The sequence below is a fragment of the Nicotiana tabacum genome, chromosome 24 (genome assembly GCF_000715075.1).
Source record: "Nicotiana tabacum cultivar K326 chromosome 24, ASM71507v2, whole genome shotgun sequence".
NCBI classification, from domain to species: domain Eukaryota; kingdom Viridiplantae; phylum Streptophyta; class Magnoliopsida; order Solanales; family Solanaceae; genus Nicotiana; species Nicotiana tabacum.
This window is the reverse complement of record NC_134103.1, coordinates 62,349,436-62,421,524: the sequence shown is the minus strand read 5'-3', so window position 1 is coordinate 62,421,524 and position 72,089 is coordinate 62,349,436. Positions and strand designations below refer to the sequence as shown.

General features: G+C 39.9%; 2 protein-coding genes across 4 annotated transcripts; both read right to left on the bottom strand.

Annotated features, from left to right (window-relative positions):
* Nucleotides 1–8: 8 nt before the first annotated feature.
* Nucleotides 9–7,592, bottom strand: LOC107787073 (indole-3-glycerol phosphate synthase, chloroplastic-like). 3 transcript variants are annotated; one of them, XM_016608593.2, is made up of 10 exons: nt 7,281–7,592; nt 4,701–4,949; nt 4,423–4,599; nt 2,306–2,380; nt 1,991–2,035; nt 1,751–1,915; nt 1,261–1,339; nt 799–881; nt 635–703; nt 9–407 (listed from the first exon to the last, which is right to left on the bottom strand). In XM_016608593.2, exons 1-10 carry the CDS (start codon nt 7,467–7,469, stop codon nt 309–311), a joined length of 1,230 nt encoding a protein of 409 aa, XP_016464079.1. In that variant the 5' UTR covers nt 7,470–7,592; the 3' UTR covers nt 9–308.
* A 22,028-nt stretch (nt 7,593–29,620) lies between these two features.
* On the bottom strand, nt 29,621–64,754 carry LOC142178175 (uncharacterized). Its single transcript, XM_075247505.1, has 7 exons — nt 64,435–64,754; nt 63,855–64,101; nt 62,830–62,913; nt 61,723–62,716; nt 30,555–30,649; nt 29,787–29,921; nt 29,621–29,710 (listed from the first exon to the last, which is right to left on the bottom strand). The coding sequence occupies exons 1-7, from the start codon at nt 64,752–64,754 to the stop codon at nt 29,621–29,623; spliced, it is 1,965 nt and encodes a 654-aa protein (XP_075103606.1).
* Nucleotides 64,755–72,089: the final 7,335 nt, after the last annotated feature.

Genomic DNA, 72,089 nt, shown 5'->3' with positions numbered 1-72,089 from the left:
AATAAAGGTTTTGGATGGTAAGACATATTCACAAAGGATATAATTCATATTATCAGTCAAAGGATGATCTCTTGCCCCAATTTAGCTGCTTTTACAAGAGCGTCTGCAAAATACTCTCAGTTGTCCTGAGAAAACAATTCATACACATTTAATGGAACCTACAACTAGCACTTGAGAAAGGTATTCCCATTGAAACTGCAGTCTACATTATGCATCTTTCCATTAAAGACCTCTGTGATACAGATTGTAAGGGAATGATTGTGGCGAAGAATCTCCACAAAACTCTCTTCAAGAAACGAGTTACGAAGTTAAATGGATGGACCTTTGCAAGAAATATCTTCACCAAAGAGTTCAGTTATTCCTTTAGCAGGATCCTTCTGTTTTACAAGTGACTCTCCAACTAGCACCTACAAAATCCAATGACATTTATGATATATGCATCACATAAAATTGAAAATATGGCATATGAAAACAACTGATAAATTGAATCTAACATAGCAGATAATGGGCACAAGATTTGTCAAATGAAGACAAAAGGAACTAAGTGAAATAACTTCAGAATAGCAACGACAATGTATCCTAGTAACTATATGCAGTCCGCAGTAAGGATTTCAAGATTATTAAGACAACTTACTGCTTTAACACCAGCTTCTTGTACATAAGCAACATCAGCAGGTGTAAAGAGTCCAGACTCCCCAACCACCTAGAGAATTAAAGTATCAAGAAACATCACAACTTATTGAGAGAACAAATTACAAAAGAATAATAATTATAAAATATATGCATAGAAGTTCTTACAATTATGCCCTCCTGACGGATCCTTTTCCCACGTTCTCCTTCAAGAAGGTTTTTGGTATTGCTAATGTCCACCTTGAATGTTCCTGATAACATAAGAAGTTAATTTATGGGCCAATAAGTCTTCAACAATTTAAGTGTGAAGTTGACATGCATGTGCCTATACTTGGTTTACTATGCTCGTACAGTTTTCACTTGCCCTACAGGCAGCCAAACAATTTGCTTCTGATAGTAATTGACGACATGTATACAAAACAAGTAATGATCAATGAGTAGTGTTGTAATAAAGAAAATACCAAGATCTCGTAAAGTTGATACGCATGTGCCAATACTTGGTTTACTATGTTTGTACAGTTTTCACTTGCCCTACAGGCAGCCAAACAATTTGTCTCCTGATAGTAATTGACGACATGTATGCAACCAAGTAATGATCAATGAATAGTGTAGAATTAATAGAGCAAATACCAAGATCTCGATTATTGATGCCAATAAGCTCAATCCCATCGATTCCGAGGACGCGATCCATTTCCCTCTCATCATGCACCTAGAAGATGAACAACCAGGAAAAATAATTGAATATGCTAAGAATTTAGGAAATAAATAGAGGCTGAGAAAGAGATGCTGTTTCTCTTGAAAAGGAAACAGAATCAAGGCAAAGAAAGATGAGAATTCTCATCCATCAGCTAAGAATGTCAAATTACATTGAAAATACAGGGGAAATCAAAGCAAACATATGCAGCTACAGAAGAGCTTTCGACAAGAAAGAAACTTGTTGCACACATAATACATTATGAATCATTTTACCTAACTTAGAAAATGCAATTTCACTTTTTTCCGCTTCTTGGTTAACGAAATGAAGAACAAAAGCTTGGCAACACATCAATGTATCGAAGATAAATTTTCCCCCTTTTGGTCCAAAGGATCAAAAACTAAGAGTGAAGAAATCAAATTTTACCTCAACTAGCGCCGTCAATCCAAGTAATTTGCAGATCTTAGTCATATACATGATGTCAAGATCTGGTAGAACAGCAGCAATTAAAAGAATTGCATCGGCACCTTTAATACGAGCATAGTAGATTTGCCAAGCATCTACAACAAATTCTTTACACAGCAAAGGACACTGCAAACGGTGGAGTTTAATGGAAAAGTTGATAAATTATAGCTTGTATAACAAACTCTAAGCTAACCTGCATACCTCTACTCCAGCATTTCTTATGGCCTCGAGATTTTCAAAGCTTCCCTAATTGATCAAATGAAGGAATGTGTCAATTTTAAGAGAAAATCACGTCTAAGCACATCATGATTCACCAATATGGTCTACAAGCAAATCTATGATGGAAAATGACATTCCTCTGAAATACTATTCCAAAAGTGACGACTAATAAGAATGTAAAAATCATCATTTTCATATATCCTAATCAGCTAGTCTGGTAGATTTCACTATTTCCCATAGTCATTCATAGTACAAAGAGTACAAACCTTCTAAGAGTTTTGAAAAATGAAATTTTACCTGAAAATACTTCTCGTCTGTCAAAACACTAAGGCATGCTGCCCCACCTTTTTCGTAAGCTTTGGCAATCTCTACCTGTCAAATAAACATAAAAAGTTTGAAGTAAAGGTCCATCTGAAACATTGAACTCACTTTGACGATGGTTTGACCAAAAGGCTAGGGTTCTTTGTCAACGACCATGAGATTCGCGCAGCGGAAGATCCTGAATTTGCTCATATTGGTAATAAAAGCCTGAATAGATGTTGTTTATTTTCTACGCTCGTTATAGAAAGTTAGGTCTAAAGCAGTTCAAAGTCAAAATATGGCCGGAAGAAGAAAATAATCATATGAACCTATGGAACAGATCCTATTCAAGTAAGGTGTCTGATGAACTTAATCTCGCATATGACTTAAACTCTGCCTTTTTGGCATCTGGCTCTTTTATTTCCAATAAATATAGTTCCTGGATGAAGACCACATTTACAAGAAGGGGCAATTTTGGGGGCTGCAAGCATCCAGTGTGACAACTGAAAACTTGTGCGCAAGCAAGATTTCATTTGCTTGATGATGCAGGACTAAATAAATGTAGTATCTTTTCCAACTTACAGGGTTGACAAACATTAGATCCGCCATCTCATTTGAAGAATTTCCAAGAAAAACAAAGATGGCCATTTTTAGCATTTGACTTCTCTAAAAAAAAAAATCATTTTTTTATAAAGTTATATTTGACTTTTTTATTTATAAGGTGTATATTGGGTTATTTTGTTGTTGTTGGTATATTTGACTGCTATATGCGGCTCTTCCAAAATAAAATGAAAACTAAAAACCAGCTGAAGCTAAGAAACAGGGATTCAACAGGCTGCTACCAATACTAGTTGAAGATCTCTTTTACCTTGACATTTAAATGCATGGAAACCAATAATCAGTTTCCTTTTTTTTCTTTTTTCTTTTTCTGGAATGAGGTAAAAAAGAAACCTAGCTGACTGAATCCAAGCTTGCAACTAAAAAGTTTCGGGAACTGTTAGATCAGTCAAATATTTTAGTGCTTGAAATGGGTGAATCAATATGGCAGTAGAGTCGGAAATAGTTAAACCTCTCTACAAATGCATTCTACTGTTTCAAAGGTGCGCTTGAAGCAAGGTGCAAAACATGTTGAGCGCTTTTCCTCGCTTAGCGGGCGCTTTAGTGTCGTCATCAAGGCTCTAAGTGTAATCCTGAAGAGGTCACACTATACAATTGATATTTCACTTTGTCGTATTCTCTTTTCAGTTTCTTTGTCCATATATTAGTTATTCATGCTTGAAGGGGAGCCTTGGAACAACGGTAAAGTTGTCTCTGTGTGACCTATAGGTCACGAGTTCAAGTCCTGGAAGCAGCCACTAATACTTGCATTAGGGTAGGCTGTCTACATCATACCCCTTGGGGGCGGCCCTTCCCCGGACCCTGCGTGAACGCAGGATGCCTTGTGCACCGGGCTGCCCTTTTTATAATTCTAAGTCTTGGACTACACATACATATTTGTATTTTTTCTCCATTTGCACCTTTCTTCATTGAAGCTCACGCTTTATTTGTGATTTTTGCTTAAAGCCCCAATGGAGGTTAAGTTTTTTTGCGCTTTTCAATTTTGATAACACTGATGCATCCAACTAGATTTTAATCTCAAACTAATCTAGTGAAGGATAAAAAGTGACCATTCTTCATCTATTTCATTGTTACCTAATGGTCAGTTATATGCTAATTTACATAAGAAATAGATCGCAAAGTTGTTTTCAATAATTTTAAATATATTTCACCATACAGTTCAGATGACTTACAATTAAGTGAGATTAGTCAGTAAATTCCTTTTTTTAATAAGGAGATCAGTCAGTAAATTTCGTTTCATCAATTTATCATTTTAGAGGATACAGATAGAATTCAACAGTTATTCCGTCACTAGATATCCTATCCTATAGCACAGAATTATGTCAAAAAGATGCCAAGTGTGCCGTTAATCTCTGATTAGCTTTCAAACCTAATTTCAAACAACAAAAGAAGTGGAAATTATAAAGGAACTTTCAATAACTAGATCAAGAATACATGTCTAACAAAGTAAGATTTCTTTTTATTTGATTTCACATGAAAATAAACATCACACTTACAGGATTAAAATCTTCTCGAAGTACTCCTCTACTTGGAGAAGCCTTCTTAACTTCAGCAATAAGACCAGGCAATCCAGTTCTCGAATATGATCTTCTGAGAGCTCCTAGAAAATCTCTAGCAGGTGGAGCACTGCTAATAGCTTTCTTCAATGCGGAAAGAGGTGTCCTCTCTTTCATCTGGCAATCCAACCTCCAGTTTTAATTCATAGATAATGAAACAAAGAATGACTATCATATGAACTCTCAGGCAGAATTTTGGATTTGAGCCTCATAGCTACCTGCGAAACTTCCTTGTCTTTGTACCATATAATTTCTTCTAGAATATTGCATGGAGTATTGCCTTCATTCTCCACTTGAAATTCAAAAGGGCCAACATAGTGCAAAGGAGGTCCTGTTGGTGGCCTCCTCCTAATTCTTATACCCTGACTTGCAGCTATTTCATCTTGCAATCTCTCCACTTCCCACTCCTTTATTTTGAGAGCATCTTCTTCAGAAATGGTGTCTTCAGAAATCACTGCAGATCCATCCTTCAATCAGAGCAATTACAATGCATCTTAGAACTGAGCGTAAGGAAGAGCAGCATTTCTCATGTATCCTTATGATGCTACCAAACAATCTAAAGGCCAAATGGCAGTTGGAAATATTCAAATTGAAATGAAATGTTAACAGGTATCAGACGAAAACTTTTATCATTTCAGGTTAGGAGTCAATAAATAAGTCAGTGCAATCACAACAATTTGATATGAATTGTAGAATATAGATATCACCACCCGCATAAAAAAGGAGACATGATTTTTATAAATTCTAAGAAATCAAACAACCCGATGCGCAAGTGATATGAACATGATTACAAAAATAATTATATCTAACCAGTCAGACTTTCTAAATCAGTCATAATGAATAGAAAATCATATATTATCACAAAACTTCGTTGATATGCTTTTAAACAGACAATGTACATAAGTTTATAGGATTTCAGTAAGCATCATTATTTGTGAGACCATCAAATGTTTAAGTATATCATTCTAAGGGGGAGATATGGACCACAAAATATGAAAACCTTGATATAATAACCCTGCATATCTTTCCATATGTGAAAGCCTTGGTGAACAGAGTTATCCGGTACCAATGTTGGTGAGACGTAATAAGTATCCGGTGGATTTAGTTGAAGTGCGCGCAAGCTGGCCCTAACACCACCGCTATAAAAAAATACCCTGCATATCTTCTAGGGCCCACCTTCAGAACACAATACCATCCTAAGGGCTCAATGTGTGCGTACATAATTTTCTGATCTATACAAAGACGTTCTGATTACAAAATAGACAATGCTCCCTTTGTCTCATTTGTGTGACACTATTACTATTTGGAAGTCAAACAGTTTATCTTTTTATGATGTTTTTAAAATCTGACCCTTGCTTGGTTCAGCAATGCAAACCATGAGGCCGACGTGGAGATGAGGCTTGATACTCAAGTAATCCCCAGGAGATGGAGTTTCAAGTATCTGAGATTTATAATTCAAGGTAATGGGGAGATTGACGAAGATATCACACATCATATTGGAGCGGGATGGATGAAATGGAGGCTCACATCCGGGGTCCTGTGTGATAAAAAGGTACCATCGAGTCTTAAAGATAAGTTCTACAGAGTGGTAGTTAGACTGACTATGTTGTATGGGGTGAAGTGTTGGCCAGTCAAAAACTCTCATGTCCAGAAGATGAAAGTAGCGGAAATGAGAATGCTAAGATGGATGTGTTGGCTTACTAGGAAGATAAGATTAGGAATGAAGATATTCAGAATAAGGTTGGAGTGGTCTCAATAGTGGACAAGATGCGGTGAGTGAGCTGAGACAGGACGGGCATGTGAAGAGGAGGTGCACTGATGCACCAGTCAGGAGGTGTGAGAGGCTGGCCATGGTGGGTCTGAGAAGAGGTAGAGGTAGGCCGAAAAAGTATTGGGGAGAGGTGTTTAGGAAGGACATGACGCAGCTGCAGCTTACCGAGTACATGACTCTTGATATGAGGATGTGGAGGTCAAGAATTAGGGTAGAGGGTTAGTAGGTAGACGCACGGTTTCTTTTTCATTTCAGTAGTATTAGTATTACACTCGCTTTCTCTTATTCTTAGATTTCTAGTATTACATGTTGTTTGCTTCAGTTATCCTATTTTTCTTGTTGTTGTTACTTCCTGCTTTTTTTCTTGCTATTGTTGCTGCTTCTTTTCCGTGACTATTTCTTTTCAGCCGAGATTTTATCGAAAACAAGCTCTTTACCTTCGCAAGGTAAGGGTAAGGTCTATGTACATACTACCCTCCCTATACCCCACTCATGGGATTTCACCGGGTATTATGTTGTTGTTGTTGTTGACACTTGCTTCAAGCTCCGGGAGAATGGCCCTACCCGATGTGATCTACACTGTATCTCGACTGTCTATGTTGTGGAGCAAACACTGACTCAGAGGAGAAAGAAACTCCTTCCTGAAGTGAATTCAAGCTGGTGCATCATCAATAGAAAGAGACGCTGTACTGAATATTATACCAGTGAAAAATCAGAATATTTAGTATTTCCGCTACCTGTTCTTGTTTATGCCAATTGCTCTGCTCCTTATCACAATATTTTTAATTTAGAAAAATTGTGAATTATAGTGTTTTTCATATAGTTTCTACATTTGTAAAATTTTATTCTAAGTGACTAAAAAGTCGATATCCAATGCATACCGACAGATTACATGGTTTACCTCTCATACTCTGATGCGATGCGAACCGGTAAGTGTTAGAAGTTGACAAATGAGAAGATTATTCGATCTTCTAGAGGCAATCATAACGCAATACCTAAACAATGAATGCACGATTCAAGAAGCTACCTGTTGAACTCGAACGGGCGGACATTGCAGCGAAGAGCGAGCTCGATCAGTCATGGAAATTCCGGTTGGAATTAACCTGGAGATTGCGAATTTCTTGGCAAGGGGTTGGAATGATAGCCTAGGTCTTGCCGTCGACGCTGCAGTTGCCGTCGCGGTAAAGGTGGTTCTCAATGGCACTACAGCTTCCATTACAATGTGTTGACTGCGGTGGAAGTGTAGGGCCGCCGTACGGAGAGTGGGGGCGATAGTTCCGGGAATAGAATGGGATGGCGATTTGGACCAGATTATTTGTCACTTTAGGTTGCACGTGTTTGTCAAATGGTCCCTTTATTTTACTCCCTTGCTTTCCTTATTAATCCGTTTTTAATTTCTTTTTATATTTTATATTTAATAATAATTAATTTTAATTTTTTTATTTTATTCATAATTAAAAAAAATTATAGTCGCACAATTATGTGAATGTGTTAAGACCAGAGAGAGTGACCGATAGATCATTTTATAAGTTGATTTGACCGAGGGACTTTCAAGTTTTAACTCTTGAACACGTGATCTTCTTTATTACTCCTAATGAGTATTGATGTGAGAATGACCTTCCCTTAATGATAAGAGGTGAAGTGAATAGTTTAGACCTTAGTCTTAAAGTTTTTCTTATTACAAATTAATCAACATATATTGATAAAATTATTTCTAAAAATAGGAAAATTTTCCCAAATTTCTATTATTGTCCCTCTTCTTCTTTCTCTTCCTACGCCCAAATCTGCCAATGTTGCCCCTTTTGGCTCGCAATTTCTTTTAATTTTTCACATAGAGCTCAATTTTACCTTGTTCTTTCTTCCTCCTTTCCTCTTGTGTATGGTATAAACCGAGCTCATCTATTGCATGACAGATCGGGGATGAAACATAATGGATTGAAAATCGACCCTGGGTTTCATCGAGTGTAGGTATGAGGTTAGAACATGCACCTTCAAGATTATCGAGCCTATGACCCCTGAACTAACTCTGACTTTGAATTAGCTCGAGAGAACATCATCAAACCAAAATAACAGAAGGCCGAAATATCCGTAATCGGTCGGACTCACGGCGTAAATCTCGGCACGTATCAATGAAATCGATTAATTAGCGAATCATGAGATATTTTACCTTATATAGAGTTGTACTTAAAGTAGGACTCCTCTACTATATAAAAGGGGTCTGTTTATTTGTAAAGCACATTGTAACTGGCATTCTAAAGCAATATACTTTTCTTTCAAGTTATTAATAGCTCATCACTCTGTTCCGGCACCGATTGCAATATTTTTTTGGTTCAAGGGCGATCAACCTTCAAGGCCAAAACTGCTTAACTTGTGTGGTTTACATTTACCTTTTACCATTAATTTCAATTTTAATCTGATTTCTCATTTTGTATCAAGTTAAATCACGTATTCTTAAAATCGCGTACAAATTTAATTGTTATCCGATTTTGAGGGTAAACAATTTGGCGCCCACCGTGGGGCTAAGGATAATAGTGATTGTTTGATGCAAATCTCCATAACACACATTGCTTTATACTTTCTCTTTGAAGTGTCTTTGATTCCAGGCTAAAATACAAAAATGTCAAACTCCCAATCAGCACCTCTGTATGTTGACAACGAGTCCGGTCACCAAGGTAAAAATAACAATATAGTGCCTGGTAACGAGATACCACCTGCTGATCCCGTTGGAATTCCAATCGCAGATCCGATTGACGCTAATTCGCATGTGGCTATCGATGCAAACTTGCCTTTCGACCCCGAAAATAGCATTCGTGGTGGAGCCCGATCGGCAACTCGAAGCACGCAAAATGTTGAAGGAGACGGGATCAGTCTATGAGTGATCTTCGAAATGTTGGAGGCTCAACAGGCAGCGATAGCTCAGTTAAAGAACCAAAGCCACGCACCGAGCAGGGTTGAGCCCGATCCTCCCTGGGAAGTCACCCGCAGGGATGAACCGGTCATAGAAAGGTCGAACGAGCACGAATCAGGGGCTAACCCCGAGATCATAAAGATGCTCGAGGAGCTGACAAAACGGATAGAATCAGGGGAGAAGAAGATCGAGGCTAACGACAAAAAGGTAGAAACCTATAATTCCAGGGTAGACCAAATCCCAGGAGCACCTCCGATATTGAAAGGCCTGGATTCCAAAAAGTTCGTGCAAAAACCTTTTCCTCCGAGCGCGGCTCCGAAGCTAATCCCCAAGAAGTTCTATATGCCTGAAATACCCAAGTACAACAGAACGACCGATCCTAACGAGCACGTAACCTCCTATACATGTGCTATCAAAGGGAACGACCTGGAGGACGATGAGATCGAGTCTGTTTTGTTGAAAAGATTTGGGGTAACCCTGTCAAAGGGAGTTATGATATGGTATCACAACTTACCTCCTAATTCTATTGACTCATTTGCTATGCTTGCAGATTCTTTCGTAAAAGCACACGCATGTGCCATCAAGGTCGAGACTAGGAAATCAGACCTTTTCAAAGTCAAACAGAAGGATAACGAGATGCTTAGGGAGTTCATGTCCCGGTTACAAATGGAACGAATGAATCTGCCATCGGTCGCTGATGATTGGACTGTTCAAGCTTTTACTCAGGGACTTAATATTCGAATCTCGGTGGCTTCACAGTAGCTGCAGTAGAACTTAATAGAATATCCGGTTGTTACATGGGCCGACGTGCATAATTGGTATCAGTTAAAAATCAGAGTCGAAGATAACCAACTCGGGGTCCCTTCGGGGTCTGTTTATCCAGTCAGAACCTTCGACAGAGTCAATAGAGAGATCGACCGTGAACCGAGGCCAAATAGGGATCGGTATCAACCATATAATAGAGATCGGAGAAGCAGCGGGTTTGGGCGGAACCCCATGAGAAATGAAAGGAGAAATGATCGAGGTCAAAACAGCCGGGGACTTATGACTAAAAATGGCTTTGACAGGTCTAAAAACGCACCAAGGCTATCGGAATACAACTTTAATATCGATGTTACCACACTGTATCAGCTATCGGGCGCATCAAAGATACCAAATGGCCTCGACCCCTACAGTCTGATCCAACCCAAAGGAATCCTAACCAGATGTGAAAATATCATGGCACCCACGGTCACAGAACGGAGGATTGTCGATAGCTGAGAGAGGAAGTAGCTCGTCTATTCAACAATGGGCACCTTCGAGAATTCTTAAGCGACCGAGCCAAAAATCATTTCAGGAACAGGGATTCTAACAAACAGGCAGAACAAGAAGAACCTCAACACGTCATCAACATGATCATCAGCGGGGTTGATATCCTGTAGGGGCCGATGTTGAAACGCACCAAAGTATCCATCACTAGGGAGAAACGAACACGAGACTACATATCAGAAGGAACTTTATCTTTCAACGACGAAGATGCGGAAGGGATCGTGCAGCCCCACAATAATGCACTAGTAATATCTGTACTCGTAAATAAAATTCGGGTTAAACATGTGTTAATTGATCTAGGTAGCTCGGCCAACATCATTCGATCAAGGGTCGTGGAACAGCTCGGTCTGCAAGACCAAATCGTGCATGCAGTTCGAGTTCTAAACGGATTCAACATGGCTTGTAAGACCACTAAAGGCGAAATAACGTTACCAGTAAATACTGTCAGGACCATCCAGGAGACTAAATTTTATGTGATCGAAGGGGACATGAGGTACAATGCTCTATTCAGAAGTCCATGGATCCACAATATAAGGGCGGTGCCTTCGACGATGCACCAAGTATTGAAATTTCCAACACCTGACGAAGTTAAAACAGTCTAGGGGGAACAACCGGCTGCAAAAGAAATATTCGTGGTTGAAGAGGTGACACCGGCATCTACAGTTTCAACATCGAATGGCCCAAACCAGGTGGTCAAAAACGGGGCAAAATAGCAATCACCGATACCATCTTTGGCAGATTTGGACAAACAAGAGGAAGTCGAGGATGATGATTATGGGGTTCCCAGATCTTTTATAGACCTCGATGATTTCGACGCCACTAAATCGGCGGTCGAGGAACTGGAACAAGTCATATTACGAGAAAACTTTTCCGATCGAAAGATATACCTAGGCACGGGGTTATGCTCCAAGCTTAGGAAAAAGCTCATTCAATTTTTTATAACTAACGAAGATTGTTTCGCTTGGTCCCACCTCGATATGACAGGTATCCTACCGGAGATAACCACTCACAAGCTGAGCTTGGACCCGAAGTTTCATCCGATTAAACAAAAGAGGAAACCCCAGTCCGAGATCAAGCATGCTTTCATCAAGGATGATGTATCTAAACTTCTTAAAATACGGTCTATTCGGGAGGTCAAATACCCAGATTAGTTAGCAAACATAGTGGTAGTCCCTAAAAAAGGAATAAACTAAGAATGTATGTAGACTATAAATATTTGAATAAAGCATGCCCCAAAGACTCTTTTCCTTTGCCCAACATCGACCGTATGATCGATGTCACGACCGGCCACGAGACCCTCAGTTTTCTCGACGCCTATTCCGGGTACAACAAAATACGGATGGACCCGAGTGATAGGGAAAAAACTTCCTTCATCACTAAATGTGGCACATACTGTTATAACGAAATGCTATTTGGATTAAAAAAATATTGGTGTCACATACCAACGCTTAGTAAATCGGATATTCGAGGAACAAATAGGAAAATCAATGGAGGATTACATTGACGACATGTAAGTTAAGTCCCTGCGAGCAGAGGACCATTTAAGACATTTGCAGGAAACCTTCAGCATACTGAAGCAGTACAACATGAAGCTGAACCCAGAAAAATATGCGTTTGGAGTGGGGTCGGGTAAATTCCTCGGATTCATGGTATCCAATCGGGAAAGCGAGATCAATCCTAATAAAATCAAAGCCATCGAAGATATCATGGTCGTGGACAACGTAAAGGCCGTGCAAAGGTTAACCGGGCGAATAACCGCCCTGGAGCGATTTATTTCGAGGTCATCCGACAAAAGCCACTGATTCTTTTTTGCACTGTTGAAGAAGAACAACAACTTTTTATGGACCCCGAAATGCCAGCGAGCTTTGGAGGAACTTAAAAGGTATTTATCGAGCCCGCCCCTGCTTCACACACCAAAGGCGGACGAACAACTGTACTTATACTTGGCGGTCTCAGAGATAGCGGTAAGTGGAGTCCTAGTTCGGGAAGAGCAAGGTATGCAATTTCCAATTTACTATATTAGTAGAACCTTAGGTGAGGCCAAAACTAGGTACCCTCAACTGGAAAAACTGGCGCTCACTTTGTTAAGCGCCTCTAGGAAGCTAAAACCGTACTTCCAATGTCACCCCATATGTGTCGTAACTACTTACCCATTGAGGAACACTATGCATAAGCCCGAACTCTCGGGCCGATTGGCCAAATGGGTCGTAGAGATAAGTGGCTACGATATTGAGTATCGACCTCGGACTGCCATTAAGTCTCAAATTTTGGCAGACTTTGTGGCCGATTTTACGCCGACCCTAATACCCGAGGTTGAGAGAGAGTTATTGGTTAACTCGGGAACTTCCTCAGGAATCTGGACCCTCTTCACGGACGGCGCCTCAAATGCAAAAGGGTCCGAACTTGGCATCGTACTAAAGCCACCAATAGGTAATATAATTAGACAATCTATTAAGACTGTGAAATTGACTAACAACGAGACCGAATATGAGGCCATGATTGCAGGCCTTGAGCTAGCCAAAAGCTTGGGGGAAGAGGTGATCGAAGCCAAGTGTGACTCCCTCCTCATGGTAAATCAAGTTCGTGGAACATTCAAGGTCAGAGAAGAACGAATGCAAAGATACTTGGACAAGTAATAGGTGATATTACATCGGTTAAAATAATGGACTCTACAACATGTACCTCGGGATAAAATAGTAAGGCCGATGCCCTAGCTAACTTGGGGTCGTCGGCCGAGGATGGCGAGTTCCACTCGGGAGAAGTCGTACAGCTTATGAGATCGGTGGTGGAAGAAGGCCACGCCGAGATCAACTCAAAGAGCCTAACTTGGGACTAGAGGAATAAATACGTGGAATATCTCAGGTCCGGTAAATTACCCTCTGATCAAAAAGAGTCGAGGGCCCTACGTACCAAAGCTGCCCGATTTAGCCTGTCTGAAGACGGAACCTTATTCAGAAGAACATTTGATGGCCCAATTGCAATATGTCTAGGGTCGGGGGATACTGAGTATGTTTTGAGGGAAATCCACGAAGGTACCTGTGGAAATCATTCGGGTGCCGAATCACTGGTTCGAAAAATAATCAAAGTTGGTTATTACTGGATCAATATGGAAAAAGACGCAAAGGAGTTTGTTCGAAAATGTGATGAATGCCAAAGACATGCTCCGATGATCCATCAACTCGGGGAGCTGCTCCACTCGGTTTTATCGCCATGGCCGTTCATGAAGTGGGGAATGGACATCGTTGTCCCCCTTCCGTGGGCACCAGGTAAGGCTCAATTTATATTATTTATGACTGATTATTTTTCTAAGTGAGTGGAAGCCAGGCATATGAGAAGGTCAGGAAAAAGAAGGTCATTGATTTCATTTGGGATCACATCATATGCCGATTTGGAATGCCAGCCAAGATTGTATACGATAATGGGAAACAATTCAGCGGAAGCAAAGTAACCAAATTCCTTGAAGATCACAAGATCAAAAGGATCCTATCAACACCCTATCACCCTAGTGGGAATGGACAAGCTGAATCTACCAACAAAATCATACTCCAAAACCTTAAAAAGAGATTTACCGACGCCAAAGGAAGATGGAAAGAAATATTACCCGAAGTCCTGTGGGCGTACCATACAACCTCAAAGTCTAGTACCGGGGCTACCCCGTTTGTTTTGGTTTATGGCGCCAAAGCTTTGATACCGGTCGAGGTTGGGGAACCGAGTATCAGATTCCAATATGCGATAAAGGAATCGAATGACGAAGCTATGAGTACGAACCTGGAGCTATTAGATGAAAGACGCGGGCCTCCCTTGTCTGGTTGGCCACCCAAAAATAACGGATCGAAAGATATTATAATTGAAGGGCCAACCTTCGACACTTCAATAATGGGGACTTGGTACTAAGAAAGATCATGCTAAGCACACAAAACCTGAACGAAGGGAAATTGGGGCCGAATTGGGAAGGACCGCACCAAATTATCAAGATCACTGGAAAAGGATCCTACAAGCTTGGAACAATGAATGGCGAGAAACTACCCAACAACTGGAATGTAGCTCACCTGAAATGAAATTACTTCTAAGGTACAACCCCATCCATTTCCTTTTACTTATATTTCAGACTAACTCTTGCAGGAGATCGACAAGGAAAAGCACGAGATTTTAGGTCTAAAAGCACGCGTTGCACTCTTTTTCCCTTGAATCGGTTTTGTCCCAAATGAGTTTTCCAGCAAGGTTTTTAACGAGGCAGCAAGTAAATCGTGCTAACTTATAATCGAAGTCGGCAGCGAATCGGTGACGGTGATCAAAACAGTATTCGAGGTCTCTCTGATATCGACTTTAGCATGGAAAGAGACCTCAGGATTGAAGGGTCTTGATCGATAGGATTCAATATAAGGGCCAAACGGTCAAATGAACCGTGCCCGCATAGACTACTCGAACCCTGACACAAAGCATGTACACATACGTTACTATTATGCACAAGAATAAAGAGAAGTCTCTTCCTTGCAAACATCTTGTCATTTAAAAAATTTTCCTTTACATTTTTTAAGGAATTCCCTGCTTCCGATCCCCTAAAGGAAACAAGCCCAAGGGCACCTTAACCTGAGTTCGAATAATCACTCTCTCATTCGGAGACTGCTGTCCGGAAACAAACTCGGACGGTCCAAGCTATTAGACCTCAGGGGTATAAGACCTATTAGGCAAACCCCGAAATTTTATAGGCTAAGGCCACCCCCATTCGGGGACTGCCATCTTAGGCAAACCCGGATAACTCAGGATAATGATATTAACACGGGACAACACCTGAACTATAAAGGCTACAGACATATAAAGTCGGCTCGGAGATGTCTGAAGCCCGTCATAAAAACAACAAGGCTTTAAGATTTTCTTAACCAGTTCCAAAGGCTATCCTCGACAGATTATGACTAAAAGTCTAAGTACTTTGGGGAAAGAAAACTTTCGGTCACACTGAAGCCCCACGATGCCTTAAAACGAAATAGTTGAAGGCAAGGTTTCTTCGAGTCTCTAAACAAAAACCAACTGTTTTATGCCAAGGCATGTAGATCTTTGCAAGTAAAAATAAACAAGGCAAAAAGAAAAATTGAAAGTTGTTGAAGGGAAAAGCCTTATATTCATAATCAAAAATTTCTTTTACAAGGGCCGAACTGCCCGATGAAACTTCTTACAAGGGCCAAAAATGGCCTCAACAAAAACAAACCAAAGACATCTAAAAAATCCTAAGTGGCCTAGTCTCCACCGGGGGCCGCGTCATCACCTTCGGGGTCTCCGCCATCTTCGAGATCACCCGAATCTTCAGACTCCTCGAAATCCTCCTTCTCAGGGTAAGCCAACTTCCTAGCGTGGGCTTCGGATACCGTGGCTTTCTCGATCTCAGCTAGCAGGTCAAAACCCTGAGCTCGAACTCCCTCGAGGGCCTCTCTTCGGGATTGCCACTTTATATGCTCCACCAAGTTTCTCACTTGGTCCTGAGTTGCCTCGGCGTCAGCCTTGTGCTGGTCCACCCGCTCATTAGCCTCGGCCTTAACCACAACAACCTCCAACTTGGCCACCTCAAGTTCCTTGGCTAGATTTTCTTGGCTGGAGACTGCCGAGCTCAGTTGAAACTGGAGCTCCTCAATTTTTTTGGCCTATACCAAGGCCTTTTCTTTTGCAGCCCGGAGCTGGACCTCGGTCGAAGCCAGTTGTTCTCGGGCAGTCTCCTTTTCCAAGGCCAGGCGGTCCATATTTTTCTTTGATTCTTCGGCCTTAGCTTTCACCGTGTCCACTTTCACCTGGAGCTGCTCGATTTGGTCAAGTCTCTTTTGAACCTGCGGGTTCGGGTCATTATCCACTGTGTCTGAATCGTCGTCACTAAGTTCAAATACTTATCTTACCTGCTCGACCAGGTCGGCATGCTCCTTCCGAGTCATTTCTAACTCGGCCTGGAGGTTCTCACTGAGGAGCTTGTAAACATCCCTCTTCTTAGTGAGCCCCTGAGTCTCGGCCTCATGTTGGTTTAACTACTCCCCATATCGGAGAAAAGTTTCATGATGAAGCATCGAGTCCTGCAAACACAAAGAAGAATGTTATGATTGTTCGTAGCTTAATCTAAGTACTTAATAGAAAGGCTTTCGAAGTTACCCGATTCGATGCCTGTTGAGCTTCGTTAAAATGACAGGGGGGCTCCATTGCGTCCATTTTGGCATGATCCTCTTCGGTCACCAGGCATCAAAACTGGCAACCCCAACGGGGGCGGAGAAAACCCAGGCATCCTTCGGTACGAATATGATGATTGACCACTTCCAGTCAGGATCTGCACTCGGGGTTGGGAACTGCTCAACCAATCTCGGACTTAAAGAAGATCTGATGGTTCCCGAAGACGGCATCTTCTTTGGTACCGAAAAGTTACCTAACCCGGTAACATCTTCCGAAGCGGTAGAATCCATACCGTCGAAGAAGTTATTAAAGGAATTGGCCGCCCCTTGAGGCCCTTCACTTGGTCGTCCTTTCAGTGTCTGAGCCTCGTTTATCATAGAATCAGTAAACGAAGGTGATTCAGAGAGATCTATCACCCCAAGTACGTTCTTTGGTACATTATCTTCTACCTGAGAAGCACCGGCCATAGTCTCTCTATCGACCTCCTTAGCTCGGGGCAAAACGGGCTCGACCCTCCCAAGTTTGGAAGCCTTGGCCACTGCCTCCCCATCAGCCTCCCTGGTTTGAGGAAGCTCGGTACCGCTCCTCACGCGGGTCATCAATTCAGAGTCTTCTTCTTTTTCTCCAGACTTATCCCTCAACTGATGGAGCGAGTCCGATGGGAGTTCTCGGGCACTAGTATTTTCTTTAGATTTCTGCACCAGTTGCCTCCTTGGCTTCTTCTTTTCGGGGCCCGAAGAGCTCGGAGCTTTTCTTATTTTCTTCTCTTTATCCTGCTTCGAAGCAGGGGGCTCGGTGAATGTGTCATCATCACCAGACGGAGGCCTCATCTCAACATCTTTTGATAAACCTGCAAAGAGAAAGTAAAACAAGTTAGAAATCGACGATGTAAAAATAAGGTCGATTATAACTTAAAGAAAAAAATCTCACCATGAGAACGGGCCTCCCACCGGCCCTTTGAAAGTTCGTGCCACGCGCGCTCGGAGTAGGGATTTTGTGACACGATGCCCTCGACCCACTCCTTGAGTCGAGGTACTGCATTCGGTATCTGAGCAGCAGCAGCATCACAAGGAGTCGATAAGAAGAAGGGCAAAAGAAAAATAATGAACAGAACATTAAAGGTAAAGTTGTACTTATGCTTCATGTTCCATTTCTCGAGAAATGGCATTTACTCGGCTGGGATTAAGTCCGAGGTCTTCACTCGAATGAATCAGCCCAACCAACCTCGCCCCCGATCCTCCTCGATCCTCGAGAATGCGGCCTTGTGGCCCGACATGCAAGTTTTATTAGCCCCCCTCGATAGAGTCGGGGACTATACAGGCACATAAAGTGGTAGATGATAAAGGGACACCCCTCATGTTTGCCCACAAAGAAGCGAAGAAGAATTATAATCCTCCAAAACGAAGGATGAATCTGCCCGAGAGTCACCTTGTACCTTTTGCAAAAGGCTATAATAATTGGATCTAGAGGGCCCAGCATGAAAGAGTAAGTGTAAACACTTAAAACATCCTCCAAGTGGGTGGTGATCAATTTCTCGGGGTAGGGATCACTACGAGCTTATCGACCCAGTTGCAGTCATCTTTGACCTTCTCGAGGATACTGTCGGAGATTAAACATATGTATCTTGAGACTGGCTCGCACCGACCCGGTACCAAGGAGGTTTTCTCAGCCTTGAAATCGGCTCCGGCTGGACACCCCGCAGGGACGAGCACATTTATAGGGGGTTCTGGTGTCAGCTCCTCAAGGGAAACAGGCAAAACGTTCTCAGATGGTCTCGAGGAAGAACTGTTTTCTTTTTGAGGAACATATTTTGAAGTCTTTTCCACTACTTCTAAATAGAGGGAAAAATAAGGTCTTGATGAAAGAGGAGGTGCAATTGGCAGATAAATTATGAAAGCTTTCATAAAACCAGAAGGGAAGAGGTTTTAAACCTAAGCTAGAAAACCCGAAAATGAGAGTGATGAAGTTTTCTTAAAGCACAAGAGCAAAAGTTTGAATGTAAAAGTTCTAATGAATAAAAGTAGGAAGTATTTATAGTTTGCAAACATCGGTTCAAAACTTGCAGTGGCCGACCAACAAGTGACAAATATTTAATGCCATTAAGATGTGAGACGTTTCGCTCATTTTGTCATTTCTGGCATAAGATATCGGGACAAGGATCGAGGGCTCATATTGTTTCTCGTCGTTTACTCTCCAAAAAATGAGGAGACTATCTGTAAATGGTAGAAACCGAGCTCATCTATTTCATGACAGATCAGGGATGAAACATAATGGATTGAAGATCGACCATGGGTTTCATTGAGGTTAGGTACGAGGTTAGAATATGTGCCTTCATGATTATCGAGCATGTGACCCCGGAACTAACTCTGACTCTGAATTAGCTCGAGAGAACATCATCAAACCAAAATAACAGAAGGCCAAAATATCTGTAACCGATCGGACATCACAGCGGAAATCTCGGTACGTATTAGTGAAATCGATTAATTGGCGAATCATGAGATTTTTTTACATTATATAGAGTTGTACCTAAAGTAGGACTCCTCTACTATATAAAAGGGGTCTGTTTATTTGTAAAGCACATTGTAACTGGCATTCTAAAGCAATATACTATTCTTTCTAGTTATTATTAGCTCATCACTCTGCTCTGGCACCAATTACAACATTTTTTGGCTCAAGTGCGATCAACCTTCAAGGTCAAAACTGCTTAACTTGTGTGGTTTGCATTTACCTTTTACCCTTAATTTCAATTTTACTCTGATTTCTCATTTTGTATCAAGTTAAATCACATATTCTTAAAACCGCGTATAAATTCAATTGTTATATAATTTTGAGGGTAAACACCTATCAACACCAAGTTTTTAGCTCATTAGTAGTCAATTTCGTTTGGAAAAGAAGTTCGAATTTGTCCATTTGGAAGTTAACTTGATGGTGCATTAGATTGAAAAATACTTCTAAAGGATATATTCTATCATCAACTCCGCTGGTAAGTGATCAAATCTCGTATTGTTTGTTAATGTGTAGTTTGTGTTCTGCAGATTTTAGCCAAGATTTATAATCTGTTCAGTTACTCACTTGATCATTTGTTTATAATAAACCACCGTTAAATCCCACTGATAGGTCGTTTTGAGTTCTAATGATTTAAGAGCTTTATTTGATGATTTAAGACTTGCGTGGGTAGTTGATTTTGTTTGTTTTTTTCTTTTCTTTTCGTTTATTATTATTTTTATGCTAATAAGTTGGGCCACTATTTAAGGGTAGTTCTGAAGTGGATTGGGCTTAAAAGCATCTTGAGGCTTTTTTATTCAACCCAGTCTAAAGGAAAAAAACCTAAAAGCCCAAGAATTTAGGAGCCTGTGCAGTCGAAACCCCAATCCAGCCCAGCCTTTCCTCAAAAGAGATAAGACGTGAAATTGATTAAGTTATCGGGGGGTTTTAAGGAAAAAGAAGTTGGAGAATCTTTTAGGAACTTAGTTAGAAGATTGGCTGCATTCTCAGCTAATCGTTAGAAGCATAGGTTCCCCTTAAGTGGTAGAAAAGGAAATTGAATGAGTGGGAAGCTTCTAGGAGAGAGGATCATAAGTTGGAATATGATAGGCTTCAGGTTGTTCAGGGGGTAATGAGGGGAAATCAGTATGGATTTATTAGCTTGGGGTTATTTGATTAGCGGAGGAGTTTAGGATTCTTTTAAAGAAAATCTAGAGGAGGGTAAAAGGGAAAGAAAAATGAGGTTAAACCCTAGGGATCCCTTTATAAACTCGGCTTTCTTTCTGTATACAGGTAAAACTGAGCTTGGTGTTCGATCGAGCTTAAGAAATGGAGGGCCAAGATCGGTACATCTGTAATAGGGTAAAAATCGAAGTCTGAAGTTCGATCTGACATCCAACATAGTCAGCCAAGGGGCGAAATATAATATTCAAGATCGGGCCCAAAGCATCATCAAAAGTAGCCATCAAGATTATCAGATTTGCCCTCGAGTCTACCGAAGGCATAACCGGTCCTGTTTCTAATGGTCTCGAAGAAAGCTCTGCCAGCTCAGTCGACAAGGGTTCGTGATTCCTGCCATTAGCCGATCATTATGGCAGAAATTACGGAATTAGTCAAAAAGGGAACCAACGGTCTTTAAAATTAAGGACTTATATTTTTTATAGTATAATTAAATAATACCCTAAGGGGTAGGTCTCCCTCAATATATAAAGGGGACTTGACAATCCACGAAGGATATTGTAACATACACTTATAAGCAATACATTTTTCAAGCTCCTACCCTTTGATATTTTTTGTGTCAATAAAAGTGTATTCAACTCAAGGGTGGCTGGCATTCTTAAATTGAAATCATCAAATTCATGTGGTTTGGAGTTTATTTTATCACTATTTATTTTAATTGCAATCTAATTTATCGCTTCGTATCAAGTTAATCCACATGTCCTTATAACCACTAACGAATTCAATTGTTATCCGATTTTGAGGGTAAACAGTTTGGCACCCACAGTGGGGCTAAGAAAAATAGTGGTTATTTGATACAAATCATCATAACACACACTACTTTACACTTGCTCTTTGAAGTATCTTTGATTTAAGGCTAAAAATGTCGAACTCTTAATTAGCACCCCTACATATCGACAACGAGTCCGGTCATCAAGGTGAGAATAACAACATAGCGCCCGGTAATGTAGGACCACCCGCTGGTCCCGTAGGAATTTCGATCGCAGATCCGATTGATGTTAATTCACATGTGGCAATCGACGCCAACTTGCCTACCGACCCTGAAAATAGCATCCGTGGTGGGGCCCGATTGGCGGCTCGAAACATACAAAATAATGAAGAAGACGGGATCAGCCTACAGATGATCTTCGAAATGTTACAAGCTCAACAGGTGGTGATAACTCAGTTGCAGAGCCAAAGCCAGGCACCGAGTAAAGTTGAACCTGATCCGCCCCATGAAGTCACCCGCAGAAATGAACCGGTCATAGTAAGGTCAAATGAATAAGAATTGGGTACTAACCTCGAGATTATAAAGATGCTCGAGGAGCTGACAAAGCAGATAGAATCAGGGGAGCAGAAAATCGAAGCAAATGACAAAAAGGTGGAAACCTACAATTCTAGGGTAGATCAAATCCTAGGGCCACCTCCGATATTAAAAGGACTGGATTCCAGGAAGTTCGTGCAAAAACCCTTTCCTCCAAGCGAGGCTCCGAAGACGATCCCCAAGAAATTCTGTATGCCCGAAATACCTAAGTATAACGGGACGACCGATCCAAACGAGCATGTAACTTCTTACACGTGTGTCATCTAAGGGAATGACTTGGAAGACGACGAGATCGAGTCTGTTCTACTAAAATCATTCGGGGAGACCTTGTCAAAGGGAGCTATGACATGGTATCACAACTTACCTCCTAATATTCGGAGCTCAGGGACTCAATATTCGGAGCTCGGTGGCTTCACACCAACTGAACCAGAATCTGATAGAATACCCTGCCATTACCTGGGCAAATGTACATAGCCGGTATCAATCAAAAATTAGAGTTAAAGATGACCAACTCGGAGCCCCCTTGAAGTCTGTTTATCCCGTCAAAACCCTCGACAGAGTCAAGAGAGACATCGATCGTGAACCAAGATCAAACAAGGATCGATATCTACCATATAATAAATATCGGATGAGCAGTGGGTCCGGGCGGAACCCCGTAAGAAACGAAAGAAGAAATGATCAAGTTCGGAGCAACCGGGGGCTTATGACCAAAAACAGCTTCGACATGTCCATCAAGCCTAAAGAAGCGCCGAGGCTATCGGAATACAACTTCAATATCGATGTTGCCGCCATCGTATCAGCTATCGGGCGCACCAATGATACCAAATGGCCTCAACCTATACAATCTGATCCAGCTCAAAGGGACCCTAACCAGATGTGCAAATATCATGGCACTCACTGTCACAGAATAGAAGATTGTCAACAGTTGAGAGAAGAAGTAGCCCGTTTATTCAACAATGGGCACCTTCGAGAATTCTTGAGCGACCGAGCCAAGAACCACTTTAGAAATAGGGATTCTAACAAACAGACGGGACAAGAAGATACCAAACCTCAACACGTCATAAATATGATCATCAGTGGAGTCGATATCCCATAAGGGCCAATGTTGAAATGCACCAAAGTATCCATCATTAGGGAGAAACGAACTTGAAACTACGTACCAAAAGGAATTTTATCTTTCAACGACGAAGATGCGGAATGGATCATATACCTCACAATGATGCACTGGTAATATCTGTACTCGTAAATAAAACTCAAATTAAACGTGTGTTGATTGATCTAGGTATCTCGGCCAACAACATTCGATCGAGGGTCGTGGAATAGCTCGGTCTACGAGACAAAGTCGTGCCTATAATCCGAATTCTAAACGGGTTCAACATGGCATGTGAAACCACTAAGGGGGAGATAATGTTACCGGTCAATATCACCGGAACCATATGAGAGGCCAAGTTTTATATGATCGAATGGGACATGAGGTACAACGCCCTTCTCGGAAGGCCATGGATCCACAACATAAGGGCAGTGCCCTCAACTCTTCACCAAGTGTTATAATTCCCAACTCCGGAAGGGATTAAGACAGTCTACAGGGAACAACCGGCCGCAAAAGAGATGTTTGCGGTCGAAGAAGTGATTCCAATATAAATACTCACAACATCGAAAGAATCAAATTCGGGTGCAAACCAAGAGGCCAAATAGTAGTCACCGACACCGGCCACGACCCAATCAGATAAGCAGGGGACTTATGAAGACGATGATTACTGGATCCCCCGATCTTTTATAATCCCCGATGACTCCGACGCAACCAAATCAACGGTCGAAGAGCTGGAACAGGTTATATTGGTCGAGCATCTGCCCGATCGGAAGGTTACCTGGGCACGGGGTTAACTCCCGAGCTCAAGAAAAATCTTATTCAATTCCTTGTAACTAATATAGATTGTTTCACTTGGTCCCATCTTGATATGACAGGGATCCCACCGGAGGTTACCACTCATAAACTAAGCCTAGACCCGAAAATTAATCCGGTCAGGCAGAAGAGGAGGCCCCAGTCCAAGGTCAAACATGCTTTCATCAAGGACGAGGTATCTAAACTCCTTAAAATGGGGTCCATTCGGGAGGTTAAATACTCGTATTGGTTGGCAAACATAGTGGTAGTCCCTAAAAAGGGGAATAAACTAAGAATGTGTGTATATTACAAAGATTTGAATAAAGCATGCCCCAAAGACTCTTTTCCTATGCCCAACATCGACCGTATGATCGATACCACAGCTGGCCACGAGATCCTCCGTTTTCTCGATGCCTATTCCGAGTACAACCAAATACGGATGGACCGAGGTGATCAAGAAAAAACCTCCTTCATTACGAAATATGGCACATACTGTTATAATGTAATGCCGTTCGGATTAAAAAATGTTGGTGCCACATACCAACGCTTAGTAAATAGGATGTTCGAAATGCAAATAGGAAAAACGATGGAAGTTTACATTGACAATATGTTGGTTAAGTCCTTGCGAGCAGAGGACCATTTAAAACATTTGCAGGAAACCGTCAGCATATTGAAAAAGTACAATATGAAGCTGAACCCGAAAAATGTGCGTTCGGAGTAGGATCGGGTAAATTCCTCGAGTTCATGGTATCCAACCGAGGAATCGAGATCAACCCCGACAAGATCAAAAACATAGAAGATATCACGGTCGTACACAACTTAAAAGGGCACGCAAAGACTAACCGGGCACATAGCCGCTCTGGGGCGATTTATTTCAAGGTCGTCCGACAAGAGCCACCGATTCTTCGCACTTTTGAAAAAGAAGAATAACCTCTCATGGACTCCTGAATATCAACAAGCTCTCGAGGATCTCAAAAGATACTTATCGAGCCCACCGCTGCTTCATACACCAAAGACACACGAATAACTGTACTTGTACTTGGCAGTCTCGGAGATAGCGGTAAGTGGAGTCCTAGTTCGGGAGGAACGAGGTACATAATTTCCGATTTATTATATTAGTAGGACCTTAGGTGAGGCCGAAAATAGGTACCCTCACCTAGAAAAATTGGCGCTCGCCTTGCTAAGCGCCTCCAGGAAACTAAAACCATACTTCCAATGTCACCACATATGTGTCGTAACAACTTACCTGTTAAGGAACGTGATGCATAAGCCCGAACTCTTGGGCCGATTGACCAAATGGGCCGTGGAAATAAGTGGTTACGATATTGAGTACCGGCCCCGGGCCGCCATTAAGTCCCATATTTTGGCAGACTTCGTGGCCGACTTTATGCCGACCTTAATACCCGAGGTCGAAAAAGAGTTATTGATTAACTCGGGGACTTCCTCGGGAATCTGGACCCTCTTTACGGACGACGCCTTAAATGCAAAAGGGTCCGGTCTTGACATCGTACTAAAGCCACCAACATGTAAAATAATTAGACAATCTATTAAGACTGTGAAATTGACTAACAATGAAGCCGAATATGAGGCCATGATTACAGGCCTTGAATTAGCCAAAAGCTTAAGGGCAGAGGTGATCGAAGCCAATTGCGACTCACTCCTTGTGGTAAACCAAGTTAATGGGATATTCGAGGTCAGAGAAGAACGAATGCAGAGATACTTGGACAAGTTACATGTGAAATTACATCGGTTCAAAGAATGAACTTTGTAGCATGTACCTCGGGATCAGAACAGCGAAGTTGATGCCCTCGCTAACTTGGGATCGTCGGTCGAAGATAACAAGATCAACTCGGGGGAAATTATACAGCTTATGAGATCAGTGGTGGAATAAGGCCACGCCGAAATCAACTCAACGAGCCTAACTTGGGACAGGAGGAATAAATACGTGGAATATCTCAAGACCAGAAAATTTCCATCACACCCAAAGAAATCGAGGGCCCTACGAATGAAGGCAGCCCGAACGTTCAATGGACCGATTGCGATATGTTTGGGACCAGGAGACACTGAATACATTTTGAGGGAAATCCACGAAGGTACCTATGGAAATCATTCGGGCGCCGAATCAATGGTTCAAAAAATAATCAGAGCCGGTTACTACAAGATCGATATGGAAAAAGACGTGAAGGAGCTCGTTCGAAAAGGCGACGGATTCCAAAGGCATGCTCCGATGATTCATCGAGCAGGAGAGCCACTACATTCGGTCTTGTCACTATGTCCGTTCATGAAATAGGGGATGGACATCGTTGGCCCCCTTCCACGGGCACCCGGTAAGGCTCAATTTATTTTATTTATGACTGACTATTTTTCTAAATAGGTGGAAGCACATGCATATGAAAAGGTCAGAGAAAAAGAAGTCATCGATTTTATCTGGGACCACATTATATGTCGATTTGGAATACCGGCCGAGATTGTGTGCGACAACGGAAAACAGTTTATTGGCAACAAAGTAAGCAAGTTTCTTGAAGACCATAAGATCAAAAGGATCTTATCCACTCCTTACCACCTTAGTGGGAACGGACAAGCAGAATCCACCAATAAAACCATAATCCAAAACCTCAGAAAGAGGTTGATCGACGCCAAAGAAAAATGGAAGGAAATGCAACATGAGGTTCTATGGGCGTACCGTACAAACTCGAAGTCCAGTACTGGATCCACATCATTTTCTTTGGTTTATTGCACAAAAGCTTTAATACCGGTCGAGGTCGAAGAACCGAGCATCGGATTCTAACATGCAACAAAGGAATCGAACGACGAGGCTATGAGTACGAACCTGGAACTATTAGATGAAAGGAGCGAAGCCGCCCTTGTCCGGTTGGCCGCCAAAAAATAACGGATCGAAAGATACTATAATCGAAGGGCCAACCTTGGATATTTCAATACCGGGGACTTAGTACTAAGAAACGTTACACTAAATACCCGAAACCCGAACGAAGGGAAATTGGGGCCAAATTAGGAAGGACCGTACCAAATTATCGAAATCACCGGAAAAGGTTCCTACAAGCTTGAAACAATGAGCGGAGAACAATTGCCGAACAACTGTAATGTAACTCACTTAAAGTGATATTACTGTGAAGGTACAACACCGTTCTTTCTTTTATTTTGCATTTCAAACAAACGCTTGCAGGTGACCAACAAGGGATGATGCGAGATCCTAGGTCTGAAAGCACGTGTTGCACTCATTTTCCCTTGAACCGGCTTTGTCTCAAATGGGTTTTTCGGCAAGGTTTTTAACGAGGCAACAAGTAAATCATGCTAACTTAAAATCGAAGGCCAGCTACGAACCGGTGCCAAGGGAAGAAACTTTGTGATTGAAGGGTCTCGATCAATAAGATTTATTGTAAGGGCCAAACGGTCAAATGAACTGTGCCCGCTCAAATTGCTCGAGCCCTGGCAAAACATATGTATACATTTGTGAGCAAGAATATAAAAAAAGATTCTTCCTTGCACATAAACATCTTGTCCTTTGAAATATTTCTTACATCTTTCAAAAAGTCAAAGATATCAAGCCCAAGGGCCACCCTAATCCGAGTTCGAACATTCACTTCACTTGGGGCTTGTAAGCATTGCCCGAATCAAAAGGCTAAGGCCGTTCCGAGTTAAAAATACTCGATTGCATGTAGCTTATTTGGTATTGCCCGAATCAAAAGGCTAAGGCCGTTCCGAGTTAAAAACACCCGAGGGCATGAAGCTTATTTGGCATTGCCCTAATTAAAAGGCTAAGGCCATTTCGAGTTGAAAACACTCGAGGGCATGAAGCTTATTTGGCATTGTCCGAATTAAAAGGCTAAGGCCATTCCGAGTTAAAAACACTTGAGGGCATGAAGCTTATTTGGCATTGCCCGAATTAAAAGGCTAAGGCCATTCCGAGTTAAAAATACTCGAGGGTATGAAGCTTATTTGGCATTACCCGAATTAAAAGGCTAAGGCCATTCCGAGTTGAAAATACTCGAGGGCATGAAGCTTATTTGGCATTGCCCGAATTAAGAGGCTAAGGCCATTCCGAGTTAAAAACACTCGAGGGCATAAAGCTTATTTGGCATTGCCCGAATTAAAAGGCTAAGGCCATTCCGAGTTAAAAACACTTGAGGGCATGAAGCCTATTTGGCATTGCCCTAATTAAAAGGCTAAGGCTATTCCGAGTTAAAAACACTCGAGGGCATGAAGCTTATTTGGCATTGCCCGAATTAAAAGGCTAAGGCCATTCCGAGTTAAAAATACCCGAGGGCATGAAGCTTATTTGGCATTGCCCGAATTAAAAGGCTAAGGCCATTCCGAGTTAAAAACACTCGAGGTCATGAAGCTTATTTGGCATTGCTCGAATTAAAAGGCTAAGGACATTCCGAGTTAAAAATACTCGAGGGCATGAAGCTTATTTGGCATTGCCCTAATTAAAAGGCTAAGGCCATTTCGAGTTGAAAACACTCGAGGGCATGAAGCTTATTTGGCATTGTCCGAATTAAAAGGCTAAGGCCATTCCGAGTTAAAAACACTCGAGGGCATGAAGCTTATTTGGCATTGCCTGAATTAAAAGGCTAAGGCCATTCCGAGTTAAAAACACTCGAGGGCATGAAGCTTATTTGGCATTGCCCGAATTAAAAGGCTAAGGCCATTCCGAGTTAAAAACACCCGAGGGCATGAAGCTTATTTGGCATTGCCCGAATTAAAAGGCTAAGGCCATTCCGAGTTAATAACACTCGAGGGCATGTAGCTTATTTGGCATTACCCGAATCTAAAGGCTAAGGCCATTTCGAGTTAAAAACACTCGAGGACATGTAGCTTATTTGGCATTGCCCGAATCTAAAGGCTAAGGCCGTTCCGAGCTAAAAACACTAGAGGGCATGAAGCTTATTTGGCATTGTTCGAATTAAAAGGTTAAGGCCGTTCCAAGTTAATAACACTCGAGGGCATGAAGCTTATTTGGCATTGACCGAACTAAAAAGGGCTACGGCTATATTAACACGGCTCGGATACCCAACAAAAGCAAGGCCTTCAAAAAATTCTTATAACCGGTTCTAAAGGCTACACTCGGCAAGCTATAAACCTAAATTATTCTGGGAAAAATTTTCGGTAACACCGAATCCCTATAATGCCTTAACACAAAGTAACGTTAAAGGCAAGATTTGTTTGAATCTTCGAACATAACTTAAGTATTTCATGCTAAGGCATTTTGACCTTTGCAAAAACAAGTAAAAAGTAAAACGATATTGCAAAAACCATGAAAGGGAAAAAACTTTATATATATATATATATCAAAATTTCTTTACAAGGGCTGAATAGCCCCGATACATATTTTTTACAACAGCCGAACGACCTCAACAAAAAGTTGGTGTAAAAAAACAAAAAGATCCTAAAAGGCCTAATCTTCATCGGGGGCCTCACCATCGGACTCACCCAACTCTTCAGACTCCTCAGAATCTTTCTCTGGATAAGCCAGCTTCCTAGCCTTGGCTTCGTATATCTTGGCATTTTCGATTTCAGCCAATACGTCAAAATTTTGAGCATGGATTCCCTCGAGGGCCTCCCTTCGGGATTGCCACCTCACATGTTTCACCATGTTCTTTTGCTTGGTCATGAATCGCTTCGGCATCAGCTTTATATTGGGCCACCTTATCATCGGCCTCAGCTCTGACCACATCAACCTCTAACTTGGCCGCCTCAAGCTCCTTGGCCAGGTTCTCTTGACCAGAAATAGCCGAGTTCAACTGAGTTTGGAGTCCCTCGATCGTATTGACCTGCACCAAGTATTTCTCCTTTATAGCCCGAAGCTGAACCTCAGCCGAAGTCAACTGCACCCGGGCAGTCTCTTTTTTCGAGGTCAGATGGTCCATATTTTTCTTCCATTCTTTGGCCTCAGCCTTCACCGTGTCCACCTCTACCTGGAGCTGCTCGATATGGTCAAGACTCTTTTGAACCTATGGGTTCGGGTCGTTAGCCAATATGTTTGAATCATCACCACTAAGTTCGAATATTCGTCTTACCTACTCGACCAAATCAGCATGCTCCTTCCGAGACGCTTCTAACTCGACATGGAGCCTCTCACTAAGAACCAGCAAGCTCCCGAGTCATGACCTCATGATGCTTGAACTCCTCCCGATATTGGAGAAAGGCCTCGTGATGAAGCACTGAGGCCTGCAAACATAAAGAAAAATGTTTCGATTGTTCATGATTAAATCTAAGTACATAATGAAGGGACATTCGAAATTACCCGATTCAGTGCATGTTGAGCTTCGTTGAACAGGCAGGGAACTTCCACCTCGTTCATTCTAGCTTGATCCTCTTTGGTTACCAAGCACCGAAGGTAACTGGCAATCCCCACCGGCTCAGATAGAACTCGGGTATCCTTCGAAATGGACATATAAATTGCTCATCTCCGAGTAGGATCAACACTCGGAGCTGGGAACTGATTCACTAATTTTGGGCTTGAAGAAGACCCGCCAGCTCCCGGGGACAATATCCTCTTTGGTACTGGTAAGTCGCCCAACCCGGTGACATCCTCCGAAGTAGTAGAATGCAAGCCATCGAAGAAATTGTAGAAAGAATCGGTTGCTTCTTGGGCCCCTTCGCCGAGGTTACCTCTCAACGTATGAGCCTCATTTATCATAGAATTGGTAAACGAAGGCGATCCAGAGAGATCGATCACCCCAAGTGCCTCCTTAGGCACATTACCTTCTGACCGAGAAGTACCGATCACAGTTTCTTTTTCGACCTCCCTAGCTCGGGGCGAAACGGTCTCGACCCTCCTTGGTTCAGAGACTTCAGCCACTGCTTCTTTTACGACCTCCATGGCTTGAGGCAGTTCGGAACCGCTTCTCACGCGGGTCACCAATTCAGAATATTCTTCTTCTTCAGACTCATCCCTCAACCGATTGAGTGAGTCCGATGAGAGTTCTCAGGTGCTGGCATTCTTAGGTTTGCGCGCCAGCCGCTTCCTCGGTCTCTTCTTTTTTGGGCTCGAGGAACTCGGAGCTATTACTCTTTTATTCTCTTTATCCTGCTTCGGAGCAGGGGGATCGACGTATATGTCGCCATCGGCTGATGGAAGCCTCATTTCGACATCTTTTGGTAGACCTGCAAAAAGAGAGTAAAACGATTCAGATATCGATGATGTTAAAGTAAGATCAAATATAACTTATAGAAAAAAATTCTCACCATGGTTACGGGCCTCTCATCGGCCCTTCGAGAGCTCACGCCATAAGAGCTCGGAATAAGGTCTCTGTGTCGCAATACCCTCGACCCCCTCCTTGAGTCGAGGAACAACATCCGGGTAACAACTGTATCATCACATAACATCGATGAGAAGGGAGGGAAACGAAAAGCTATAAAAGAAAATTTGAAGGTGAAGTTACACATACGTTTCATGTTCCATTTCTCGGGGAATGGCATGTCCGCAGTCGGGATTAAGTCCGAGGTCCTCACTCGAACAAATCGGCCCAACCAGCCCCAGTCCCGATCCTCGTCAACGCTCGAGAATAAGGCCTTAGTGGCTCGACGTGCGAGCTTGATTAATCTCCCTCGGTAAAGTCGAGGGCTATACATGTGCATGAGGTGGTCGAGGGTAAATGGACATCCCTCGAGCTTTCTCACAAAGAAACGAAGCAGAATGACGATCCTCCAAAATGAAGGATGGATCTGCCCGAGCGTCACTTCATACCTTTTGCAAAAGGCTATGATAACTGGGTCTAAAGGACCCAGCATGAAAGGGTAAGTGTAAACACTTAAAAAACTCTCCACGTGGGTAGTGATCAATTCCTCGGGGGTGGGGACCACTAAGAGTTTATATTCCCAGTTGTAGTCCTATTTGACCTTATCGAGGATGCTGGCAGTAATAGTACATATGTACCTCGAGACCAGCTCGCGCCGACCCGGTACCAACTGGTTTTCTCGATCTTGAAGTCGGCCCCCGGTTGGGCACCCCAAAGGGACAAACGACTTTAGAGGGGGTTCCGGTATTGGTTCCTCAGTAGCAGCAAGCAAAACATTTTCAGATGGTTTCGAGGAATAAGGGGTTTCCTGTCACGACCCAAAATCCCACCACAGGCACCGTGATGGCAACTAGTCTCTAAGACTAGGTAAGCCGATTTCTATCATATTTTGAAGCCATTTTTTTAATTAAATAAGTAACCAAAACTAACAGCGAAATAAATATAAATATACAATCTCCCAAGACTGGTAGTACTTAGTCACGAACCCTAACTGAATATATGGAATGATCACGAGGACCGAATATATAATACTGTTTGATTAAAAATTAACAGTACAATGAAATAAAAAGACTCCAAGGGACTGCGACAACCAAGCAGCTCTACCTTGAATCCTTACGATCCCGCTTTAACTCTGCTCAAGTCCGATATCTCCAATACCTGGTTCTGCACAAAAATGTGCAGAAGTATTGTATGAGTACACCACGGTCGGTACCCAGTAAGTATCAAGACTAACCTCAATGGAGTAGAGACGAGGTACAGTCAAGACACTCACTAGTCTAATAACCTGTGCAATATAGCATGCAAAAATAATAGAAAACAAATAGCAGTAATAGCAACATCAATCAACTAGTGATTTAAATAACAAAGTAATATGAACACCATAAATATTGCTCAAACGAGTAATAAACACAGGTACAACCAATTAATCAAATCCTTCAGAATATATATCTTTTATCTAAGTTATTCAATAAAAATCTCTGGAATATAATTCTTTTAAATAAATATATTTTCGAATATAATTCTTTCAAGTAAATATCTTTCGAATATAATTCTTCCAAGTAAATATCTTTCAAATATAATTCTTTCAAGTAAATACCTTTCGAATATAATTCTTTCAAGTAAATATCTTTCAAATATACTTCTTTCAAGTAAATATCTTTATAATATAATTATTTCAAATAAATATCTTTCTAATATAATTCTTTCGAATAAATATCTTTCAAATATACTTCTCTCAAGTAAATATCTTTATAATATAATTCTTTCAAATAAATATCTTTAGAATGAAATTCTTTCAAGCAAATATCTTTCAAATATAATTCTTTCAAGTAAATACCTTTCGAATATAATTCTTTCAAGTAAATATCTTTCAAATATACTTCTTTCAAGTAAATATCTTTATAATATAATTATTTCAAATAAATATCTTTCTAATATAATTCTTTCGAATAAATATCTTTCAAATATACTTCTCTCAAGTAAATATCTTTATAATATAATTCTTTCAAATAAATATCTTTCTAATATAATTCTTTTGAATAAAAGTCACCATGTGACGCCTCATTTAACTTTCCTGGCGTGAGGAATACATTCAACATATCACATCAAATGGCACGGCAATACCTTCGTGTACTTAGCTCATTCTCACCCAATATATATATATATTTGATTCAAATCAATTGGCACGGCAACACCCTTCGTGCATTTATATCTTCCTCACTGTGAATACATATAATAGTACCAACTAGGTGGGAGAAATGCCAATAACAATAAAAGAAATAAAGTGGAGGCACACATGAAGCAACAATGACTACAAGTCACACAGAAAACATAGGTGCACAATAAACATCTCAAGATAAAGGCATGAATGTATACACAACAAAATGATATCACAATATAATGTATATCTCTCGCCCTCGCCTGCACGGAAACAACTTTCGTGCCATGAATATATGATAACATAAAAATAATTGCACGGCATCACCCTTCGTGCTTTTACTCTCATCCTCACCTGATAATATAAATGAAATAGCACGGCATCACCCTTCGTGCTTTACACTCTCAATGGCACGACATCACCCTTCGTGCTTTACACTCTTAAATGGCACAGCATCACCCTTCGTGCTTTATACTCTTCCTTACCAAGCACATGTATATCATTAACAAGCAAGGTAGGAAGCATAAATAACATTAAGGAGAGTGTTTAAACCACAACACAATACAACAATTCATATCGCAATTTCCACTGACCACAATCAAATTCCAAATATGTAGCAGAATCAATAAATTTGTCAACAAATAGCCCAAGGCTTCACACAACGTATAATAAACCTCAAAACAATCAACAGAGGTGAAAAATACTCAGTATAGGGCAACGCCTTCATTATTCCAAATTCTTGATAATTATATTAACTCCTCAATTTAAACTTATTAATAAATATTTGCAGATAAGTATCCCATCATGGATTTAATTCCAAGAAAATATCAAATCAATAAACATACAGAATTCACGTAAAATCCAAGTGACAATAACCCTAAATTTATTATATAAAATACAAATTTGACAAATAAGGAATGAGGCGTGATAATTCAAGGATTTACTAATGCCAATAATTATCTAATTTAATACATAAGAATGCCTAAAACTTTAAACCACGAAAATTTACACATATAAGTCCGAGTACTACTCGTCACCTCGCGTACTCAGCTTCACATTTCACAAATGGCACATAAGACTCGATGCCTAAGGGGTAATTCCCCTCACTCGAGGTTAAGCAAGACACTTACCTTTTTGAAGTTATGCTGATATTCCAAAATCGCATCCTTTCTTGAATTGACCTCTAGACTGCCCAAATCTATCCAAATTAATTATATAACTCCATTAAAATTCATCGAAAATATTTCAGATAATAATACGTCGACTTAAAAATTTATTCCAAAAAGTCATCAAAAGTCAACGTGGGACCCACCCCTCGGAACTCGATATAATTTTCATGAAATCCGAACACCCATTCCGATACGAGTTCAACCATACCAATTTTATCAAATTCCGATAACAACTCGACCTCCAAATCTTAATTTTCGTTTTTGGAAGATTTTGCAAAAATCTTAATTTCTTCCATTTAAATCCGAAATAAATGATGAATATAACCATATAATCATGAAGTATAATCAGTTTAGGATATAGAACACTTACCCCAATCCATATGGTGAAAATCACCTCAAAAATCGCTTCAATCCGAACTCCATAGCTCCAAATATGTTAAAAATGACTGAAATCTCGAAATATAGCTACTGCCCAGGTATTTACTCTTCGCGATCACGGAAAACCAATCGCGATCGCGAAGAACAAACTCCCCAACTCTTCCGGACAGCCTCTAGTATAATGGTCATAATATTTTGTACAAAACTCCAAATGATGAATGGTTTAGCTTTCTAAAAACTATATTCCGGGAACTATAACTTTCATTTATTTCTCATCTCCCAATTCCTTATATATTTCGAGATATAAGCTTCCAAAATCAGCCCTATGCAACAGATATTTCCAAACTCTTTGCGGATAGCCTATAGTATATCTACCATAACATTTTTTACACAACTTTAAATGACAAATGGTTTACCTTTCTGAAAACTAGACACAAAGGGCTACAATTTTTGATTTTGGATCATCTTCAAATTATTTATAGATTACGAGATATAAGCTTCCAAAGTCAGGTCAGTGCAGCAAAACATTTCCGCTACGCGATCGCGAAAGGCCTTCCGCGATTGCGATCCATTGGCCATTTCCCCCCATTTTGTGCTTCGCGATTGCGGCCAATTCCATGCGATCACACAGCACACTGCTGTAGCCAAAAAAAATCAACAGCTATAAATGACCTAGAAATGGTCCGAAACCACCCCGAAACTCACCTGAGCCCCTCAGGACACCATCCAGTCCTATAACATAACACGGACCTGCTCGAGGCCTCAAATCACATCGAACAACATCAAAACGACGAATCGCACCTCAAATCAAAATCTATGAACTTTGAACTTTCAAATTCTATATCTTGTGTCGAAACACATCAAATCAATTTGGAATGAATTCAAATTTTGCACACAGGACATAATTGACATAACGAAGCTATTCAAATTTTCAGAATCGGATTCCGACGGCGATATCAAAAAGTCAACCCCCGGTCAAACTTTTCAAAAATTTGACTTTCGCCATTTCAAGCTTAATTCGACTACGGACCTCCAAATAATTTTTCGGACACACTCCTAAGTCTAAAATCACCCAACGGAGCTAACGGAACCGACAGAACTCCATTCCAGAGTCGTTTTCACACATTTCTGACTACGGTCAAAATTCTAAGACTTAAACTTCCGTTTTAGGGATCAAGTATCCCAAATCACCCCAAAACATCCGGTAACTGAATTCAACCGTGCACGCAAGTCAATACACATGATACAAAACTTCTCAAGACTTTAAGTCGTTGAACGGGGCGTTAATTGTTAAAACGACAAGTCGGGTCGTTATATTTCCTTTTGAGCAATAGATTTTGAAATCTTTGCCATTTTTTTTATAAACAATGTAGAAGAAAGTGTTGGTTGAAGAGGAGGCGTGCTTGGCGAAATAACTTATGTAAGCTTTCAAAAGAACTAGAAGAGAAGGTATGACTATCAGATAACTTATAAGAACTCTAAGAAAATCAGAAGGGAAGAAGTTTGAACTTAAGCTTTCAGAAAACCAGTAGATGAGAGTGATGAAGTTTTTCTCAAAGCACAAGAGCAAATCTTTGAATGTAAAAGTTCTAATGAATGAATGAATGAAAGGGGTATTTATAGTTTTCTCAAAATGGCGGTTCGCTTCCTGTAGCGGCCGACCATCAACTGACACCTATTTAATGCTTTGAAGACTGGGCCGACGGGATATTTTCAATTATTCTTATCACTTACGTCATAAGTCCGTCATCATAATTTGTCGGAGTGAGAATCGAGAGCCCGTATCGTTTCTCATCATTTACTCTCCTAAATATAAGAGGATTTGACGTCATATTTTGTCTCTTACGTCATGATATATCGAAATGAGAATCTGAGGCTCATATCATTTTTCGTCACCTAGTCTCCGAAAAACGAGGGGAGTGTCTGTGTACGGATAAAATTGAGCTCGGTATTCGATCGAGCTTGAGAAATGGAGGGCCAAGATCGGTACATCTCGTAAAAATCGAAGTCCGAAGTTCGATTTGACATCCAACATGGTCAGCCGAAGGCGGAATTAATATTTAAGATCTGACCCAAAACATCATCAAAAGTAGCCATCAAGATTATCAGATTTGCCATCGAGTCTACCGAAGGCGTAACTGGTCCTGTTTCTAATGGTCTAGAAGAAAGCTCTGCCAACGCATCCGACAAGGGTCAGTGATTCTTGCCATTAACTGATCATTATGGCGGAAATCACGAAATTAGTTAAAAAGGGAACCAACGGTCTTCAAAATCAAGGACTTATGTTTTTTATAGTACAATTAAATAATACCCTAAGGGGTAGGTCTCCCTCAATATATAAAGGGGACTTGGCAATCCACGAAGTATATTGTAACATACACTCATAAGCAATATATTTTTCAAACTCCTACCCTTTGATTTTTTTCCTGTCAATAAAAGTGTATTCAACTCAGGGGTGGCTGGCATTCTTAAATTGAAATCATCCAATTCCTGTGGTTTGCAATTTATTTTATCACTATTTATTTTAATTGTAATCTAATTTATCGCTTCGTATAAAGTTAATTCACATGTCCTTATAACCAGTAACAAATTTAATTATTATCCGATTTTGAGGGTAAATACTTTCACTAAAGAAAAAAAATAGCAGTCAGCAATGGGGATTTGGTGAGCATTTCTCTCAAAAAAAACTGAGTTTCCTTCATAAATTCCAAAATCTGAGTTTCATTCATAAAATCCTGAGATCCGATGCCAACTGAGGCCGCGAGCTCTAATGTTTTTTTTTAATTGGAATTCAAATTTGTGGATTCTTTCTGGGATTTAAAAGCTGAGAAGCAATCTGGATCTGCTTGTTGTTTTGCTAAGAAGTTGAGCTTCATCTTTTACTTTGCTTTCAAGGTATTTTCCTTGATTCCAGTCATATAACTTTAGGGCATTTAAATGAATGATGATGTGAAAAATCAATGCTGTATTTTTATTCTGATATGTGATGAGATATGCCCAGGGGCGGCTCTAAGGCTTTGGGTAGTGAGGCTGCCTTAGGCCCCCAAATTTTGAAGGCCCCCAAATTTATTTTAAATTTTAAATTCTTATTATTATTGTTACTATTATATATTATATAATTTATATAAATAATTAGAATAAAAAAAGTGTTACAGTATATTTTTTGTTACTTGATTGAGGTTATTTTATACAATAAATTTATAAATTATGATAATTTTCTTCCCTCATTAATTAGTATATTTGACAAGAGTGGGTTGTTCTAGTGGTGAACACCCTCCACTTCCAACCAAGAGGTTGTGAGTTCGAGTCACCCCAAGAGCAAGGTGGGGAGTTCTTGGAAGGAGGGAGCCGAGGGTCTATCGGAAATAACCTCTCTACTCCAGGGTAGGGGTAAGGTCTGCGTACAAACTACTCTCCCCAAATCCCATTATTGAGATTATACTGGGATTAAGGGCCTCCGAATATGATTTCGCCTTAGGTCCCGAGATATGTTGATCCGTCCTGGATATGCCTTGCATGAAGTAGATATTGCAATTTAAGGTAAAAGCATGAAATTTAATGGTAAAATAGCTTACTGTTTTTGCTGTCTTCTTAAAAGAATATTGAATCTTACTGTTTATGTGAGTGATTTGAGGTTGGCTAAATATGTGTTGAATTCATTTGAAAATTAGTTGAAGAGTATTAGGTGTGCAAATATAACTATGTGGTGTAAGATTGTAAGTCTTGAACAAGAGTAGCCATTGCATAAATACCAGACATAATTATGTATGTATTACCAGCTATGAATGACCATCTTCAAAATCAATGAGTTTCAGCTATATGTGTTTAACTGAAAATGTTATGTTATTAAAATTCATATGTTTACTTGAGAATGTTAGTTTGGTCAATAAGTGCTGAAGGGTCATCTTGGCAGACTCAAGGTCCAAAAGTGGACTTCACTACAAGCTGACCCCAAAGACTTGTCGTCAAATTTGGGCTTAGCACTATCTCTTCAGCATACGAGCCCAGATATTTAAGCTCTTCAATGCTTATTCGCAATTAACCCGTTTAATGAAGAAGAACTTCATTTCTTGTTACATGCTTTGGGCTACGATGACAGTCCCAATTGAAATGAGATTGAGACCGACCTCTTGAATTGTTCAATATTTCACTCACTACTTTCGAATTAAGAGAGCATAATTATTCATTCAGATCATTTAGCAATATGTAAGCAACAACATTTAGTACTATGATATGATAAGCCCAACTGATATGTAACTCTTCGAGAGTCTCTTCACCCTTTTCAATATAGTTCGATAGAAATCCACCCCCTTTAGTATTAATTTGTAGCCTCCATAAAATTATAAGGACTGATGTGTGGTACTTTTAATAAGTCAATGATGGGTTTAGCAGCACCGTTAACTTGTTTATTACTATCACTAGTTTAAAAGCTATACTCTTTTTTCACAATGATTTCCATAAACCATGGTCTCACAACCACCTCAAATCAGTGAGGAAAAGAACAATTGCAAAAGCGCTAGCATGCTTTAGACACGATTCAAACAACTTAATCATCGTGATTATGTACACGTTCACATGATATAGTTATAATTTTAAATTAAAGGCAAAAGTATACTTTCGCGCGACTTTGAATAATAATCTTATAAAGTGTTATTAATTGTGTACACGCACGTATGACATGATTCTTAACGCGCCAAATAAAATGAGTATACGTATACATGACTTATTTCAAGATAAATTCCATAAATAAGCAAATAAAAGTAGTTTAAAAGCAAAAAATGCATAAAATGCCTAAAACATAGAATATTCGGGTTAATTAAGCCAATTGTTAAACCGTGCAAAAATTACTAAATTCGGGAGTGCCTTACACCTTCTTCCGGGTTTATAAAAGTTCTTACCGGGTCTTTTGTGTTCGTGGACCATATTTGGAGTCAAAATTTTCCCTGAATTTGGGATTTTAAAATGGGGATTTGGAATACCGAAATTAAATAATTCCAAGTAGCGACTCCTTTAAAATAATAAATCAATTCATTTTCAAATAATGTCACTTTAATTAGAAAAACTCATTTCCTTCCACAATCCTAGAAAAAGGAAGTGTGACCTTTACCAATGCACTCTTTTCTACCCTATTTCTAGATTTGTGTTTGTTGTTCAATTTCCATTTCCGTGCTCATATCAGATCAAGAAATATATGTAACAATAACATAAAAAATAAAATAATAATCCTTTTGTACAAAATTGATTAATCAAAGTAAAATTTTCATAATTGCACTTTTATGATTAACACATTAATAAAAGGATCAATATACATTCACAATATTAAAATTTTAATTTCAATCAAGGAAATCATAGAGCAAACACGACTTTGAAATTTAAAATAAAGTTAAAGAATGAAAGTAAAATAGATATGAATTATAACTTTATACAATATTATAATGTAACCTTCCTCTTTGGAAAAAAATGTAATAATTGATATATTGGAAATTACTTTTGAGATTTAAAATTTTCGACTAGAGTTATATTATTTTGGCCGTCAAATTTAAGATTAACTTAAGTTATCTGTTCGGTTCAAAAGGTAAAAAGGTTATTATTTGTCAAAGTCAAATGGTTAAGGCAATTATATGAATTTTACTCTAAAGCTTACACATTAAGATTTAAAGTAGACTTACAAATACTATAAATTATAGTAAGATTCATTATTTGACAAATACAGTAATAATATGTTGTAATTTGTAAAATTCCATTGACAATTTGAAAGTACAAAACTTATATTTCCATAGCTTTTCATTCGCAGACTGACGGGCAGTCGGAGCGGACAATTCAAATTCTAGAGGATATGCTTAGAGGAAAGCTATCGCGCGGGCTAAGCCAAGAAGGCTTGGGGTCGTAGGGGCGGGAGTTTCTCCGCAAGCGCGAGTGCGCAGATGCGGACCATTTCTGCAGAAGAGGATGCGCAGGTGCACATGCTTCTTCGCAAAAGTGGACTTGGCCAAGCTTGGTTAGAACCACATATGCGATGGAGTTTCCGTAGGTGAGGCGTTGTAGGTGCGACCCAAGGTCCGCAGAAGCGGAAATCGCCAGGCATTAAGGCCTTTTAATGCGAGACTTAGGCCATGTTTCCTCACATTGCAATTAGTCTTGGGTGATTTTGAGAGCATATTTGAGGGGAATTCTCATCAATATCCTAAGGTAAGTAACTCCCACCCATTTTTAAGTTAATTATGCGAATTTTAGGTAGATTAAACATGGAAAAATTGTGAAAACTTGTGGGATTTGTGAAGAACCTAGAGTTTTGATAAATTTGGGATTTGACCACTAATTTGGTGATAGAAATGAGAATAAATTATATATTTGAGTTCGGGAGTTCATGGGTAACAATTATATTCAAAACATTTGCGGAATCCGAGCATATGGGCCTGTGGGCGAATTTCATTAATCTTCCAAATTGAATTGGGTAACTACTATAAAAGCTAAAATATGGACGTTGAGCATATATTTACTAGTTTATATGACTTTTGGTTAGTTTCGGAGTCTTTGGCGTCATTTGAAGGGTTCTAGTGAGGTTGGAGAGCCGGATTGAAGACTTGGGAACGATGTAAGTCTCTTGTCTAACCTTGTAAGAGGGAATTCATCCCCTTAGGCTTATTATTGTTGTGTGTTACTTGTGTGGGGAGCTATGTATACATGAGGTGACGAGAGTCCGTGCGTAGCTACGTTCCATGATATGTCCGGGTAGACTTTGATTCATATCATGCTTTTAATTGTACTGTCGTATTTATCATTGACTCTTATATATATTGACATTGGATCATGAGCACGCACTGATAGCTTAGACTCATGTAGAGGCTCTTATACACATTTGAATGTTAATTGACTCATATCATGATAATGAAAGAATTAAGAAACAGATATTGTACCCCATCTCTTTATTTAAGTATGCCTAAATTCTAAATTTACTACACCATTGCTTTTGGACTTGACTGATGATATTATACCTTATCACATATTCTATTTATATTTTCATATGCTTATTGAACTATTAGTAGGTGTTAGTGTCTACCCCTCATCGTTACTTCTTAGAGGATAAACCTGATGCTTATTGAGTACCGTGATTTTATACTCATACTATACTAATGCATATTTTGTGCAGGTTCTGAGACTGATATTAGCGGTATCCTTTGAGATGAGTAGGAGTATTATTGGAGACTTTGTGGTGAGCTATTGTACTTGATCTAGTCCGTAGCACATGGATTCCCCTTCGCAACCTATTCATTTCTGTTTATGTATTTCTATTTCGGACACATGTTATTATTCATTTGAAGTTAGTTACTCTTATTAGATGCGCGTGGTGTAGTGACACTGGGGTTTAGGTGTTTGTTAGACAACTATGGTCATATTTAGACCTTGTCTTTGATTTTATAATTTTGTGGGACCACACTGGGTTTGTTCTTGTTGTTGTTGTTGATATTGAATTGACATATATTCCGCTTTATTATTTATATCATGAAGTAGTGAATGACTTAGTAATTGGATTCTATGATTGTTTATGTACGTTGGCGTGCCTAGCAAGCAGGTTAGATGCCATTACGGCCTTTGGAGAAATTTTGGATCGTGACAAGTTAGTATCAGAGCTCTAGGTTCTAAGGGTCTCATTAATCACGAGCAGGCCTACTAGAGTCCTGTGGATTGATACAGAGATGTTAGTATCTATCTGCGATAGGCTATAAGGCTTTAGGAACTTTCCCTTTCTTGATTTCTTTATCGTGCGACCTTATTTCAACTTCAAGCCTATATCTTCACTACCTTCCTATTCATTCCTACACGATGTTGAGTACTCGATATCAGTTGGGCACCAGTGAGCGGTGATGATGATGCAAATATGGTATGAGATGATTCTCTCCTTTGTTATGAAGGCATACTATTGTCGTCGCTTGTGGAGGGGTTTTCTATCTATAACATCCCGGTGTTGGCATTGCCTACATGTTAGGGCCATAAACAATGTATTGAGATGTTTTATGCACTGGTCTTGGTGCGGTGTTGGTGCAGAATAGTAGAGTGGTTGCTTACATATCGTGGTAGTTGAGGCCCCATGAGAAGGATTGCCCGGTTCATGATGTGGAGTCGACTGCTATCGAGCATGTACTTAAGACTTGGAGGCATTATCTTAACGGAGTGTCATGGGAGGTTTATATTAGCCATTGAAGTCTTTAACAATTATTCAGACAAAAAGATATGAGTTTGATGCAACAGAGAGTTATGAATGTCCAGACCTTGTCTTATAAATTTGTGAGATTGGATATCTCTGAGCATAGTTGAGTCCCTGCTGGTGTGGTTGCGTGGTCGTCCTTGATTGAGCGCACGAGAGCTCGTCGGTGTGATAATTTTCATTTGCTTGTCATTAGGAATACAGTGTTGCGAGGTGGTGTTACAGATATGGCCCTTGGTGATGACAGTGTATTACAACTTCAGGGTCGAATTTATATTTCTAATGTTGATAGTTTGAGGGAGCTGATCCTTGAGGAGGCCCATAGTATGCATTATTCAATTCATTTGGGTGCTACAAGGAGGTGTCGTGATTTGGAGCAACATTATTGGGGGCGAAGGATGAGGAAGAACATTATTGGATATGTCATGTGGTGTTTGAATTGTCAGCAGGCCAGGTATGAGCGCCAGAGACTGAGTTGCTTACTTCGGAATATAATTCTGCATATCATTGTGGATTTGTGGTAGGGTTTCCACAGATCTCAAAGAAGTGTGATGCTATTTGGGTCATTGTGGACAAATGGCTAAGTCAAAACCTTTCACTCTGGTGATGACTTCTTACATTTCTAGAGTTTGATTGTGACGAGATGGGTCTTTGCTTGATATATAAAGGGATTGCGAATGCTTGAATATCATCTTGGTGTACAATATGGTCTGGAGTTCTAGATGCGTTAGTGGATCTCTTGGTTATTCATTGATGGAATGAAGCAGATTCGTACAGCTTGCGTACGAGTGTAGACTCAGGAGGATCAATTGATTACATAGTGGTTGTAGCCACGGTAAGGTCATAGAAAGATGTTGATATTAGGTTACATATGAGGACTATCTCATGTGAGAAGGTTGGATGATGCATGATTTCTTATAAGATTTCTATGAAGAGTTTTACCTTCAATCCAATGGGATGTATGTGCTACGATGTGAGTTTGTATTGCTTGCAGAAGATGACATGACTGTCATAAGGTTGAGTGTGCATTGGGTTGATAATTTGGGATGTATTATGATTAGTGCAACATGAGCTTATGAGAAATTCAGCTGATTAATAGTGTTAGGTCATGGTAGCTGAAGATGAGCAGTCATTATGGGTTCTTGGGTTTTGTAAATATGGCTTAAACCCAAGTTGGGGATTCTACCATCGATGATTGGATCACATAGTCATGTGTTGTTATAGATTCTAGACTAAGGGACACTTATGAATTAGTTATGACTTAAGGAGGATGACTTCGAGGATGATTCGATCAAGGAATTGCTGGGTGTGTTGTATTTCACCTTAGTGATATATATGGAAGTTGTGGAATGAGTTAGGTTCGACAATCTTCCGTGGAAGTAGTGTGCAAGGGAAAAGATTCACTCGGTTGTTTCTTTTTGGAGTATTTATGTTCTAACGGAGCACTAATCGTTTGGCATGATTGGCTATGTATTCAGGACTAGGGCATAGTGGGTAATTCTCGGGAAGGTTCTAATGGATTCAATATTTAATATGTGAAGAAATTCCTGAATTTGTGTGTGACTAAGAATTTGAGATTTGTGTGGATAGTGAAAGAGACTTGGAGCATTTATGCATCATTATCAGTTTTGCGATGCAGTGCGGGAGAGATGGAAGAAATAGCTTCAGATTCATTGAAGTTCTCTTCAGAGTAGACATTTCGGTTTGAGGTACTATTGGGTGCATGGGAGGGTATAAAGTGGCTTACTGTCTTAGGACGACGAGGTTTTATGTTGGGAACACTTGGTATGAGTTTTCATTGAGGTCCATAGTATATTGGGGTGAATAGTTTAGCCTTGAAGGAGGGTCATGAGTAATATGAAGAATTTGGGTCAGTATAACAATGACTTGGTATGGTAATAGAAGTGATTGGTTCCTTTGGTATGATAAGGCTTTGCAGGTGCTTTGCATCTAGACTCTTGGGTTTGGTAGTTTACGTGACTCGCTTGATTTAGAGGGATTCAGTTTAGATATCTTGGTTGTGCAAATAGGTTCCAAAGAACTTGCAATGATTTTGACCATGACTTGCGGTTGATGTCTTCTACAGGCACGGGAAGCTTATTGCGAGTTGTGATTTCCTCCTGAATTGGGCTAAGTGAAAGATTTTAGGTTGATGTAGCGTATATCCTAGTGATTCAAAGTTGATAATGAGATTTTTGTATCTTCTTATGATAACATGTTAGATGTAGTGAGCTGTGTGGCATTGAGATTGAATGGACAAGGTTGCAGTTCTGTTTTGAAAGGAATGTCATGAGTTTTAGACAGTATGGGAGATTTTAGATGTTTGAGAGAATGCTAGCATCTTGTATTACTCACTGAGAGTGTGTGTTGCAGAAGATGCATCGTGTATTGATTTGAGGATGCTTAACTAGTACTACAGAGATCACATAGTTAATAACCGTTGAGATTCAAGTTTTACTATTTGGCGCAGGAGATATATGTTAGTATTTATTATGATGTGATTGTGTATGTTTAACGTGGCCGCCACCTAAGTGGTGGAGTTAGAGATTAGGTATGAAGATTATTTATTCTTGAGGTTTAGAGATTCGATTTTCATAGAGCTAGACTATCACTTGATTGCAGACTGTGGAAGTGTGTTCAGGATTTGACAACTAATTGTGTGTATCATGGATATGGTCACTGTGGACTTTTGGAAGGCTATTTACCTATTTTGGAATAATCCAAATTGGTTTGCTAGCCCATTGACATGCCTAATGAGAATGTGTATTCAATGTTGGATTGGTTTGCATACTCAGCACACCATTTTTGCTATAGTATGACATCGGGTGGAGTTGATCTTATTCGCACCCTGATTTATTCATGTGTTACTCTCTTATGATATGATTGGTTGTGAAATTACTTGATTATTTGCACGCATGTTGTGGCCTTGTTTAGGCTTTGTGGCATCATATGAGCGAGATAACTCTTGAGATGTTGATTTGCTTAGTGCACCTTAGTCAATGTATTATACTATCCGTCTCCTCATGGTTATGTGTATGCACTTTATGTGCTTTTTATTTATACACATGTATTTAGTGAGCATAAGCATTATGGCTCGATGGGTATCCCTATGTGGATTGATGTGTTTGGATCGGGTTGCGCGCCACAAAGGAGTTATGTGGGATACCATTCCTTGTGTTTATTTTGTGTGTTTTATTTTCCCTTTGTCGGATGAGTTCATAACATTATGCTTGTATTGTTATATATGTTAAACTTGTTAGAAAGCTCTCCTATTTGGTTCTCTTTCCATTATTGGTCATATTCGAGATGTCCGGTTATAGCACATTAGGTGCACGAATCATGCCGCGTGAGGTTCTACATACCGGTAGGGCATATTGTCACAACCCAATTTTTCCTCCGTTAGGATATCGTGATGGCACCTAGTCTTAGGGACTAGGTAAGCCTAACATTTATTGAATAACAACAATAATAAATAACATCTAGCAACTTTTGAAAGGATTTCTCTATAAAATTTACAATTCCCAAAATCGGTAGTACAAGTCATAAGCTCTACAGAGTTTGCTACAATGCTTCGAAATACAACTGTTTGAAATAAAGCAACAGTATGAATACAAATCAGAAGGTGACTTCGAAGCCTACGAATGCAGCAACATGTTTACCTTGAGTCTCCACAGCAACAATCCACACAGCTAGCTAATGATCACCTGACCCCAAAATACCTGGATATGCACAAAAATGTGCAGAAGTGTAGTATGAGTACACCACGGCAGCACCCGACAAGTATCAAGACTAACCTCAGTGGAGTAGTGACGAGGTACAGTCAAGACACCTACTGGACTAAATAACCTGAACAAGTATAAGTATAGAAACAATAGAGTATGATATCTATATAAAGACTACGCGAAGTGGAAATTAATATGGTAATTGCAATAAGGAAGGAAAATAACAACTATCAGCGAAACACCATAATGATAACGTAGAAGAATGAACGAAAACACAGCCTAAGTCCGATAATCACAGATAAAGAAAGGGCAAGTAACAACTCAACAATACGACAACTTTCACACCGGGTTTTAGTCAATAAACTCCACGAGGTACCGAACCTCGGACAATCACAACTCACAGGTCTCAATAGCTGAACCCTAACACTTGGCATCCTATGCCCTCATTACACCTCATAACCGCACTGACGACTCGCGTGCCAAATAGAGCCATTCTCACATAGAAGGCAAGCAAGCAAGGGTGTGCATCTATACTCAACAATATCAAGGAAGCCTCTTATTCGATAAAAGTGCTTAACGTGTATGCTTGTGCAAGTGTCCTAACATAGTTCATACCAGCTAGTGAGCATAAGGAAAAGAACGGACAACACGTAGAATATTTTTTCACAACTTTCAAGAGATAAAGCTCACACAGATAAGTATACCACTACATAAATATCAACAACAAGAATGCCCCCAGGTCATCACAAATCATCACAAATCAATCCCTGACATAGCACACCTTGTCTTTCCACGTGTGCAATAGTAAAGTAAATGCCCGTCTTGTCTCGCCACACGTGCATAATAATGTTCCCACCTTATCTCGCCACATGCGCAACCCACATATATATATACCGCCTTGTCACGCCGCATGTGCAAATATCAATAGTAACAATGGCACCGCAGAAACCTCGTGCAACCCCATAACAAAGAGATATCAACAAAGGGCACTCCCGAGATACCATCTCGTAGTCCCAAAAGTAAATGCTCAACAGGGGATCTCCCGAGGTACCGCCTCATAGTCCCAAAGTAAATATGCAATACAGGGGGATCTCCCGAGGTACTGCCTCGTAGTCCCAAAGTAAATATGCAAGACAAGGGGATCTCCCGAGGTACCGCCTCGTAGTCCCAAAGTAAATACGCAAGAACAACAAATACAACAACAACAATAACACTAATACAATGGTACAACAAATAAATCAACTCAGAAATTCCAAAACTCAAAGAAACGGAGGAATTAATTCACGAGGAGTGGCCACAATAGAGAATGCTAGTAATAATAAGAACAACTCAACAAGAAAGGAAATATTATGTAACAACGGTCCATAATGTACAGTTCGACAACGAGGGAGATAACATAAGGTGAATATTTCCAAATAAGGACAAGTTAACTAAAATATAGGATATCTAACTTCTTTTAAGGTTGGCAATTAAGAAAGAGATACAACAAGTTCAATTAGGGATAAGCAGCAGAAAGATAATCATAGCCTCAATTAAGGATGAACAATTATAAAAAGAGATAATTATAGCTTTAAATAAAGATAAGTAGTTAGGGGAAAGATAACATGGCAATAGAAGAGATAACAATTTCAGTTAAGGCACAAATGACTCAAATAAGCATCAAGGGCGGATTATGAAGCAATTAATTCTAATTAAAGCAGGTAGAGGTGAAACTAGTAATTAAGAGACATATTCATAACATAACAATTGCATATTCAGTGAATACAAGGACCTAAGAGCCTTAAAAGGCCAACTTTCCACAAATAAGTCCGAGCACATATTCGTCACCTCGCGTACACGGACTACAATTAGCATAGAAGACTCAAATCCTAAGGGGTAGTTTCTCCACACGAAGTTAGGCAAGATACTTACCTCGAACCAAGCTCAATCAATCAGTAAAATGCCCTTTCCTCGAATATCCGACTCTAAATGGCACAAATCTAGACAAACACAATTACATATCATGAATAAAATTACGAAAAATTAATTTAAATAATAAATCTACGACTTTAGCAAAGAATCAAAAATTCGGCCCAAAATGTCGACCCGGGCCCACATTTCGAAATCTGGTAAAAGTCACAAAATACAAACACCTAATCAACCACGAGTTCACTCGTACCAAAATTATCCAAATCCGATGTCAAAATCCGAATCAAAACTCAAAAATTTATTTGAAGAACCTTCCAACCTTTTCCCAAATTTCCCAACCAAATTCCTTAATTAAATGATGAAATCAACTATAGATTAGTGGAATATAACCATAAATGAGTTAAGAATCGTTACCCAAAAGCTTCCTCTGAAAAAATCTCCCAAATTATCACCCAAAACCGAGCTCTCAAAGGCTCAAAATGAAAATGAGACCAAACCCTCAAAATTTCCTCTTTTCTGCCCAGCGATCTCGCACATACGGACCCATAGTCGCACCTACGACGCCGCACTTGCAGAAAATCCATCGCAGGTGCGGACTTGACTTACACACCTGGGTCCTCTTCTACGATCAAATGGCCGCATCTACGAGTGCGCGCCTGCGAACAAATATCCGCTTCTGCGGACTGCCCCTCCAGCTCACTCTCTGCATCTGCGGAACTTCAAGTGCATCTGCAGGCTCGCAGATGCGGAACTTCCCTCGCACCTACGACCCCTGTCCATCTCCTAAATCCATCTTCTGCTCTTGGCCTCTCGCACGTGCGTGTCCGTACCTGCGGCCACCCTACCGCAGGTGCGATTACACCAGAAGCTTGAAAGCTTCAGCAATTACACAAGTCCAAATTTTGATCCGTTAAGCATCTGAAACTCACTCGAGGCCCCTGGGACCTCAACTAAATATACCAACCAGTCCTATAACACCATACGAACATAGTCTAGCCCTCAAATCACATCAAGCAATGCTAAAAACATGAATCACCCTCCAATTCAAACTTAATGAACTTGAAACTTCAAATTTCTACAAACGATGCCAAAACCTATCAAACCACGTCCGATTGACCTCAAATTTTGCACACAAGTCATATTCAGTATTACAGACCTACTCCAACTTACGGAATTGGAATCCGACCCCGATATCAAAAATGTCCACTTCCGGTCAAAAATCTCCAAAAATTTATCTTTCGCCAATTTAAGCCTAAATCAGCTACAAACTTCAAATTCATAGTCCGGACACGTTTCTAAGTCCAAAATCATCCAACGGAGCTAACAAAATCGACAGAACTCCATTCCGGAGTCGTCTTCACATAGTTTCGACTACGATCAAAATCCTAAGGCTTAAGCTTCCGTTTTAGGGACTAAGTATCCCAAATTACTCTGAATCATCTGGTACTTGAATTCAATCACGCACACAAGTCAATACACATAATACAAAGCTTCTTGGGGCCTTATTCCACTGAACGAGACTTAAATTCTCAAAATGATCGGCCGAGTCGTTACACATATAGGTTGAGTAGTTTGTACTGGGTGAGACGAGTTTATTGGACTTGAAATTTGTGCAATTGTATTTGTATAAGGTATTCTTAGAAGAAGACAAATATTAGTCAGTTCGGAATTTTGCAATGGTTCTCGCCGGGTGAGAGAACTCCATGACTTCTTAAATTGATGGTGTTACAAAGGTTTGACATAGGGTTTTATTGGATATGAGGTATGTTAGAAGTACCGAGTTTGGTAATGAGCATCTATTGGGGTCCAAAGATATTGTTATGAGTATAGTTATGCGGTACATCAGGTGGTTACATCTTGGAAATATATTTATGGCTCGATGTGGCTTGTAGGGATTGATACAACATTTATATACTAGAATATGCATCTTGTGGGGATTGATACAAAGTATATATACAAGAATCAGATCTTAGAGGGGGTTCCGAATGTTGGAGTTTGGGTTCTAAGGCTTAGATTGAAGGAAGAACCTTCAGTCAGGAATGTGTTAATGGGTTTATATGGATTGAGTTGGCATGAGATATCTTATTATATGTGCACGATGAGCTTACGTAGTTAATTGAGGACTTTGGGATGACTCTTGGCACATCTAAGGGTGAATGTATATTTTAGTGAAGGAGAATGTAATGATTCGATAGTCGAGCTTTGGTAGTCCGTTAGGTAACTCGAGACTTTGAATAGTTTTATATGATTTATTACGACTTGCATGTATGGTTGATTTTGTTTTTCGAGAGATTCGAAGTTGATTTGGAAGAGTGATTCTTAATTTGGAAGCCTTAAGTTAGAAAAATTGACTAAGGTTTGACTTTTGAATAAACGATCTTGGAATCAAGATTTGATGGTTTCAATAGGTTCATATGGTGATGTTGGCTGGCGTGTGGTCAGATTCGTATTCGGAGGTTCCTAGAAAAGTTTTGCTCTAATTGCCGAAAGTTGGCAAGTTGAAGGATTGGAGAGTTCTTAAGTATGACCGAGAGTTAACTTTGGTGTTGTTGGACTCCGATTATGATTTTGAGACCTTGTATATATTCATTTTGCTGATTGGAACTTGTGTGTGAAGTTTGGTTATGATCCAGAATATTTAAGCATGATTTGGATGCGTTCGACGTAGTTGAAGGTTTGAAAGTTAAGAAAAGAATTCTGATCTTTGATTCTTGATTGTAGAAGCTATTTGGGTGTATTGAGCTGACGAGCGAGCTTGTATGAGGTTGTAACGACCCGTCCAGTCGTCTTGTGTATTTGAGCCCCATTTTCTCTTTAGAAGCTTCCCCTATGTGTATTTGTGGTTATGTAACTTGGGGGGATTGTTGGTTTTGTTTTGGGGAGGTTTTAGATTGATTTAGAACATTTGGTTCTTAGTTTGGACGCTTAAGTTGGAAGGGTTGATAGAGGTTTGACTTTTGTGAAAATAACCCTAGAATGGTGTTTTGATGGTTATAATAGATTTGTATGGTGATTTTGGACTTAAGTGTATGCCCGAAATTTGATTCGGAGATTCCTAGGTTGATTTGGCTCTTTTCGCCGAAAGTTGGCAATTTGAAGGTTTAGAATTTGCCTATGTTTAACCATAGGTTGACCTTGTGGCTATCAGGTTTGTATTTTGATTTCAGGATTTGGAATATGTCTGTTTTGTCATTTGGAACTTGTGTGCAAAGTTGAGTGTCATTCCGAGTTGGTTTTGTAAGAATTAAATGCTTGGTTGTGATTTTAGAAGTTCTTGAGTTTCATTGTGATTTTTATACATTTTGGTGTTCGATTCGTGGTTCTGGATGTTATTTCGGTATTTTGAGCTCGCGAGCGAGCTCGTGTGATATTTTTAGACTTGTGTGGATGTTTGGTGTGGATCCCGGGGGGCTCGGGTGAGTTTCGAACATGTTTTATACCATTGGAATTAAGTTTTAGATTACTGGTGTGCTGGTGCTGCAATTATTGCAAATGCGATCACCATTTCGCAATTGCGATTATCACAATTGCAAAGGGCATATCACAAGTGCAAGTGGTCAGGGGGTGTCACATATCGCAAATGTGACGCCTTGACCGCAACGGCGAAGGGGGATCTGGGCTTGGGCAGTCGCTTTTGCGACATGGGCTGACTTCACAACTGCAAAGTCTATGTTGCTTTTTGACATTCCCTAGGCATATCAGGCATCGCATTTGCGATCACCAGGTCGCATTTGTGAGGGATCACATTTGCGAACCCAGGTCGCAAATGCGACTTTTGCAACTTGGTTAAAAGATGGGACTTAGTCTTAATTTATCACATTTTGAGCTCTAGAATCGGTGGGAGGAGATTTTAGGAGGGGATTTTCATACAAAGCTATTGAGTAAGTGATTTTGACTCAATCTTGAATTTATAACATGATTATTTATGGATTTTAACATCAAAATCATGAGAATTTTGGGAATTTTTTACTATGTTTTGAAAAATAAAAATTTGAGACATGAGGGTTGATATGGACTTGGATTTGAAAATCAATCACATATATAGACTCGTGAGGTTATGGGTAGTCGAGATTTACCCCCCGACCCAGGTTTTGACCTGCAAGCTTGGGGTTGACTTTTGTTGGCTTTTTTGAAAATTGGTAAAGATCTTAAATTTATTAATTGAAATTGAATTCTCTTGCATTGTTTGATATTATTGTGTCGTTTTTAGCTACATTTGAGCATTGCAAAGGTGAGTTTCAAATAAATAGTGTTTTAAGAGTATTGATTAGAGCTATTTGAGGTAAGTTTCTTGCCTAACTTTGTATGGGGAAACTACCCCTTAGAATTTGGTCTAAATTTCATTATTTGTGCTATGTGAAACGATGTGTACATGAGGTGACGAGCGTGTACACAGGCGTATGTGTGAGAAATGACCGGATTAGACCTTAGGCTATTAATATGACTTGAATTGGGGTTGTTTGTTATATGTAACTTATTTTGTTGTTGAATACTCCCCACACTCTTACTTTATTGCTCTGATTCTTGTGCACATTGTCGTTGAGCCGTAGGCTATATCTTGATGTGACATATGTATTGTTCTTCGGTGATATTGTGGCACATGTGTATGTGTTGTGCGGGTTAATTATTGTTGCGTGAATGAGATGCGCATGGAGCGACATATGGAAGGCATTTCATTGTGATGTGCATGCGAAAAGATAATGGTGGCTATTTTATGTGCATGTGGCGACATAAGGAAGGCAAATCATTGTTTATGTGCATGCGGCGACATAAAGGTGGCTTTGTTGGGATTGTTGTGAGATATATCGGGGCGATCTGTTGATGTGGCTCATGTGTTGGAACCTGGGTTGTTGTTTTGATCTCACACTTGTTTCTTAAATGTTACTGGCTTATGTTTTATGAAATGTCGGTTGATTTTTATATGATATCACATGCCTCATCCCCATTGATATTTCGTTGGAATAAACGGTTATTTTTATATTGAAGTTGTTGTTACACATTCTCCGAAGTTGTTAATATTTGTTCTATTATGCTTTCCGTTGTTAGTTTTATGTTGATATCCTGCATATGTTATTTGATTAGTGAGTGTCTTGACTTGAACTTCGCCACTACTCCACCGAGGTTAGTCTTGATACTTACTGGGTACCGACTATGGTATACTCATACTACACTTCTGCACATTCTTTGTGCAGATCCAGGTACCTTAGATCGTGTTGGTTATTAGAGTGTTGAGCCCGAGCTGTTGGAGACTTCAAAGTATACCTGTTGTTCCGCTCGTAAGCCTTAGAGTCACCTTATATTATTTCTTTGTTATTGTTTATGTCTTCCAAACAGTGATGTACATTTGTGACTTATTATGTAATCCTCGTAAAGCTTATGACTCAGTATTATCGGGTTTTCAGATTATGACTGTTGTATCCCCGTTTTTGCTATGTTATGGCATTTCTTAGCTTTTATTTAATATTTAAAGTTGTTATATTCTATTCGATATTATTGTGTGGTAGGTTTACCTATTCTGAGAGACTAGGTGCCATCACAACCCTTAAGGTAGGATTTTGGGTCGTGACAAGTTGGTATCAGAGTACTAGATTCATTGGTTCTATGAATCATAAGCAAGTTTAGTAGAGTCTTATAGATCGGTATGGAGACGTCTGTACTTATCTTCAAGAGGCTACGGAACAATCAGGAAATTTCTCTTCTTTCATTCCTCATCATGCGGATTTATTGATTTCAAAGTTTGAGCCTTTGTATTCTATTATCTCACAAATGTTGAGGACACGAGCTTCAGTTATTGATGATGCTGCCCCCAGTGCTGGTGTTACTAGAGGCCAGGGAAAAGGCGGAGCACGTGGCGTAGTGAGGGGCCATGCTAGGGCCACGACTGAGGAGACACCAGTAGCTCCGGTTGGGGAACAAGCACCCGAGGTATCTGTTGCTACCCATGGACTTCAGGAGACTTTAGGGCACTTTCTAAGCATGTTTGGTACGTTGGCTCAGGCGGGGTTGATTCCAGTTGCACCGGCTATTTCTCAGGTTGGGAGAGGAGCTCAAACTCCCGCTGCCCATTCTCCAGAGCAACGAGCTCATGTTGATCTGGCTCCGAGTGTTGTACCGGTGCATCCTGTGATTGCGGTTCAGCCCGAGGTCGGCCAGATGCGTTAGTAGAGGAACAGAAGAGGTTGGAGCGGTTCTAGAAGCATCACCCTACCTCTTTTTAGTGGCATAGCTTCTGAGGATGAACATGGTTTCTTAACCAGTGTCACCATATTCTGCGTGCTATGGGCATAATGGAGTTGAGCGGGGTCGGTCTTACTACTTTCCAGCTAACAGGGCCGACATATAGATGGTGCCAGACTTCTGAGGCGAGTAGGCCAGCTAGCACAACGCCACTTACTTGGTCCCAGTTCACTGATCTCTTCTTGAGGGAGTTCATTCCACAGATGCGTTGCGTACCGAGTTCGAATAGTTGCGCCGGGGGAGTATGACAGTGTTCGAGTATGCTATGAGGTTTACTCAGTTATTTCTTCATAAACCTACTTTGGTTTCCACTGTTAGAGAGAGAGTCCGCATATTTATTGAGGGACTCGGTTATAGCCTCAGATTTGGGTTAGCACGGGAGTTGGAGACTGAGACTCCATTCCATCAGGTTGTGGAGATTGTTGCATCCTATTTTGCACGAGTCAAAACAAGATTCAACTAGTTGTTTACTTGTTGATGATAAAAGAGAGTCACCACATAAAATTTAAAGGTATACTAGGGTACCTATTTAATTATTAAAATCATCATCCTATTAGTTTGCTAACCGGTGAGATTTGGGTAAGGGTTCTTGTTCTTCTAAGGGGAAGGTGTTCGACACCCCCTAGAAATAAAACGACTATATGTGTAATTTTAGTAAAGTAAGGCTATTTGAAGAAGTAGGCTTTAGATATATCTTAAGATCAATTTCAAATCTTGTACCCAAGTTTTAGATGAAAATCATTTAAGGTATCCTTCGACCGCGACCGTGTTTCATTTTTGTTTTGGAAAACATGTCTTGGAAATTGTTTTTTTCTCGATTCTGGTTTTTAAAGAAGGGGAAGTCGCTTGCTTTCAAATCTCCCTTGATCTTCAAAGGATTTCATAAAAAGGGTTAGTTTACGCAAAAATGAAAACCATACGGGCGAAATAATTAAGTAAGTTGATGTTATTAACTAATGTAATAAACAACAATTCCTTTTAATTTTATCTATAGTTTTTTAGTTAAGTTTCTAAAGTAATTCAAAGCTAATAAAGGGAAAGCATTCACTAAATATTATCAGTGTTATATACACATAGAAGGAAACAACATATTATGTAAAGTAAAAGTGAACCATACTCATGGTTTTGGGCCTGAAGAATGTTAGGCCCAGCAACAACGAACAACAATAACAGCTTTTAGGTAACTCCAAGCTCGGGATAAGAGTTTGGGCCGGAGTTCTTTGAGAACTCGGCAGGTTCAACTCAGATTTATGTAAAAAAAGAAAAGTAGAAGGTCAATAGATACATGACCCAATTCAACATTTAAACACAAATAATATCAATGTAGACCCAAGATCAAACTGTAACAATTATCAATAGTTAAGGGTGCAAATTAATGTGAAGTTACACAAAGTAAAGCAATTTACAGTGAGATCTTTATTTTCATTAAACACTAAATCTAGAGAGATTAGCAAATGTCAATAGATTTAGGGCTTAAGGTAAAATTCCATTCATGGCCAAGATACCCTTTGGATCCCTGATACTTCAAAGTTCACAAGGGTCTCAAGGACCCCTAGCATTGCTTGTGTCAGGGAGAATATTTCAACCAAAAACTAAACTCTACTCTCAAATACACCTAACTAATCACACCTACTCTTCCCTATAGGTTTAAGTGCTAATGAGGCACTCAATGTAAATTCCAATACAAAGTGATGACAACATATAAGGAGATCTATATATCTTGTAAGTAACTCTTCAGAACACTAAAATATTATCAAACAAATCATGGTTTGCACACAAGCATATAAAACAATGTGATATACTTTTATCAGGCTTGAGAGAACTCAACAGAATCAGTTATAGATGCTAGCAAGCAATGAGAGACACCAACATGCTAATACAAGGACCCAGAATATGTAAGTCATGTAGTTCATAGGAGATATTCCTGTGTATTACCCTCATTAATCTCAATGGTAGGTTTATCATTAGCTGTAATCATGTTCTCAATCATATTTACACTTAATGATATGTACACACAGACTAGCACTCTGCTTCTCACTAAATGTAAGGGTTAACAATCTACTTCAGGGTTCCTAAAGAGAGGGGATAGGAAAATGCATGACCCTCTAAAGAGATCTTTTATTCCATCTAGGTTGGTTTAAATATACAGTCATACACTTAAACAGGGCAGACAGACATAAAAAAGGGCTCTCCTAAGTCTATGGGTATATTGTAGTAATTTAGTAGGCTTCAATGATATGGAAGTACAATCACAAACATGGTGTACAAATAACAGTTCAGTTCTGAAACATGGATGTGTATAGAACTTCCAACAGATGGTATTTAAATATGTACATGTCGCATTCTAACCAGATACAACATTATAACATGATTGAGCACCAAACAACATGGGATTAGACTATCATTATAGTGGTCCAGAATAATAAAAGTTTTATACTAGGTATAGTGAGTCCACTTATACAGGTTTAGTAGATTAGTCCTAACATGATGAAGTTCTAGTTTAACATGACCAATTTAAGAGATGATACACAAACACAATAACTAAAATTCTTAATCAAATTATGTTTCTTAACCTGATTCTTGAAAATCATTCTAAACATGCTTGGTCTAAGTTAACAACAACAACCGGAGTTCATATGAGGCTAATTGCAGCAATTCATTAGAACCTAGTTTGGTTATATTCATAGGCATACTTATACAGTGGAGCTCACAGGTAAGATCAAACAGTCATGAAGGCTAACAAAAATTCATTACAATGGTTTTTCAAGAGCTGCAAAATCACAGAAAATGCATTGGGAAAGAGAAAACAACCCAAACAAACTTAAACTAATATATTTCAACTGATTGATCGCCTTGTAGTTAACCTCAGGTGTTCATAGCCTATTTTTACTTTAGTTTATCAAGTAAGCAACCTCAAGTGCATGATACATATCAATAGGTAACTATAAAGTAAAAATAAATAGAGTAAACATGAGAACCATAGCAACTATCAAGAGAATCTAAAGATAGAACAAGCATACCGAACCATTAAGGTTCTTTAGCCAACTACATAAGTTTTAATTAGCATACAAATTACTTAACTTAAGGAGCATTCATTAATCTTGCAAGAGTAGTCAATTAGTGTTAACTCAGTCTCAAGACATTAAGAGATATAGTTGGTTCATATGCAAAGCATGATTATCAACACAAGTTAACAACAACACACCACGAACATAAACAATCATTAGAGAATAAAAGGGTAGACATGATTTTAACCAAAAATCGATTAAAAGAAAGGATGGGGTCGAAGTATTGACCTTTCTTTGAGAAGTAAACCAAACAAGGATTCTTGTTTGCCATTTAGGAACCAAATCTCAAACAACTACCAACGAATTGAACTCAGAACCGGAAAGAGAGGAAGACGAAGAATCAGTTAGAAATTAGGGTTTCTGATAGATTCTGTAAAGTCGTATTAGATTGTGTTTCTTAGGTTGTTAGGTGTTGTTAGGTGAGAGAAACTAAGGCTACTATTTATAGTGCCTTCAAGCCTTAGAGTTTTGGTAGATTCAAGAATGACGACTACCATATGATGCAAGCAAAGACGAGTGAAAATTGAAGAAATAGAGGGGAAAATAGTGAGGATTTTACCTGAGAGGGGAGAGGTCGACCGTTGAGAGCAAAGATCCATCGGGTAAAACACTAAAACCAGAGGTCACTACGTTTGTACTCTGGGGTCGAATCCTTATGATGAATCTCTGAAAGAACTCCATGCATGCTCCGATTTGATGGAGCATAAGAGAGATTAAACAATTTGAAGTTTCACTCATTGGCTAGGGTTTTTGGACTTAAGAATTTTGAATTCTATTAGTGGAATTGGAAATGAATCGGCAGGATTCGTAGCGTAGGGATAAGATGAGTGTTTCAGGCTTCGATTGAGATAACCTTGCACAAATTTGTGCAAGGTATTGGCGATTGATGAGGTAGGGCAAAAGGGAGAGTAGAGAGCGTTTTGGAAAAGAGAGGCGGCTGGGTCAAGGGTAAATGATTAGGGTTTTAGGGGTAGACCAAATTCGGTCTCTAGGTTAAGGCTGAGAGTTGGAATGGAAGCCGTTGGATCCTTTGATCAACGACTCCGATTATTTGGAGATTTAGGAATTTTTAAAATGGTTTTAGGGAAAACATCGGTGGCCGTTGGATTCTTGTAATCTAACGGTTGAGATAAAATATGATGAGGCTTTTAAAATAACTAAAAAACGGGATTAAACCTGGTTCGTTGATGATGTGGACAACGGTCAGAATAATGTGTGTTTGTTTTGTGAGTATAGGTAACGAGTGACGTGGCACGAACTCATTGGCTGCATGAAGGTTTCCCTGATTACTAAGTTGGAATGGGAGGGTGGATCGGGACAAATACGGATTGGGCTTGTGTTTGGGCCAATTTCAATTTAAAAGATGGCCAATTTGTGTTTAGGAGAGCAATTGCAATTATAGCCATTTAGCCTTTAACCTCTTTAAAATTAATTTAATTAAACTTAATTAATTCCAATAAAATATGATAGAAATTTTAATCATCAAATATACACTACTTACTCTAATTAGTTAATTTATTTACTAAAATATCTTATTTTCCTATTTACTACACTAATTTCGAATTTATTTTGAAACAAAATTTATGTTTCCAAAAATTGAGAAATAACTTTATAAATTAACTATATACCTATGTGATGAATATGAAAATTATTTTAATAATTTTAAAAAGGGTAAAATAGTAAAGATAATATTTTTTTTATAATTATATAGTTATTAAATTACTAATTAACACCATTAATTACTTAAAAATAGGTATTATTAATTAGAAAATATCTTTAACATATTTATTAAAAATTAATAAGTATAAATAAATTAATTTTTAAAAGGAATGTCAGAATTAGTTGTCAATAGCTGTCCCTCTTTGAACGGAGACGATAAAAGAGTTTTCGGGCAAAGAAATCGAACCAAGGCCAATTTTGTCCCGACTTTAGGCATACATTGCAGGAATGACATATGGATTTAAGGAAGAATATGAGTTTTAGAATTAAGGGAGGAGTTAAGGAGACTTCCGGAAAAAGTTTGAAGAGTTGGGGCCGAATTCTAGCTTTGAATTGCTTACATACCTCGGGCTTAACGAGGATAAGGCCTCATGTAATTCTTAAGTGCTGATTTGGAAAAGGCAATGCTTGCAGGAATTTCCCCAGTATCGTATTATGACGATACTGCGGGACGAAAGATTTGGTACCCATGATAGCTCTAAATTGCGGCTTGATTCGAAAGATTTTGAAGAATTAGAGTTCCACTGTTCGTTTTAAGTTTGTGTTTGGATCCTTGGCCCTCTTATGAGTTTGTCCTTCCTCATAGCGTGTAGCTTGGTTTGCTGCTTAGAAGAAGTTCCACATTGCGATGTTTGTTCGTGCAAAAAATATAATACACACATACCCATATATCGTAATGCAAATGTGTTTGAGTGTGATGTAAATGATGCAAGATTGATGATGCCTAGCTGCCAGCTCGCCGTTATTTGGAATCGGGACGATGTGATACTTGAATTTGACTTGATTGTTAGCCGGACTTTGTACCGTTTTGCAGTTGTCGAAGCATTAAGTCTCCTTACATTGGGAGTATCTCTGCGCGATGGGAGTAGTTGACTTATAATGTAAAATGTATCTCCGCGTGATGGGAGTAGTTGCATTGAAATGTAAAGTATCTCCGCATGATGGGAGTTTTTGACTTGATAAAAATATAAAATGCTATAAGCTCCATGAGCAAGACGTCAAAACATTCAAGACAAAATAAAGAAATAAGGAGCGTGCCTAAGAGATACTCTTGTCTTCAAAATTAACTGCGGTCATCGATCGGCAGAACGTTGGTGACGGGGTTTGCAGCTATCTACTTGTAATCTATGATAAGGCAGCGTGGCGGTGCAGAACACTCCCATTGGCAAAACGAAGAGTTTGCTATATATAGGGCATTTGATTGGCAAAGCCAACAACTCGATTTGTACGGGACGCTCTGATTGATTGAGCTGACGGTTTTCTATATACATGGCTCCGGCCGGCGGGGCCAGCGGCTTGATATATACAAAGTGCTCTACTTGATTAAGCAGGTGGTTTTCTATTTACAATATGTCCCGATCGTATCGGTGGCCTGGTTCCAGAATACCTGCAAAGGATTTGAGAGTTAGTATTCAATTATATGAGAAAAATTTAAATAATTAAAAAGAGTTGATAGTTATGAGAGAGTAGCGGATCCGTCATCTCCCCAGCGTGCACCAGCGTTTCCTTGTACCATGTCGGTCCTGCGTTCAAAGAAAAATTCTTACAGTGGGGTGTCGGTTTATATTTAATGTAGTCTTGGCTTTGCCTCGGGCCTGGTGAGGTTATGCCATGATGTTCGGTAGGTGGAATGAAGTTGTCTTTTTAGAAAACATTTTGCAAATCATCCATTTTTTGTCATCGTTCCGGATTGACAAGTTTCTAGAAATTTCCTCAGACGTGAATATTGTTTCTAGAAGATTTAGTCCAGTTGACGTCGATTCTCAGAGGTGCCCCTGATGACGTAACTTCTTGTCGCTGCGATCGCGTCCTAATCTAAACGAATGCATTACATAGGTTTTCTTAGTGTTATGACCGAACCTTTTCAGGTTGCCTACGTCTCCGAAATGGAATCAGGTCTGAACACAGTTCGAGGTTAATAGTAAAGAAATTATGATGATGATTGAGCCCGACTCAGGCAGCGTACGTATCCAAATGGAATCAGGTCAAAACGTAGTTCCATTACAAAAGATGCAAAATAATGAGATTGAAAATGAAGTGGCCGAGTCTGACTCAGACTGCCTACGTATCCAAATGGAATCAGGCCAGAAAGTAGTTCAATTACAATAGATGACTAAATCCGATGAGGATTGCCTACGTATTCCTGCCAAAGGAAATCAAGTTGTGGCGTAGTTCTGAATACATACAAAATGATATTTGGATTTTCTATTACAAAAGAAGAGGGGGAGAGAGACCGGACCCTACATTGGTTGCCTACGTATCCCGCTGTGGGAAGTCAGGTCGGGCATATTTCTGTTACAACCAAAACATAACTCTACTCTCTTCAAATGTAGTTTCTCTTGATTGCATCTGAGTTGATAGGCTTCGTGCTGACTCTTCCGTCCATCTCTGCCACGATCAGAGCTACTCCCGACAATACTCGATGGACCACATATGGACCTTGCTAATTTGGTGCAAACTTTCCTTTGGCTTCTTCTTGATGGGGGAATGTTTTTCAACACCAATTGCCCCAGTGTAAATTGACGAGGTTTCACCCTTTTGTTGAATGCATTGGCGGTCCTATTTTGATACAAATGACCATGGCACACTGTGTCTATTCTCTTCTCATCAATGAGCATGAGTTGCTCCTGCCTAACTCGTATCCATTCTGCATCATCTAACTTGGCTTCCTGAATGACCCCCAAAGATGGTATCTCGACTTCTGCGGGTATCACAGTTTCGGTGCCATATACCAACATGTATGGCAAAGGATAACCTAACAAGGCAAAGGATAACTTCACATGCCATTGCCTATGATTGTCCACTATCTTTCGTAAGATCCTTTTGATGTTTTTGTTGGCTGCTTCAACTGCCCCATTCATTTGCGGTCTGTAGGCTGTAGAGCTATGGTGGATGATTTTGAACTTCTCACAAATCTCCCTCATGAGATCACTGTTGAGATTGGCTGCATTGTCGGTGATGATCGACATAGGTATCCCAAATCGGCCGACTATGTTATTACCGACGAAATCTACCACTACTTTCTTCGTGACCGCCTTGTATGTAGAAGATTCAACCCATTTGGTAAAGTAGTCAATGTCTACCAAGATGAAATGGTGTCCATTTGATGTAGTGGGCTCTATGGGTCCGATTACGTCCATGCCCCAGGCGGCAAACGGCCAAGGTGAACCCATTATATTCAACTCATTAGGTGGAACCCGGATGAAATCCCCGTGGATCTGGCACTGGTGACACTTCTGCACATAGCGGATGCTATCGCTCTCCATGGTCATCCAAAAGTATCCGGCTCTTAAAATCTTCTTGGCTAAGGTGAAGCCATTCATATGAGGTCCACATGTCCCTGCAAGTATTTCTTCTAGCAATTTGGTCTATTTAGCAACATTTATACACCTTAACAGACCCAAGTCTGGGGCCCTCCTATATAGGAATTCCCCATTAAGGAAAAAGTGATTCCCTAGCCTTTTGATTGCTCGCTTCTGACCATTGGTGGCAATCTCTGGGTACTCTCTTCTTTCAAGAAACCTTTTGATGTCGTAGTACCACAACTTAGCGTCTGTCTCTTCATCTACATAGAAACAATATGCATGCTGATCCCGAACATCCATCTCAATAGGATTGATGTTATTCTTATCTAGATGCTAGATCATGGACGACAAAGTTGCGAGAACGTCGACAAACTCATTCTGGATCCTAGGAATGTGTTTGAACTTGATCTTTGTGAACTTCTTGCATAGTTGTTTCACACAATGCAGGTACGTAAGGATCTTGACGTTCTTGTTAGTCCATTCTCCTTGAACTTAACGTATCAACAGATCAGAATCTCCTATGATCGGAAGCTCCTTGATGTTTATGTCGACTGCCATCCTAATCCCGAGGATGTATGCTTCGTACTCAGCCATATTGTTTGTGCAAGGTATCCTTATCTTTGCTGATGTCGAGTAATGCTATCCTGATTCTGAAATTAAAACTTCTCCGATTCCCACTCCTTTGAAATTTGCTGCTCCGTCAAAGAACATTCTCCATCCAAGTATGACTCTGCAATGTCTTCTAGGCGAACAACACTTCTTCATCCAAAAAGTATTTAGTGAGCAGCTCATAATCCTTGTCCATTGGATTCTATGCAAGATGGTCAGCTAAGGCATGTCCTTTGATGGCCTTCCGCGTTACGTACACAATGTCAAATTCGCTGAGAAGAATCTACCATTTGGCCAGTTTTCCTGTTGGCATTGGCTTCTGAAAGATATGCTTGAGTAGATCGAGCCGGGATATTAGGTGTGTGGTGTATGCCGACATGTAGTTCCTCAATTTCTGGGCGATCAAAGTCAAAGCGCAGCAGGTACGCTCTATCAGGGTGTATTTGGCTTCGCATGGTGTAAAATTCTTGCTCAAGTAGTAGATAACTTGCTCTTTCATCCCGGTCTCATCGTGTTGTCTCAACATGCCTCCAAATGTGTTGTCAAAAATAGACAAATATAATAATAGTGGCTTCTCAGTCTCGGGGGGAACCAATGCTGGTAGAGTTGACAAGTACTCCTTGATTTTGTTGCACACTTTCTGACACTCTTCTGTCCATTTCGTAGCAGCTTCCTTTTTCAACAGCTTGAAGATAGGCTCGCAAATTATAGTAGACTGGGCTATGAATCTGCTGACGTAATTTAATATGCCAAGGAAACTCATCACGTCTTTCTTGCTCTTAGGCGGCGGTAAGTCTTGAATGGATTTGATATTTGAAGAATCCAATTCTATCCCTTTCCTGCTTACGATGAAACCCAACAGTTATCCGGTAGGGACTCCAAATGCACAGTTTGCAGGATTCAACTTCAAATTGTACCTCCGCAAACGTTTGAAAAACTTCTTCAGGTTGTCCAAATGTTATGCACTCTTTTGAGATTTGATGATGACATCATCCACATATACCTCGATTTCCTTGTGGATCATGTCATGAAAGAGGGTCTCCATAGCCTTCATATAAGTAGCACTAGCGTTTTTGAGGCCAAATGGCATGACTATGTAGCAATAAACTCCCCTAGGCGTAGTGAATATTGTCTTCTCCACATCTTTTTCATGCATCAGGATCTGGTGGTACCCGCCGAAAAAATCCACGAATGACTGCAGCTCGTGCTTCGCACAATTGTCGATGAGAATATAGATGTTTGGTAAAGGGAAATCGTCTTTTGTACTGGCCTTGTTAAGATCTCGATAATCCATAAATATCTTGATTTTCCCATCCTTCTTTAGCATCGGTATGATATTTGTCAACCATGTAGGATAATTGGTGACTCTCACCACGTTTGCCTCTATCTGCTTGGTCACTTCTTCTTTTATCCTCAAATCCGACTTGAACTTTCTGGGTTTTTGTTTAACTGGCGGTCTGGCAGGTAGGCAATCGATGCAAAACAATGTCATTGCTTAATCCGGGCATATTGTCATGAATACGTCGATGTACTATCGGAGGAGCTCGACTAGTTCTTCTTTCTGCTCTGCTTCTAAATGGATGCTAATTCGAGTTTCTTTCACGTCTTCTTCGCTTCCCAGGTTGACTGCTTCTGTCTCTTCAAGGTTAGGCTTTTCCTGGCTTTCCAACTGTTCGATCTCTTGTGGGAGATTAGCTTACATCATTCTTTCATCGTATTCCTCGTAATCTGGATCGCTTTGCTCGAGGGTTTTGTTACATGTCATAATCGCGGAATGCGAGTTGTTATCATTTTAATTACTAAAAAGAAAAATTAAGTATAAATGAAGCGATAAATAGTTCTGCAATAATTTTTAAGAAAGTAATTCTTTTATTTCATCAAAGAGGAACGTCTAAGCATTTAGGGAGGCAATTGACAAAAGAGTACATGCACGGTTCAAGCCTCAATTGACCGTGCATTTTTTTCAAAGGATTTACAATTCCACATTACCAAAACTCCCAGCGAACCAGTGATAGGCTGGCGGTCCAATTCTGCAAGTCCTCTCCTGGTTCGACATTCTGAATGGTCGGTGTCATGATATCAACTTGTTCGCAACATTCCTCGATCATGGCCACGAACAACCTTCCCATTCCATCGACGATGTCATCCTCTGGTGTTGAGCTCTGAACCAGACCTGGAACATGCTCTGGCACAAAAGCCTTCTTCCCGAAGCCACTGGTGTAAGTCATTCCAATTGGAGGTTGATACCCTAAACCGGCTCTACCTTTCTGCCCCCTTAGCTCAATAGGCTATGTTATCCCATCTGATCGGGCTCCTAGCCTGGTCCCTGGTCGGTACCCATGCTTCATATTTCTCTCATAGCCATCTTTGATCTGTATGGTGACTGCATCCCTAGATTCTGCTCAGCCTTTTCTATTTTTGTGGTCTGCATGATCTCGACCGCATAAAAAACGAGCCATTCTAGTCCTTTTATGAATGGGACTGCATGTTCTAGATAAGCTGACTGACTCCATTCCCCGTGAACTACAATCTTTTGACAACCCCATTCGAACTTTGTATACTGATGGAGGGTGGACGGGACTGCCCCTGCCATATATATCCAAGGTCTTCTCAGCAACAGGTTGTATGAGGATGAAATGTCCATTACCTGGAATAGTGTTGGGAATTCAACTAGTCCAATTTGCAAAGCTAAATAGATTTACCTAATGACGTTCTTCCGCGACCCATCAAACGCTCTTACCCTCATATGGATTTCTTTCACTTCTCTCAGATGAATACCCAACTCTCATAGAGTAGAGAGCGGGAAGATATTGACTCCAGATCCTCCATCAACAAATACTCGGGACACCACTTTATCTCCACACTTGATGGTGATGTGTAAAGCTCTGGTGTGACCCACGCCCTCTACTGGAAGTTCATCTCTTCGGAAGGTAATCATGTTCGCCTTGACCATCTTCTTGATGGTCGCTTCCAGTTCCTCGCTGTAGTGTTACTCGGCATGCTCACTCCACTTAACACTTTCATCAAGATGTCTTTATGACTACCAAAACTCATCAGCAGATCCATGAATGATATATGTTTAGGGGTTTTCTTCAATTGTTCCTCCACAGAGTACTCTTTAGTTAACATCTTCTTCCAAAATTCTGTTGTCTCAGCACTTATTTTATTCCTCCTTTGAATCTGTTCCCTTCCTGGGTTTCCTCATTTTATCTCCTCTGGAGCGTAACACCTCCCTGACCTTGTCATTCCATGAGCAGTTGTGGAATCCGTCATCTTGCCTTTCCCTTTCTGCTGATACGTCCACGGGATTGTCTTGTATTCCTGATCCTCCCCATCCCTGATAGTGGCGGTGGACTATTGTTGGTATGTCTGGACTATCATTGGAGGTTTAAACTATACGGTGATCATCAGAATCCTTCGGGGTGGAACCCTTGCAGCCTCAGTGTTTCCTATTGTGATGATAATCCCTTTCAAATTATATTAGCAATCATATTAGCTCCCTGGTTCTTGTGGTTCAGCAGTGGGTTACGGTTCACATTCGGCTGAGCTGGGGTGCACTGAATGGCTCCACTTTTGATCACTGACTCGATTTTATTTTTCAGCCTGAAGCAATCCTCGGTATCATGACCCGTTACGCCTGAGTGGTAGACGCTTCACTTGGTTGCATTAAAGTATTTTGAAGGATGCTCAGGAATCCTCCCTTCTATCAAATGTATCAGTCCAACTCTACTCAAACTTTCAAACAATTGAGCCAAAGGTTCAATAATCGGCATGTAGTTTCTGGAACCTCTTTCTTTGAAATTTGGTCGAGGTCGGGGTGCATAGGTGGGCCGATTTTAATGGGTGGTGTTCTGAACTGGAGCGTATGCTTGTGGTGGTTTGGGATTTGTATGATTATATTGAGGTTGAGGATTGTAGTATGGTTGTGTGTTGTATACCGGAGCATAAGTAGGCGGGTGTGGGGAATGGGTGTTTAGAGAGTAAGAGTTGCTTCCATGGTGTGAGTTGGACTGGTAATAGGGAACGATTGTTGATACCTCTTCCCTTTTCTTCTTTTCGCTACCTATCGAACCAGATTAAATTACTTTGCTAGCTACTTGCAATGAGGCCATAGATTGTATCTTGACGGACTTGATGCCTTCCTCTAAAAATTCTCCCATTTTAACAAGTTTGGGGAACTTCTGCCCCATCATGCCCATCATATTTTCAAAGTAGATTCCTTCCTAAGCTCTGATGAAGAACTTAGTCAGCGCATTGTCATCTAACGGGGGTTGTGCTCTGGCAGCCTCTGACCTCCATCGATGTGCATATTCTTGAAATGATTCTGACATCTTTTTCTGCAAGTTTACCAGGGCGAACCTATTAGAAGTAATTTTTGTGTTGAACCGGAAACAGTTCATGAAATCTTCTACCATATTGCCATTCCCTCTAGTTTCTGGGATCCTGGGAGTGTACCAAGTGAGTGCCTCTCCTTTCAAACTCCTTATGAGTAGCTTCATCCTCAACTTCTCGTTCCTTCCTACTCCAACCACCTTATCGCAGTAAGCTCTTAAATGTGCATGGGGATCAGCTGTCCCATAAAAGATGTCAAATTTCGGAGGCTTGTACCCCACTAACATATCTACATCAGGGTGTATGCACAAGTCCTCGTAATCTAGACTTTCACTCCCTCGAGAGACCTGAAGTTTCTTTATTTGTTTCCTCAATGTCCGCAACTATTCGGATGCCGACTCTTTCTCTTTATACCTTGCTTCCCTTCCATTTAAGCATATTGATCAACTTCATAAGGCGACCTAGCCGTGATGGTCGCTGTGAAAGTGGGTTATGAAACAACATATACGAGAGGAACATATTGCTCGTGTGCAACAGTATGTGCCATGGGTATGTGCTTGTTTTGATTGTTGGTAAAGGTAACGCCATCGTGAGGAGGGGTATGAATTGTGTTGGTAGCAACTGGTGGGTTTTGTGATATTTGAACATAGTTTGGTACATAAATGGTGTGTATATGAGGGTTTGGTGGGTTTGCAAGAGTTACCGGGGGTATAATTTAGGTTGTAAGGACTGAAGTCAGGGTATTGTTTGCTTGGCAAGTAGCTGAAGGAAAGTGATCGGGGATCGAATCTAGATAAGGAAAATGGGGTGGTTGTGGGAGCGTCATCACTGCCAGATGCGCCAGTTCCCGAATGTGTTGTACTTCCTCTCTCAACGATTCCATCTCTTGTGCTATCCTAGCTACATGTTCGTTTTTCCGAGTATCATTCTTTTCTCCCCATTACCCCGGGCTATCAGCTATTACCAGAGCATGTTTGGTCGGGCTATCTGTCGCTGATATCTTCCCTTTTGATCTCAAGTTGTATGGTGGTTCAGCTAGTTTTTTGGTTCAACACAAACCAACCTCTGTTTTGGGGGGATGATAATAAAGTAATGCAAGAAAAAAAGAAGAAGAATATAAGACAGTTTCAGTGTTTGCAAAAATATGAGCACATGGAGCAATTAGTTCACATATTCAAGTAATCTCGTTTCCTAATGTGCGTGGAACCTCTCTTTGCTGGAGGTGGGATTACATTGCGAATATATGACAAACAATTATATTTGACACATTTAGATCCGAAGCAAACTTTGAGTTTTCATTAATAATATTTGGATTGTAGTAAACGGTAGCAAGGGTTACAACATTGTTTTTCCAATATCCATGAGATTACATGGGCTTACAGCTTGGCCCTTAGGGAAATAAAATGATACAAGATAAAAGATGTGGCTAGGAAAAGGAAGGGAGAAATCAACCAACCACTAGTAGCCATCCCCGGAATCATCTCCCATATTCGTCTTCTGGTTCCTCTTCTGGGCCTTCTTCAAATTCTTCCTCTTCATCATCATTGAACTCGGGCTCTTCTTCTAGATCTTTTTTCTAGTTCTGTTTTAGATTCAATTTGTATACACTCGACCACTCGATCATCATCCTCTGGAGGTGGCAACATGTGATCAACTAACCATGGGACCACGTGACAGTGCATAGAGGTAGTCACGAGGTAGTGAGGCAAAATCTCGTGATATATTTGTAAGGCTGCCACTGCATCTTCTAGACAAGCTATTCCTTCTCTGCTTGTTTGGGCCATGTCATCCTCTTCATTGATCCAGACATAGTATTCTGGAGTGCGCCATGAATTCTGGCCCATCAGCATCATAATTAAATCATTCCACTCCTCCTAAAGTATCCTTATCCTTGGTATCGAGATCTGCCCATTGTACTCGTCTTCATACAGAGTTGTCCTCATCCAGAGAGGTACCCCGAATCAAACCAAACTGCCTGAGAAAATGTAGGGGTGCATTGTAACGACCCGACCGACCGTTTTGAGCTTTAGCGTTCCATTAAGTGGTTTGAGACTTTGAGTAGTTTCATATTATGTATTATGACTTGTGTGTATGGTTGGTTTCGATTTTCGAGCGGTTAGGGATTGATTTGGAAGAATGATTCTCGTTTTAGAAGTTTTAAGTTTGAAGAGTTGACCAAAGTTTAACTTTTGGGTTAACGGACTCGGAATCGGGTTTTAATTATTCCAGTAAGTTTGTATGACGATGTTGGACATGTACACAAAGTTTGGTTAAATTACGATCAGTTTTGGATAAGTTTGGGTTGTATGGTGATTGTTTTCGATTTCGATGTCGATTTGAGCATAAAGGTTACCATATTGAGCAAACGACATTTAATTCGTATTTCGACTAAACCATTATATCCGTATCATAATTTTGAAACCATTGAAACTGAAATCATCAAGTTTCGTCATCGTATGAGGAATTTATAGTCATTTTGCTAAGAATTGGGTTGCCAGAATTTTCAAATTAATTACGAAATTGCCACTGAATTCGTATTTAAAAATCTGCACTATTTCTAAATATTAAAACCAACATATCTCCTTCATTATAAGGTCAAATGGAGTGCTTCAAAAGCCTAACTTGACTGAAATTTTACAAGGAATCCATTGGAGGCATTAAAAGTGAGTTTCGGGATTGTTTGTCATAAAAAATGAGGCAGAACAACTGGACGTTTTTGGCTATTAATGTTGTTGAAGTTTTTCTCATCTTGAAAGTTTGGAATTGCGAGAATTCAAGGATGTTCTTCAAGTTTCTTCCATGGGGTAAGGTATAAACTACAACTTAAGTATTTTCCTTTGATTCTTTCCCTTGCTTTAAGCTTTAATCTATAATTTTAATTAAAAACCCATTTAATTCTTTAAATCGAGACCTACACTTATGTCCTAAATTGTAAAAATTGAAATGAGTTAGAGGTGTTTATTTTTTGATTTTTTTTGGGATTTTGTTCATCTATATTAGGAGAATAACATACTTGAATTTGGCGAGTTTTGGAGGAGTATTTCGGGAGATATGGGACCCAACTAGTGGGGGTTGGACTCTTGGGTTATGAACACCCAAGAGCGATGTTTTGGCGAATTGGTTGAGCTATCGGACTCCGATTGAGTCAGTTTCCATTCGTGTAAGCTTATATTAGTTTGGATTTCACTCGGGTAAGCTTAGATTCAGAATCCAAGATGGGCCCGGTGTTGACTTTTGTTGACATTTTGGGGAAAATATAAAGATCATAACTTTATTTATTATAATTGATTTCTCTTGAATTGTTAGATGTTATTAAGTCATTTTTTGGTTATATTTGAGCCGTGTGGAGGCGAATTTTAGGGAAAAAACTATTTCAGAGGGTTGAGTTGGCCTAGTTGAGGTAAGTGTCTTGCCTAACTTTATGTGGGGGAACTACCCCTTAGAATTGGTATTGATTGATTCATTTGTGCTATGTGAAAGCCGTGTACGCAAGATGACGAGTGGGTACAAGGGTTGTACGTGGTATTTGGCTGGTTTAGGCTACTTAGACTATTTTCCATGCTTTAGTTGAAATGCCATATCATGTTCTAAATTCTCTTAGTTAATCTATTCTAGTTTGTGTTAGTCTATCCGTACATGCCTTAATTGACTTGTTTAAAACTTGTTCTACATCCAACTTGATAAGTTGCTCTCATGCCTTAGTTGAACTTGATGCCTTTTTTATTGTTACATGTTATCTCATCATTGATAACTATCATTATTTGAAGTTATTGTTCGTGTTATCCCCTTCATTCTTGATTATCATTACTTGACGTTATTGTTCATGTTATCTCTTTCCTTGTTGATTTCCTATATTTGAAGTAATCATTATACGTCTCTTCCATTGTGAGTCATTCTTATTTAATATCATGGTTATACATTATCTCATTGTTGAATTGTTGGTGCTGAGGTTGTGAAGGCCGTTATCATGTTGAGGCAAAATTATTATTGTTGAAACACCTTTCTTGTTGGGCATTTTACATTCGTTATTTTTGTTGATATTGTTGTACCCGTTGTGGTGGAGCCATGGGATATTGTAGTGGAAATATTAATATTGTTGATTGTTGGCAAATTATGATATATGGGTACTTGTGGTGCGAGTTGTTATTGTGATGTGATATTGGTGCGCATGCGGCAATATAAGGCTTGGGGTTCATGTGCATGCGGCAGTATAAGGTGGGACTTATGTACGTGTTGCTTGTAGGGTAATTACGTGAAGCCACGCGACATCATAAGGTGGGCTAAAGTGCATGTAGCTATTTCGGGAAAGCTATTTTCAAAACCTATTTCAAATATAAGGCTCATGCGGCGGTATTAGGAAAGATTGTGATTGAAATTGTGAAATGTGAATACGAGGCGGTACCTCGGTTGTGATTTTTATTGTACATTCCATGTTGGGACAACTTGTTGATTTGAACGGTCATTGTCCTTCCTTCAATCATTAATCCGCATTTTG

Excerpts from the sequence above, each read along its gene's own strand:
- LOC107787073 (XM_016608593.2), bottom strand. The coding sequence starts at position 7,469 with ATGGAAGCTGTAGTGCCATTGAGAACCACCTTTACCGCGACGGCAACT. Across the intron at positions 4,600-4,700 it reads AAGACAAGGAAGTTTCGCAG|ATGAAAGAGAGGACACCTCT; the intron begins GTAGCTATGAGG and ends TTGGATTGCCAG. Across the intron at positions 704-798 it reads TCCGTCAGGAGGGCATAATT|GTGGTTGGGGAGTCTGGACT; the intron begins GTAAGAACTTCT and ends TTAATTCTCTAG.
- LOC142178175 (XM_075247505.1), bottom strand. The coding sequence starts at position 64,754 with ATGACATTGTTTTGCATCGATTGCCTACCTGCCAGACCGCCAGTTAAA. Across the intron at positions 62,914-63,854 it reads TGTCAACTCTACCAGCATTG|ATGAAGAGACAGACGCTAAG; the intron begins GTTCCCCCCGAG and ends GTTTCTATGTAG. Across the intron at positions 30,650-61,722 it reads TGGCAGAGATGGACGGAAGA|GTCTACCAAAAGATGTCGAA; the intron begins GTCAGCACGAAG and ends CTCTTTTTGCAG.